Raw genomic sequence first — 71267 nt, 5'->3', positions numbered from 1 at the left:
CAACAGACCTGTGATGTATGAAACCATTATCTAATTATTTCATACATTTTTCTTTTTGATTGTTGAACAATATAGTAAGTTTATAAACATAACTTCCATTGTTTTGTGAGCCGGTATATTTTCACAATTCTTCATATATTTACCCTAAAAAGTGGAGAGGGGAAAAGCTGAGGCCTTTCGTGGGTGCGGGTTCATAACCGCGAGATCGAGGACGCGTCGAGCTCGACAAGCGAATTCCCCGCGAGCTTGGAACCTGAGCGCGCGCGCGCGCCGCGGACGGGGGAGAGGATCTCGATCGATCGATAGATCTCGCCATGAATCCCGAGTAGTAAGTCGTCTCCTTCCTCTCTTTCATATCTGCTTGAACTGGGGATCGATCTCGCTGGATCTGGCGGCCGCGGGCGAACGCTCGCTCTTGGTCCGGGAAATTAGTTTCGCAGCATTCGTTCGGTTAGGATGCGACCATCCTCTAGATGTTGCGTTGCGCCAATCGTGATGATTCTGGCGTTCCGCACGCACGACCGGATTGCCCATCGTTTATGCAACTTACAATCAATCGTCGATGCAAGCGAAACTGTTTAGCTTCAATCTTAATCCATGTAATGGCATTGGGAAAACCGGCTGCTGCTTTCCTCTTCACCTTCCTCCTCCTTCTCATTATTTTGAGATTCACCTCTGGAATCAAATCTACTGAATATTTCTGCATATATAGAATGTATACTTGTCTGTGCATTGTCCTATATAAGCCTCCCTCGAGATGTTGATTCTGTCAGATTTTGGTGCTCAAATGTCATCTGTCAAAATCATTGCTGCTCAATGTTCTAAGCCTGGAGATAATGACAGTTTGCTATTGTTATCATCAAAATGCAGTTATCAATTGTTTCTTTTCTATTGTATAAGTACATCTGACCGAGATATCCTATTGTTCTCCGACATGGCAGCGACTACCTCTTCAAGCTCTTGCTTATCGGAGACTCGGGTGTCGGCAAGTCGTGCCTTCTCTTAAGATTCGCCGTAAGAATCCCGATCCAAAGCATTGTTTTGTTCGCAATCTTTTCCCCCTCTTTATATGGTATCTTCTTAAAGTTTTGATTCCAGGGGTACCATGGAATCCATGAATTTGCTTTTAGTCTTAGCTAATAAACTGTATGCTTCCTCACAAGGTAGCACCAAGACTTAACGTGTAACATGAATGAGGAGAGTTCGTTTTTTGGTAGCTATTAATTTTAACATGGAGATCGAATATCCCTTTAGTTTACCACACCCTTGCCTTGAGTGGTAAACGAGCTTTGCTGAAATTACGATTCGCTGTTAGAGTAACTACATAAAGCATGATCTGCTCCCAATCTTTTTCCCCCCTCTTTATATGCATCTTCTTAAAACTTTGACGCAGGTTGTCCGAGGGATATCATGTAATCTATCGGTTTGCTTTTAGGGTCGTTAAACTGTATGGTTTCTCACAAGTTAGCACAACTTAATGTGTAATATGAATGAGGAGAGTCCATTGTTGGTAGTCATCTTTTTAACATGAAGAGCATCCCTTTATTTTACTACACCCTTGCCTTGAGTGTTCAACGAGTACTGGTACTAGTTAATTTTTGCTCTGTCTTGAATTTTCTCTGTTGAGTTTGCTAGCCTCGTTAATATTTGACTCTGTTGGCTGGCAGGATGACTCGTACCTGGACAGTTACATCAGTACGATTGGTGTTGATTTCGTAAGTGTATTCACTTTCTTGGTCTGAATGAATGTTACTGCGCTTGCTACCTTAACTGAACTTGGATCCTTTGTTTCCTTCCAACTCTGTTGATAGAAAATACGGACCGTGGAGCAAGATGGGAAGACCATGAAGCTGCAAATCGTGAGTCTATTTCTGGCTTGTGGTTATTCTTTGATCTGCATGTCATTGTCGGTGGCCAAGCATACCTTATGTTTATGTCTCGTATGCATCTACCATCGAATCCAGATTTAACAAAATAGGAGACTTTATCGTGGGACATGCTTCATTTTATCGCCCTTTTTTAGTTCGTGGAGTTTGCTGCATTTTCTTCCTTGCATAATATAGCATGGCTGTATTCAGTATTTATGTGGTTGTTAGTTGAGGTCAGTTCACAGGAAACAGAAACACCACTTGCCTGAATATGCAGGCAGTTGCACCACCATCTTTTCACCTTGTGGATTTTCATAGCTCCATCCATTAAAAGTTTGCATTAGTTTTCTTGTTTCGCATGAAGAAGAATCACACTTCCAAGATGTTTCTGTATACCAAATAGATAGATGTAGTCCATTTTGAACATCATATTTAGTAGCCTGATGGTAGCTCACTTAAATACTTGGAAGGAAGCTCATGCTTTGCATTTGGCAATATTTTTTTTCTGATATGTTACATTTAATGATACAAGCCATCCTTTTCCCTTTCATTTTATCAGTGGGACACTGCTGGGCAAGAACGCTTCAGAACTATTACCAGCAGCTACTACCGAGGGGCTCACGGCATCATTGTAAGTTTGTTTATACAAAATCTTAATTTTATCTACCACATGCTATTTTATTGTTCGTAAATGTTCCACTTTTATATATTGTGCAAATGACATTGCAGATTGTCTATGACGTGACGGACCAGGACAGCTTCAACAACGTGAAACAGTGGCTGAACGAGATTGACCGCTACGCTAGCGACAACGTGAACAAGCTTCTCGTAGGGAACAAAAGCGATCTCACCGACAAGAAAGTCGTGTCATATGAGACAGCAAAGGTATCTTGTGTTCCTTACTCTTATCTCAGTGGCGCTCTTTTAGGGCCTGTTTGATTCGTAGGATTCTTAGAACACAGGAATAGGAATGTAATGTCCAGTTGAATCCTACAAGATTTGGAACCTACAGGAATTTTTTTGAAGTAGCGTTTGATTCACAGGAAAATCAAAGGAACTGTAACATGAGGTTTGGATGGATGGAAATTTTCCTCCAAAACATAGTGCAATGCAATCCTATAGGAAAAATTCCTATGCATTTCTAAGGATTCAATCCTACGAATCAAACGATGCACATAGGAAAAATTCCTAAGGATAAAAATCCTACAAAATTCCTATAGGATTCCTTTGAATCAAACAAGCCCTTACTTGCTGAAGTGATCTTTATGCTTACATTTCATGTATACAGGCATTTGCTGATGAGATTGGCATCCCGTTCATGGAGACCAGTGCGAAGAACGCCTTGAATGTCGAACAGGCTTTCATGGCCATGTCCGCTTCGATCAAGGACAGGTGTGTGTTGTGTTCCCAGGCAGTTCAATTAGTTAGCACAGGCCATCCATCCTACTTGTGTTTTTGTAGCTACAATTGTTTTGCACTTTATTTACTACGAACCAATGCGACGTCCCTACTGTCATCCTAACCAAAATGCCCCTGCACTCCCTAACCTGTTGCTTGCAATTGTCTATGTTATTCTACTTACGTTAGATACAACAATCTGTACCATGTGTTTGATTGCTGCCCAGACCCAAACTAGTGCTCTTGGTGGTTTTTATACAAATAATATTCTCGTTTGTGTTAAATAAACCTCAGAGGAAAGAGAATGTATATAATGGATAAAACCTGTTTGTTGTTTTCCAGGATGGCAAGCCAGCCAGCCGCAAACAGCGCCCGCCCAGCCACGGTGCAGATCCGCGGGCAACCTGTCGAGCAGAAGACGAGTTGCTGCTCTTCTTAGAGAAGCACGCATCACAAATGAAGATGCAAACCTGGCCGCTCCATCATCATTCTGTATTCCATGTTTTTTTTTTTTGCATAGGCGTACTGCAAATCTTCCATTCTTTCTAGTGCACCGGAGTTTGGAGACATTATGTTCTGATTAATTCTGTAACTTGGATGGCTATGTTATGTTTGCAGTTGTTGCTTTTTTTTTGAACTTGAGATACTTGATGAAAAATGGCATATTGAGAGAAGAAAGATCCTAGAGGTCTCAACTGTTGATACGTAGTAATATGCTTGAATGAATATTGTTTATCTGATTGCAGAAATCCATATATATGGTGTACCTATTGATTGTCTGTAGCTTAATCTAAGATATATATACAAATTACATAATTTGTCACAGATTCAAGTTTGGTGACAGGGTTCATCACGCAAACTCCATAATCCATAGTACTTTCACGTTTTCAATTCTGCATCGTGTCCTCCTTATGCTCGTAGCAGCTCCAACTGCAGGGCATACGGTGGTAGAAATGTACAGGTTCATCAAGTTGCTCAACTCTGTAGGATTCCTCTGCACCTAGTACGAGCATACTGTGAGTACAAGAAAAATAAATTGAAACAAAGCTCGACAAAGTCCCGGTCTATTGTGGCACCTGTTCTTTCTGAAATTGGGTAGCTAGCTAGCTACTGGTTTTTTTCCTTTAGTTTTGAGCATGTCAGGAGATCTGCTAATAATAATTAGGATCGTCTCTGTTAGTGTTTCCTGAACCTCCACACATTCCATCTGCCTGAAGCCTGTGAAGTGAACTGACAAGTTACTCAACTCTGTAGAATTCTCCTAGCACCTAGTATGAGCATACTGTGAGTACAAGAAAAAGGAAATCGAAACAAAGCTCAGCAGATATCAACTCTTAATCTCACCACCAACTGCATTACAGATCTTACCACATTCGCCTGATTGGCCAACAAACTAATCATCAATTCAACCAGCTGCACAGCAGCCTGGTAAACCACCACCTCGTGCAATTTGATAGTGGACATCTGCCAAGGCCAGCTTGTTTTAGTGACGCTCCTTGCACAAAACCCCCCAGGAACCTAGTGTCGTCGAGCTAGAATCGTAACTTTCTGTCTCTCCTCGTGATATCACAACTTCCCGGTGGTGATGTGCATGTCAACAAGAAACTCAGCAGAGCTGGCGATAGCTAATAAGATAAGTACCTGAAACAGCTGAAGCAAACAACGGGGCCATGGCATAGGAGCGCCTCGTAATGACCGCTTCCATTGGAGCGCCTCGTAATGGTCGCTTCCATCGGGGACAGTTTGTATTGCGAAAACTAGCAGCAGCCGCATTCATCAATTATCCACTATATTAACCTATTTGTGCTGGTTAGCTGAGCATAAAATTATGGAGTTGCACATAAGAATTATCGATGGGTTAGCTGTCCACGTTGGTTACTGGTTAGTTTATTGGCAAGTCCAGTCAGCTTAACTTAAAAAAGGCCAAGTAGCTGGATCAGAACTGCTTTATTGCCTTGTTGAGCTGCTGCTTTGGTGATTTCTGCCTCTCATTGGCTTGCAGCACAACAATATTAGCTCATACTATCTGCCTCTCCTGCAACCTGCGCTGGCTTCTCACTTCTTCATCCGTGTAAGTTCACCACTATTCTCGTATGTTTTTCCTTTTACAGATCTGGCTATAGGGTTCTGTTTATTATCTCAATCGTTGCGACCTGCTAATTTATCTCGTAGTTTCCCACTCCACCAGGCTTTTCATCCATCACTGTCCAGAAACAATTCCAACAGGTTACCCCACTCGATCCGCCTCCAGAGCCGGCTGCTACTCGTAGGCGCTGACGGGTTCCCTTGTCTGACATATATCATTCACGTGGTGTTTCCAGACGCCGGGTGAAATCGTGTCCAGGCAGGAGCTATGCCCAATGCTGAACGAACGAGCTGTGCTCAGTCTGCGGGTTACAAATGAGGAAGCAGCTGGCAACCTGGGCTTGGCTAACCTGCCATCCCTTCGGGATGTCTATGTCCTCTTGGGTCTCTATGGAGTGACGGTCGGGCAGGCCAAGCAAGCGGAGGCTGCGCTGGGGAAAGCACTCCGTGGCCACTCTAACAGTCCCACCTTTGAAATCGAATTCCAACCGTACATGCCAGAGGGTACGTAATTAACAACCATGATTGCTAATATCCTTTTCCTAATGCATTATGCATGCATGTCTGATTGACCTCTACTATTTCCTACTTCACAAGACGCTTGTGATGACTACGTCCCCTTCCCGGACGATGAGTCGGAGTGAAGAACCTGCAGGTTATAATATACTATACTACTTTTTTTCCCGCATAAAGATTCCAGAATATAGCTTATTTTGTGACACATTATTCCATAGGCTAGTATTGTTTTATTGGAGACGCACGTCTGCAGACCATATGCATATCGCTGGACACTTTAAGCATGTGTTTCAGTTAACTCCTTTACATGAAAATATACATGTTTTTTTTCCGTTCACTACCATGCATGTAGACCTCCCAGAATACGGAATTGACGCCCGCTTCCTGTTGCTTAAATACGATGGTTCACTTTTTATTTAGCCACGGATCTAGTACTATCTGTTGTCTTCGAGTTGCTCGCAATTATGGTTAACTTCTTTTGGTTGATCGGATCTGGTACTATAGCAACGCATCTGGTACATTGCCCTCACCTCTGACCTTAGTAGGCTTCTCGGCAGTGCTATCATCTATCCTTCCTTGAAACTGTCCTCAAACTCAGCTACAACATGCATGTTTATAGTTAGTTAGTGCACAGTTTCAGATAAGAAAGACTTCAATGCACAATTAAAAACTGCTGATTTGTCCACGCTTATATCCCTGCAAATTTGTGTATATGCCATTGTACATGTTTAGAATTATTAGTCATGACCTGCGATTTTGGGTCATGGTAGATCCAATAGACAACTAGCTAAGCTCACAGGTTGAGCTCGAATTTGGCACCTTGAGGCTCAAGTCAACTGGGAAACCTGAGAAATTTGGTGTTAAAAGTCTCATTGCATCTGCTAATTCAATCTGTTTTTTCGTTTTTTGCTGCAGATAACTGAAGAGAGGGACCGGACGGTGGTGGTGATGTACGAGTTCATCAAGAAGCATGTGCATCCCTTTCAAGCTGAAGCGCCGAGAGTCATCGGCCACACAAACCGAGAGCTCGGAATGCTCTGGTACAAACCTGAAGCGACGTGTTTTGAGGTTCTGTGGTCGCAAGTTCGTTTCCACGGAAAGCATGAGGTGGGGAAGGAATAGTTAGGTGTTAGTTTTGGGCAGTTCTGAGGTGTCCATCGCTAGATGCTGGAGTTACTTGCCCACTGAAAATGTGTACATCCATCCATGGTTTGTGAATTAGCAGTTAACAAGATCAGGCTTGACTTTGAGCTGGGTGATTAAGGAAGCTTGCAACCTTTCTGTTCTTCCTTCTTATCACAAAGTAGAATAGCAGCTGGCTTGCCTGCCTTATTCTTGTTGTTTGTATGTGAAGTGTGAATCCATTTGTGGATCACAATGATCAGCTGTTCATGATTGTGTATGATCATCTCAGCTGCTTGAATCAATATGGTTTTTCCATATATGAGGTGTGCTTGTTAACTGTTGGCACCAGCATTAGAAAATGTGCAACTGGAAGGGGAACTCATGGGAATCAAATAACTCAAGTAGTCCCAATAGCACAGGTAGATTAATTTAAAATGACATAGAGTATAGTGTTCATCACACAGATTGCATTGCTTGTCTCAGGTAGCTTTATTTAAAATGAAATAGAGTTTCATCACACAGATTGCATCAGCAGATGCGAATTCTGGTACAATACTAACTGACATTCATCGCTGGACAAAGGGTCCAAGCTACTTGACTTTCCCTATTGGCCGCTGCTGCTGTGCTGTGATGTGTACGTCCATAACGCAGAGAGAGAGTTTTACATGTGCTGTACAAGCTACAGCTCATCTTGCATGACGGTGTGTAGATGTTACCATGATCAAATAAATCAAGTAGGTATTGCATCATAAACCTTGTAGGAAATCACACCATTTGACTATTGACGACAAGTTTTGACGCTCTGCAATCGACAGTTCCTTTCTCAGTGTCTGTTCTTCAGATAAGTTGTTATGACCGGCCTGGTCTACCGCCGGAGGGGGCCCATTGGCCCAACCGGCCAAGCTTAGTTAGGGGCTTAGCCCAGTTAGCAGATTAGGGTTTCGCTAGTTCTCTTATATATACAAGTTGTAATAGACTAAATCAGGCAACAAATAATCAGATATCATTATTGCCGACTCCCAGAGGAGTCGGCCTTCTTCCGTCCGCGCCGCCCAAGCCCTAGCCGCCGCCACCGCGAGCTCGCAACGGCGCCCTGCCGCCGGCGCCGCTTTCCTCCCTCTCGCTCTCCGCACTTCCAACCCTACAATCTATGCCCTCGCCTCGGTAGAACCCTAGTTTCTACCAATTTGGTATCAGAGACATCTACGATCATGTCTTCGGGCCAGATCACCGCCACCTCCGCCGCCGCCTCCGAGACGCCGCCGGCCTCCTCCGCCGCCGCCAAGAATCGCCGCCGCTGCCCTCCACGGGCGCCGCGGGCGCCCTCGGCAGATGCCGCCGGCGCCGCCCTCCTTCTCGCAAAGGCAGGAGCCGTGCCGACGGCCATCCGCGACCTCGCCACCGCCGTCCAGGGCATCCGCTCGTACCTCATCGCACGCAGGGGATGACTACGCCGGTCCCGTCGCCACCCCTCGGTGCATACCCGGCCGCGCCGACAGCCCTCCCCGGCCAGGGAGCGCCCACTCCGCCCCCGGCCTCACCGCCGCCACCATGGGCGTCCTGGCCGCCGGCCCCCAGCCCGGGCCCCGCCTCGCTGCCCCAGCGGGTGCCCATCCAGCGGGTCCAGTTCCCGCCATCGCCCTCCCGACTCCCTACGTGGGTGACCGCGACGGAGCCCCCGCCGATCCACTCGGCCGCACCGGCGCCATCCCCCGTCTACACCACCGCCGGGGACCCTCCGCGCCCGTCCTTCCCGGACCCGACGCCCGCCCGCTTCGCCGAGCCGTCCGCTGGTCGCGCGGAGTACCCCGCCCAGGGCACCACCGGCCTCGCCCCCCCACGCTACGCCAAGCTGGAATTCGCCACATACGACGGCGTCGAGGACCTCCCTCAATCGGCTCAACCAAAGGCGAGCAGCTTCTTCCGGGGACAACGTACCCTGGCTTCGGACCGGACGTGGCTCGCCTCGTACCACCTCTCGCGGCGCCGCCCGTACGTGGTACTACTCCCCGGAGCAGGACGAGGGTGGCATGCCTCCATGGGACCGGTTCCGTGAGCTCTGCCTTCTCCGCTTCGGCCCTCCAGGCCCGCGGCACCGCTGGCGGAACTTGGGCGTTTGGCGTTCACCACCACGGTGCAGGACTTCGCCGACCGCTTCCAAGCCCTCGCATGCCATGCGCCCGGCGTGACGGGCCAACAGCGGGCCGAGCTCTTCATTGGCGGCCTCCCGGACCATATCCGCGTGGATGTCGAGCTACGTGCCCCGCGGGACCTCCGTACGGCGATGCACTACGCGCGCGCTTATGAGCGCCGCGCCTGTGCGGTTCAGCAGACGCCTGGCCCGCGGCACCCGCGCCGCCCGTCCTCCTCCTCCGGCCGCGGCCGCTACCCGCCCCGCCCCACCTGGACCGGCTGGCCCTGCCCCCGCAGCTACACGCACGTTCCGCCGCCTCACCCCGGCGGAGCAGCTCGAACGCCGCCGCCTGGGCCTCTGCTTCAACTGCGACGACCCATACACGCCCGGACACGTGTGCCCTCGCCTCTTCTACCTGGAGACCGTCGACGTAGAGGAGGGCGACCCGATGGCCGGGCCGGTTGCCGCGGCATCCGAGATGGCCGGGCCGACCGACGCAGCTGCCACGGCCTTCGTCGTGTCCCTCCACGCGCTCGCCGGCATCCGCCACGAGCGGACGATGTTGCTGCCGGTCACTATCCAGGGCGAGCCTCTGGTGGCGCTACTGGACACGGGGTCTACGCATAATTTCCTCCCCGCCGCCACTATGCGCCGCCTCGCGCTACAGCCGACGGGTGGGGATACCCTCCGCGTGACCGTGGCCAACGGTGACCGCCTCCACTGCCATGGGGTGGTCCAGCACGTCCCCCTTACCATCGGCGACGAGCACTTCGTCATCACGTGCGCCGGCATCGACTTGGGCTGTTTCGACTTCATCCTTGGCGTCGACTTTCTGCGGACGCTGGGACCCATCCTCTGGGACTTCGACGCCCTGACGATGACCTTCTGGCGCCAGGGACGCCACATTCGCTGGGAGGGTCTCGGGGGCACATCTCCCGCGCCGCAGCTTCAGCTAGTCTCGGGGGCCGACGACGCCGACCACCCCCTCCTGACGCACCTCCTGCAGCAGCACGGTGACATCTTCGAGGAGCCGCAGGGCCTGCCGCCCCCACGAGCATGTGACCATCGCATACACTTGCTCCCAGGGTCGGCGCCAGTGGCTGTGCGTCCATACCGCTACCCCCAGCTGCAGAAGGACGAGCTGGAGCGCCAGTGCGCGCTCATGTTGGCGGCGGGCATCATCAGGATCTCTACGTCCCCGTTCTCCGCGCCGGTGCTCTTGGTGCGCAAGTCGGATGGCACGTGGCGATTCTGCATCGACTACCGCGCCCTCAACACCCTCACGCTCAAGGACAAGTTCCCGATCCCGGTGGTTGACGAGCTGTTTGACGAGCTCCACGGCGCGAGGTTCTTCACCAAGCTCGACCTCCGCTCAGGCTATCATCAGGTGCGCATGCACCCGGAGGACATCGCCAAGACGGCGTTCCGGACACACCATGGCCACTTCGAGTTCGTGGTGATGCCCTTCGGCCTCACCAACGCGCCCGCGACCTTCCAGGCCCTGATGAATGATGTCCTTCGCCCATACTTACGTCGTTTTGTGCTGGTTTTTTTCGATGATATCTTGATCTACAACGCATCATGGGCGGAGCACCTGCAGCATGTCGCCATCGTCTTCAACGAGCTTCGAGCGCATCGACTTCACCTCAAGCGCTCGAAGTGCTCGTTTGCGACGACCTCGGTGGCCTATCTCGGTCACGTCATCTCCGCGCGACGGGGTGGCGATGGATGCGGACAAGGTGGCAGCGGTCGCCGCCTGGCCGCCGCCGCGCTCCCCACGCGCCCTCCGCGGGTTCCTGGGCCTCGCCGGCTACTACCGGAAGTTCATCCGGGATTTTGGCCTCATCGCCTCGCCGCTCACGCGCCTTCTGCGGCACGAGGCCTTCGCTTGGGACGACGAGGCTACCGCTGCCTTCGAGGCCCTCAAGGGGGCCCTCACGACGGGCCCCGTTCTCCAGATGCCGGACTTCGACAAGCCGTTCATCGTCGACTGTGACACCTCCGGGGCGGGGTTCGGTGCCGTCCTTCACCAGGGTGACGGGCCACTCGCCTACTTCAGCCGGCCGTTTGCTGCACGCCACCTCAAGCTTGCGGTGTACGAGCAGGAACTCATTGGCTTGGTCCAGGCCGTCCGCCACTGGCGCCCCTACCTATGGGGGCGCTCGTTCTGCGTACGTACGGACCACTACAGCCTTAAGTTCCTCTTGGACCAGCGGCTGTCGACAGTACCCCAGCACCAGTGGATCAGCAAGCTGTTTGGCTTCGACTTCACGGTGGAGTATCGTCCGGGGCGCCTCAACACGGTGGCCGACGCCCTGTCCCGCCGCGACGCCGATCCCGACGCCACTGAGGGCGACTCGGACGGACACCTGCTCTGCATCCGCTCGGGTCCCTCCTTCGTCCTCTTCGACCGCATCCGCCAGGCGACGGTGTCCGCGCCGGATGCCCAACTGCTGCGGCAGCAGCTCGACGCGGGTGAGCTGGACGACCCTTGGCGCGTCACCGACGGCCTTCTCCTCCACGGGCGCCGCGTGTTCGTCCCCGACCATGATGACCTCCGCCATCAGGTGCTGCTCTTGGCGCACTCCGCCGGTCATGAGGGTGTCCAGAAGACCCTCCATCGCCTTCGCGCGGACTTCTACATCCCTGGCGATAGGGCCATGGTCTAGGATTGGGTGCGTTCGTGTGAGACGTGCCAGCGCAACAAGACGGAGACTTTGCGTCCAGCTGGTGTCTTGCAGCCGCTTGACGTTCCTTCGTAGGTGTGGGCCGACATCTCCATGGACTTCATCGAGGGCCTTCCGAGGGTGGGCGGCAAGTCTGTCATCCTTACGGTGGTTGACCGCTTCTCCAAGTATGCCCATTTCATCGCGCTTGGCCATCCCTACACAGCGGCGTCTGTGGCCCGCGCCTTCTTCGACGGTATCGTCCGCCTACACGGGTTCCCCTCGTCCATCGTCTGTGATCGAGATCCGGTGTTCACGGGGCACGTATGGCGGGACCTCTTCCGCATGGCTGGGGTCCAACTCCGGTTCAGCACGGCGTTCCATCCTCAGACGGACGGCCAGTCCGAGGTGGTCAATAAGGTGATCGCCATGTATTTGCGCTGTGTTACAGGTGATCGTCCTCGCGCTTGGGTGGATTGGCTTGCATGGGCGGAGTACTGCTACAACACCTCCTACCACTCCGCCCTGCGTGCCACGCCATTCGAGGTGGTCTACGGTCGACCCCCACCACCTATCCTGCCGGTGGATCCAGCGACCGCACGGACGGAGGCAGCTGGCGAGCTCATCCGCGCTCGCGACGAGATGCTGGCCGAGGTGCGGCAGCGTCTTGTCCAAGCTCAACAGGTCGCCAAGCACTACTATGACGGGCGACATCGGGAGGTTGAGTACGCGGTGGGTGACTGGGTGTGGCTTCGCCTGTTGCACCGCTCTCATCAGTCCCTCGACCCGCGTGCCACGCGTAAACTTGGTCCGCGTTATGCGGGGCCCTTCATCATCGTCGAGCGGATTGGGACCATGGCGTACAGGCTTCAGTTGCCGGAGGGGGCTCGCATTCACGACGTGTTCCATGTGGGCCTGCTGAAGCCCTATCGCGGTGCGCCGCCGGTGGCCACTCCACCACTTCCGCCGACGGCCGAGGGTCGTCTGCTGCCCAGTCCGGCCAGGGTGCTCCGCGCTCAGCTACGTCGTGATGTGTGGCACTTGTTGGTGCAGTGGGAGGGCCTTTCCGAGGAGGAGGCGACTTGGGAGCCCCGCGAGGAGTTCCAGCAGCATTACCCAGACTACCAGCTCGAGGACGAGCTGTTTGCGCAGGCGGGGAGAGATGTTATGACCGGCCTGGTCTACCGCCGGAGGGGGCCCATTGGCCCAACCGGCCAAGCTTAGTTAGGGGCTTAGTCCAGTTAGCAGATTAGGGTTTCGCTAGTTCTCTTATATATACAAGTTGTAATAGACTAAATCAGGCAAGCAATAATCAGATATCATTATTGCCGACTCCCAGAGTAGTCGGCCTTCTTCCGTCCGCGCCGCCCAAGCCCTAGCCGCCGCCACCGCGAGCTCGCAACGGCGCCCTGCCGCCGGCGCCGCTTTCCTCCCTCTCGCTCTCCGCACTTCCACCCCTACAATCTACGCCCTCGCCTCGGTAGAACCCTAGTTTCTACCATAAGTTTTTTCTTGTTTTGCTTCCCGCGAGAGAGAGATTTGTGAATTTTGGGCCTGCACAAGCTACATGATTTTGCCCACCTTGCACGTCGGTGCTCATCTTGCAGTCGACACTTCCTTTTCTCAATATCTGTCAGTTTGGGCAGTTTTGAGGCGAGTGATGGAGCCAGCCAGTGTTTCTCACAAACTGACAATGGAAGAATTGTTAATTATTCTGTAACTGTCGGAGCTACTCTTTAGGAGGAACAGGTTTAGCCGATGACAATCAATACAAAGTGTGGTGAATTTTGTAATTCAGCTGTATTGAGCTTTACCTGCGTTGCTTCCAGGAAGCACCGAGGCCGCTACTATCTTTTTTCAATAATGGACGCTTTATTATTACTTAAACAAGCAATTATACCCGGTCTCTGCATAACCAAGATGCACACAGCCGTTTGAGAGTCTCAAATATCTCAAAGTAAAAACGAAAAGACGAATTACATATCAATCATGAGCAATTGTAGAACGCCTAGGATGAAAGTGGTGGTCCAATCCATAGATTATGCTGCAACCTATGTAGGGAAAAAGTATCCCTCGCCGTATCCTCCAACCGTGTACAGACCTCCGTAAAGAGGTCACGGTTCTCCACTCTTTGCAGCGCAGACCACGAACGAAGAATAGCGGTACATCTATATATAACCTGCAACAGAGAACAATTCTTATCGTTAAAAACTTTGTTATTTCTGCATAGCTATAGCGACCATATAACGGCAAGCGCTCCCACCCTAATAAGCGTTCTAAACCTGTGATCAATATCATGAAGCCAATTACTAAAGATACTAGATGATACCCCGCGCGTTGCCGCGGCAATATGTTGTTCGTTTCTAAGTATAATTTGTGCAACAAAAGATAGACTCCAAATTTTTTTTGAAACGATTTAGAGAAAGATTTGCATAATAGAAAATGTAGCGAAAAAAATTAAGGGAGATTGGCACAATTGTTATTTTATTAAACATACATATAAGTATTTTTTTTACCGTGACACAACATTAGTCAGAAATCAAAGTACACAGGTGATATGACCGTTTGTTCAGCGAACTCCTTTAACTATGTATAATTAAGCTAACTTTCTTGATCATCAATCACATTTACAAATGTGAGAGTAGGCAGAGAGAAGAAGTCATAAAACAGTTTTCACATTGTGAAAGCCGTTGAACTTTTCATTTTAATTATCTTTTCAATTGTCATCACTATACAATTATATTTACTATGAGTAGCTTACACAGGATAACGTCTACCACCTATATGCTCCTCCAACAACAATGTATCAATCCCGAATATACATATTAATTCAAGGAACAACTCTTGCAGATTATTGGATCTTCCACGGACTCCATGAGGAAACTACAAATATGTCAGATAAACTGGTTGGATTGCACATGAAGCAAAAAGAGCATGTTTTGATAGTCCAACATTAGATGGCCTGATTTGTGATGACAGAAATATTAGTACTTGTACCTACCGATGTTTTTTATGAAAAAGTAGACATACCTACATATTGTTGCTGGAGGTCATGCCTGGTATATCCACCTCAGCCTTGACAAACGAATATTTCAAGAGCCATGCATGGTCCCAATAGTAATGCCCTGTAGTACTATTTTTCTTTTTGGAAGACCCACAGGAGAGCAAAAAATAGAACAGTGGTAATGCTATAAACTTGCAAAAATAAAGGTATTTGAGTTGCCGATTTGATACCTTGGCCAGCTTGTTTCTTTAATGAAAACACTTCCCAACTTGCTTGCAAGTGTTAGCACGTGGAATATACCTTGAAATAGTGTCGATGAGATCTAGATATAACGAAAAACTATAGTCTGTAGAACCTTAATTCACACATTCAACTGCAGCTATAGAGTTTGACCAATTCTCAAGCACATCTGTAACAGTTTTGGGGCAAAGATATAACTGATCTGATATAGATCCGAGACATCGCTAGGAAAAAGATGAATGCATTCCTACCTGTGATCCATCTTGTAATCCATGGGAATGCGATAAAGATCCGAAAATACTCTGTCATACAAACTGATAAAATAGGAGGCACACCTTGCTTATTTGTTGTAATTGAATCTACCTTGAACGTCAGTTTCATGAATTAACTTCTTGTTGGTGCTATCAAACAGAGCATCCACATCCACTTATCCACAACTGAACTGAACATTAGCTTTTATACAAAAGGAAGTACAGAGGTCCATGAAACATGCAAACAGGAGACATCGAAAAAATAGTAAACGGGCCATCTGGAGTGTATTCTAGCTCTAACGCAGGAATACAATGGAGGGAGATTGGGATTGGGGGATCTAGACTAACCTTTTACGGTTAGGGGATTCAGATGGCGCTCGGCGACGGGGACGGCAAGGGTTTCAGATTCTGAGGTTCGTCTCATTCAGATGATGTGCCTAGACGATCGGGGCATCATGTCCAGCACATTGAAATTTTCACAGGAAGAGGAGCTCGGACACCCATCTGCGATGGAGACGGCAAAAAGGGGGCAGCTGCACTATTTAAACGTTATTCTTAGTGGAGAAGATGAAGAGGAAGGGGCAATCATCAATTTCTTCTGATCCGTGAGTTGAGGAGATGAAACGGATGGCCGAATGGGTAATGAATGGAGAAGATGAAGTGGAAGGCTGATTCCTTTTTTGCAGGAGTAACCCTGAGCTATCGAACAGCGAACCAGCCCATGTCGGGGCGTCTCATCCAGCCCCGTAAAGGAACACTCAGCCCACGTGGAAAATTTATGTGACATGGAGCGAGCTAGCTCCGTATGGAGTCCGGATGCGAGACATCGCTAGCAAAGGAACGGTGACGTGGAAGCCTGCATGTGCAGGAAAATAGGATCACCTATTAAAAATAGAAAGATAGGCTACACTAGTCGGGCGATACAGATCAGAAGCTACTTGGATGCATGATTATATAGATCTGGCAAAGCGGCACTGTAAGAACAAGTGTTTAACCGTCTCATTGTGATGATAGAAAACACACTGACTACACCCAAGCCAATTGCGTTTCACAAGATTATCTTTGGTTAGGATTACTCCTCGACGTAAATATCAGCCAAAAATCTTAATTTTTAGCGGTATTTTCATCTTCTAAATCTTCTTGTTATTATCAACTGGTATATCAGATTGGATAATTGCATTGTACAACGAACTTACTCTGAACTTTCCATTGGATTGTAAGTTCCAACGAAATTCATCCGGCCCCTCAGATAATTGAATGGATTCCAAACGAAAAAGTAAGGCGTTCCACGCATGAAGCCTCGGGCCATACAAATCTCGTCTAAACGTCGCTGACAGAGGTGAGGTCGTCATTACTAAAGCAATGGTATCACTTTTGCGACGAACAATGCTATATACCGCCGGATATTGTTCAGAAAGAGGCATATTCCCTAACCAGGAGTCCTCCCAGAACCGTATCTGCGATCCTTCCTTAATGGAGAAAGTACCATATTTGAAGAAAAATTTCTTCGTAGCCATTAGGCCAACACAGAAATGCGAGTCCCTAGATTTTCAAAGGATTTGGGATAACGCTTTCTCGCCAATGTACTTTCTCTTAACGAGGGTCTGCTATACACCATCTTCAGTAAGAAGCTTGAAAAGCCACTTACTTAGTAAGACCGAGTTTTTGACCTCGAGGTCATGAACACCCAACCCACCCATATCCTTGGGACGGCATACAACATTCCACTTAACCAGTCGATATTTTTTTTTCTCGCTATCCCCTTGCCAAAAAAAAATCTCGATCGATAATAATCGAGCTTGTGTAAAACACCTTTAGGCAAAAGGAAGAAGAAAATCATATACAACACCATATTGGTAAGTACTGAATTAATGAGTACCAGTCTTCCTCCAAGAGATAACACTTTACCTTGTTGGGATTCGTAGCATAGAAAACAAAAAAATTCCTATCGCAAGAACGAAGAATAAGCCAAGATCCAATCAAGAAGATGGTAGCAACGAGGTGAAGATCAACATACCCTTGAAGATCACAAAGCGTTAACGAGATCAGATCTCGTGGTGGATGTAGACGATCACTTGCCGCTTGCAAAAGCGCGTAGAAGATCTTCGGTGCCACGAACGGGCAGCACCTCCGTACTCGGTCACACGTTCGGTGTTGATGACGACGTCCTCCTCCCCGTTCCAGCGGGCAGCGGAAGTAGTAGATTCTCCTCGGAATCCCGGCAGCACGACGGCGTGGTGGCGGTGGTGGTGGAGATCTCCGGCAGGGCTTTGCCAAGCGTATGCGGGAGAGGTGGAGGAGGAGAGGGGCTAGGGTTTGGGGAGAGAGGGGGGTCTTGGGCGCCATTTCGGGGCTGCGGCCAAGGAGGCTTTGGTGTGGCCGGCCCCCTCCCCTTGCTCCTCATTATATAGGTGGAAATCCCCAAGAGTTGTAGTCCAAGTCTTCGAATAAGACCCCAACAACAAAACCTCCCATAGGTGGGAAACCTACTCAAGTGGGGAGTCCTACTCAAGGTGGGACACCCACCTTTCCATGAGGTGGGGTGGCCGGCCACCTCAGGTGGAATCCACCTGGGACTCCTCCCCTTAGGGTTGGCCGGCCATGCAAGGTGGAGTCCCTCCGGGACTCCACTTTCCATGGTGATTTCTTCCGGACTTTTCTAGAACCTTCTAGAACCTTCCATAAATGCACCGGATCATTTCCAAACTTGGAATATAACTTCCTATATATGAATCTTATTCTCCGGACTATTCCGGAACTCCTCGTGATGTCCTGGATCCCATCCGAGACTCCGAACAAAACTTTGAACTCCATTCCATATTCCATATCTACTTAAACGACATCAAACCTTAAGTGTGTCACCCTACGGTTCGTGAACTATGCAGACATAGTCGAGACTCTTCTCCGACCAATAACCAATAGCGGGATCTGGAGATCCATAATGGCTCCCACATATTCAACGATAACTTAGTGATCGATTGAACCATTTACATACGATACCGATTCCCTTTGTCTCGCGATATTTTACTTGTCCGAGGTTTGATCATCGGTATCTCCATACCTTGTTCAACCTCGTCTCCGACAAGTACTCTTTACTCGTACCGTGGTATATCATCTCTTGTGACCAAGTCACATGCTTGCAAGCTAATCAGACGACATTCCACCGAGAGGGCCCAGAGAATATCTATCCGTCATCGGGATGGACAATATCCCACTCTTGATCCATATGCATCAACTCATACTTTCCGAATACTTAATCCCACCTTTATAACCACTCATTTACGCAGTGGTGTTTGATGTAATCAAAGTACCCTTCCGGTATAAGTGATTTACATGATCTCATGGTCGAAGGACTAGGTAACTATGTATTGAAAGCTTATAGCAATATGAACTTAATGACGTGATCTTATGCTATGCTTAATTGGGCGTGTCCATTATATCATTCATCTAATGACATAACCTTGTTTATTAATAACATCCAATGTTCATGATCATGAAACTATGATCATCTATTAATCAACAAGCTAGTTATACAAGAGGCTTACTAGGGACTCCTTGTTGTTTACATAACACACATGTATCAATGTTTCGGTTAATACAATTATAGCATGGTATGTAAAAATTTATCATAAACATAAAGATATATAATAATCACTTTATTATTGCCTCTTGGGCATATCTCCAACAGTCTCCCACTTGCACTAGAGTCAATAATCTAGATTACATGGTAAGGTACCTAACACCCATGGCATTCTAGTGTTGGTCATGCTTTGCCCTAGGGAGAGCTTTAGTCAACGGATCTGCCACATTCAGATCTGTGTGTACTTTGCAAATCTTTACTTCACCATCTTCGATGTACTCGCGAATCGAATGAAAACGCAGCTTGATATGCTTTAGCTTCTTGTGTGACCTTGGTTCTTGTGCATTGGCGATGGCACCCATGTTGTCACAATAGATGACTAATGGGTCCAATGCACTAGGAACCACACCAAGCTCAACAATGAACCTCTTCATCCATACCGCTTCCGATGAAGCCTCCGAAGCCGCTATGTATTCAGATTCAGTTGAAGACTTCGCCACCGTGCACTGCTTGGAACTCATCCAGCTAACTGCAGCACCATTCAATATAAACACGTACCTGCATCGAGACTTAGAGTCATCAGGATCAGTGTTCCAACTTGCATCGGTGTAACTGGTTACAACGAGCTCTTGGTCACCGCCATAACAAAGAAACATATCCTTAGTCCTTTTCAAGTACTTCAGGATATTCTTGACCGCTGTCCAGTGTTCCATTCCTGGATCACTTTGATATCTGCTGGTCAAACTAACAAAGATGTGCGATATCCGGTCTAGTACACACATGGCATACATGATAGAGCCCATCGCCGAGGCATAGGGATCCGATTCATCCTCTCTCTTTCTTCTGCCATAGCCGGACCTTGAGTTTTACTCAAGACCTTACCTGGCAACATAGGCAAGAACCCTTTCTTGCTTTCATCCATTCTAAACTTCTTTAGAATCTTGTCCAGGTATGTACTCTGTGAAAGCCCTATTAGGCGTCTTGATCTATCTCTATAAATCTTGATGCCTAAAATGTACGCTGCTTCACCAAGGTCTTTCATTGAAAAACACTTATTCAAATAACTTTTAACACTGCTTAATAGTTCTATATCATTCCCAATCAATAATATGTCATCTACATATAATATCAGGAATGCTATAGAGCTCCCACTCACTTTCTTGTAAATACAGGCCTCTCCATGACACTGTATAAACCCGAAGTCTTTGATCACCTTATCAAAGCGTCGGTTCCAACTCCGAGATGCTTGCTTCAGTCCATAAATGGAACGCTGAAGTTTGCATACCTTGTCAGCATTTTTAGGATCGACAAAACCTTTGGGTTGTACCATATACAACTCTTCCTCAATGTCACCATTAAGGAACGCCGTTTTGACATCCATCTGCCAGATCTCGTAATCGAAAAATGCAGCTATTGCTAACAAAATCCTCACGTACTTTAGCTTCGCTTGGTGTGAGAAAGTCTCATCGTAGTCAACTCCTTGAATTTGTCGAAACCCCTTCGCGACAAGTCGAGCTTTATAGACAGTAATATTACCATCAGCATCTGTTTTTCTCTTGAAGATCCATTTATTCTCAACAGCCTTGCGGCTATCAGGTAAGTCTACCAAAGTCCATACTTGGTTATCATACATGGATCCCATTTCGGATTTCATGGCTTCATGCCATTTGTTGGAATCTGGGCTCATCATTGCTTCCTCATACATCGCAGGGTCTTCATCATTGTTGTCCACAATCATGACATTTAGACTGGGATCATACCAATCAGGAGTGGTACGTTCCCTCGTCGATCTGCGAGGTTTAGTAGTTTTCTCGTTCGAAGTTTCATGATCATTATCATTTGCTTCCTCTCCTATCGGTGCAGGCTGCACAGGAACATCTTCCGATCGCGCTACTCTGATCTACGAGAGAAGGTTCAGTAACCTCGTCGAGTTCTACTTTTCTTCCAGTCACTTCTTTAGTGAGAAACTCCTTCTCAAGAAAGGATCCATTCTTAGCAACAAAGATTTTGCCTTCGGATCTGTGATAGAAAGTATACCCAATAGTTTCTTTAGGGTATCCTATGAAGACGCATTTCTCCGCTTTGGGTTCTAGCTTGTCAGGTTGTAACTTCTTTACATAAGCTTCGCAACCCCAAACTTTAAGGAACGATAGCTTAGGTTTCTTGCCAAACCATAATTCATACGGTGTCGTTTCAACGGATTTAGATGGTGCCCTATTTAAAGTGAATGCGGCTGTCTCTAAAGCATAACCCCAAAACGATAACGGCAAATCAGTAAGAGACATCATAGATCGAACCATATCCAAGAGAGTTCGATTACGACGTTCTCGACACACCATTGCGCTTTGTGGTGTTCCCCGGCGGTGTCAATCGTGAAAGTATTCCGCATTTCTTTAAATGCATGCCAAACTCATAACTCAGATATTCGCCTCCGCGATCGTAACGTTAAACTTAATCTTCTTGTTACGTTGATTTTCTACTTCACTTTGGAATTCCTTAAACTTCTCGAAAGTTTCTGACTTATGTTTCATGTTATAGATATACCCATATCTACTCAGATCATCCGTGAAGGTTAGAACATAACGATAACCACCGCGCGATGCTACACTCATTGGTCCACACACATCGGTATGTATGATTTCCAATAAGTCTGTAGCTCGCTCCATTGTACCAGAGAATGGAGTCCTAGTCATTTTTCCCATTAGACATGCTTCGCATCTATCAAGTGACTCAAAGTCAAGTGACTCAAGAAGTCCATCAGAATGGAGTTTCTTCATGCGCTTCACTCCAATATGACCAAGACGACAGTGCCACATATAAGTAGAATTATCATTTAATTTAATTCGCTTAGCATCAAATGTTATGAACATGTGTATCACTACTATCGAGATTTAACAAGAATAAACCATTCATCTCAGGCGCATGACCATAAAAGATATTATTCATATAAATAGAACAACCATTATTCTCTGACTTAAATGAATAACCGTCTTGCATTAAACAAGATCCAGATATAATGTTCATGCTCAACGCAGGCACCAAATAATAATTATTTAGGTTTAAAACTAATCCCGAAGGTAGATGTAGAGGGAGCGTGCCGACGGTGATCACATCGACCTTGGATCCATTTCCAACGCGCATCGTCACCTCGTCCCTCGCTAGGTTTCGTTTATTCCGTAGTTCCTGTTTCGAGTTACAAATATGAGCAACCGAACCAGTATCAAATACCCAGGCACTACTACGAGAACCAGTAAGATAGACATCTATAACATGTATATCAAATATACCTTTCTTTTTCTTAACAAGGCCGCTCTTCAGATCAGCCATGAACTTGGGGCAATTCCGCTTCCAGGGCCCCTTCTCCTTGCAGTAATAGCACTCAGTATCAGGTTTAGGGCCAGCCTTAGGCTTCTCAGGAGGCGCATCAACTTTCTTGCTACCCTTCTTGAAGTTTCCCTTCTTAGACTTGCCCTGCTTCTTGAAACTGGTGGTCTTGTTGACCATCAACACTTGGTGCTCTTTCTGTATTTCCACCTCAGCAGATTTTAGCATGGAGAAGAGTTTAGGTAACTCCTTGTTCATGTTCTGCATGTTGTAGTTCATCACAAAGTTCTTGTAACTAGGTGGCAGTGATTGGAGTACATGATGAATACCCAGCTTGTTAGGAATCACTATCCCCAAGTCATTGAGCTTCTTCGCGTGCCCGGACATAGCGAGCACGTGCTCACTAACGGAGCTACCCTCTTCCATCATACAGCCAAAGAAGTGTTTCGAGGCCTCATAGCTTTCCACGGCTGCATGAGTTTCAAAAATAGTTTTTAGCTCATGGACCAGCTCATAAGGGTCGTGGTGCTCAAAACGCTTTTGGAGCTCCGCCTCTAGGCTGCACAGGATGGCACACTGAACTTGAGAGTACCGAGTTACCCGAGTCTCGTAAACATTCTTTTCGTCCTCGGATACTGCAGGTGGTGGTGGGGGACCTAGCGGTGCTTCGAGCACAAATTGCAGATTTCCACCATTGAGGAAAATCCTCACATGACGGAACCAGTCGGTGAAGTTGCTACCATTGCTTATAAGCTTTTCTTTCTCTAGGAACTGGTTAAAATTGATGGAGGGGGACGCCATGATCTACAACATATTTGCAAGAGTTTAGACTAAGTTTATGATAAATTGAGTTTAAATTTTAATTCTTAAATCAACTAGGTGAACTCCCACTCAAAAAAATATCCCTCGCATTGTCTTAGTGATCACACGAACCAAATCCACTACACCAATTCCGATCATCATGAGAAAAGGTGTAGCTTCAAGGCGAACACTCAAAGTGTTCATCATATCATCCATATGACTCATGCTCTACCTTTCGGTATCCCGTGTTCCGAGACCATGTCTGTACATGCTAGGCTCGTCAAGGCAACCTTAGTATCCGCGTGTGCAAAAACTGCCTTGCACCCGTTGTATGCACATGTAGAATCTATCACACCCGATCATCACGTGATGCTTCGAAACGACAAGTCTTAGCAACGGTGCATACTAAGGATGAACACTTTATTATCTTGATATTTAGTGAGAGGGATCATCTTATAATGCTACCGTCGCGATCTAAGCAATATAAGATGCATAAAAGGATTAACATCACATGCAATTCATATGTGATATGATATGGCCCTTTTGTCTTTGCGCCTTTGATCTTCATCTCCAAAGCACGGACATGATCACCATCATCAACGGGCATGATCTCCATCATCGTCGGCGTAGCGTCAAGGTCAATGGCGCCGTCTTCATGGTTGTGCTCCCATGTAGTAACTATTACAACTACTTTGAAATAATACTTCAACATGAAATTTAAAGACAACCATAAGGCTCATGCCGGTTGCCACAATACAATAATGATCATCTCATACATATTCATCATCATATCATGGCCATATCACATCACCAAACCCTGCAAAAACAAGTTCGACGCCTCTAATTTGGTTTGCATATTTTACGTGGTTTAGGGTTTTCGAGTAAGATCCAATCTACCTACGAACATGAACCACAACGGTGATACTAATGTTGTCAATAGAAAGAGTAGATTGAATCATCACTATGGTGGGAGAGACAGACACCCGCAAAGCCACTTATGCAATCCAAGTTGCATGTCAAGCGTGGAGCAAATCTCATGAACGCGGTCATGTAAAGTTAGCCCGAGCCGCTTCATCCCACCATCCCGCAAGATGCAAAGTACACAAACTAAAGACAACAAAAGTATCAACGCCCACAAAACCATTGTGTTCTACTCGTGCAACCAATCTATGCATAGACACGGCTCTGATACCACTGTTGGGATTCGTAGCATAGAAAACAAAAAATTTCCTATCGCAAGAACGAAGAACAAGCCAAGATCCAATCAAGAAGATGGTAACAACGAGGTGAAGATCAACATACCCTTGAAGATCACAAAGCGTTAGTGAGATCAGATCTCCTGGTGGATGTAGACGATCACTTGCCGCTTGCAAAAGCGCGTAGAAGGTCTTCGGTGCCACGAACGGGCAGCACCTCCGTACTCGGTCACACGTTCGGTGTTGATGACGATGTCCTCCTCCCCGTTCCAGTGGGCAGCGGAAGTAGTAGATCCTCCTCGGAATCCCGGCAGCACGACGGCGTGGTGGCGGTGGTGGTGGAGATCTCCAGCAGGGCTTCGCCAAGCGTATGCGGGAGAGGTGGAGGAGGAGAGGGGCTAGGGTTTGGGGAGAGAGGGGAGTCTTGGGCGCCACTTGGGGGCTGCGGCCAAGGAGGCTTTGGTGTGGCCGGCCCCTCCCCTTGCTCCTCATTATATAGGTGGAAATCCCCAAGAGTTGTAGTCCAAGTCTTCGAATAAGACCCCAATAACAAAACCTCCCATAGGTGGGAAGCCTACTCAAGTGGGGAGTCCTACTCAAGGTGGGACTCCCACCTTTCCATGAGCTGGGGTGGCCGGCCACCTCAGGTGGAATCCACCTGGGACTCCTCCCCTTAGGTTTGGCCGGCCAAGCAAGGTGGAGTCCCTCCGGGACTCCACTTTCCATGGTGATTTCTTCCGGACTTTTCTAGAACCTTCTAGAACCTTCCATAAATGCACCAGATCATTTCCAAACTTGGAATATGACTTCCTATATATGAATCTTATTCTCCGGACCATACCGGAACTCCTCGTGATGTCCTGGATCCCATCCGAGACTCCGAACAAAACTTCGAACTCCATTCCATATTCCATATCTACTTAAATGACATCAAACCTTAAGTGTGTCACCCTACGGTTCGTGAACTATGCAGACATAGTCGAGACTCTTCTCCGACCAATAACCAATAGCGGGATCTGGAGATCCATAATGGCTCCCACATATTCAACAATAACTTAGTGATCGATTGAACCATTTACATACGATACCGATTCCCTTTGTCTCGCGATATTTTACTTGTCCGAGGTTTGATCATCGGTATCTCCATACCTTGTTCAACCTCGTCTCCGACAAGTACTCTTTACTCGTACCGTGGTATGTCATCTCTTGTGACTAAGTCACATGCTTGCAAGCTAATCAGACGACATTCCACCGAGAGGGCCCAGAGAATATCTATCCATCATCGGGATGGACAATATCCCACTCTTGATCCATATGCCTCAACTCATACTTTCCGAATACTTAATCCCACCTTTATAACCACCCATTTACGCAGTGGTGTTTGATGTAATCAAAGTACCCTTTCGGTATAAGTGATTTACATGATCTCATGATCGAAGGACTAGGTAACTATGTATTAAAAGCTTATAGCAATATGAACTTAATGACGTGATCTTATGCTACGCTTAATTGGGCGTGTCCATTATATCATTCATCTAATGACATAACCTTGTTTATTAATAACATCCAATGTTCATGATCATGAAACTATGATCATCTATTAATCAACAAGCTAGTTATACAAGAGGCTTACTAGGGACTCCTTGTTGTTTACATAACACACATGTATCAATGTTTCGGTTAATACAATTATAGCATGGTATGTAAACATTTATCATAAACATAAAGATATATAATAATCACTTTATTATTGCCTCTTGGGCATATCTCCAACATACCTTTCCGACTACTAAGACGCTTCTGAAGTCTGTCCTCCACTAGTTTCCACTCAGCAATTGTTAATCTTCGATAATGGATCGGGATCCCCAAATAGTTGATAGGAAACTGGCCTTGCCCACAACCAAACAGTTCCGTATATGCGGCAACTGAGTCCTGAGCCTCGCCGAAGCAAAACAATTCACTTTTATGAAAATTAATTTTGAGACCCGATAATTGCTCAAAAGCAGCCAAGATTAGCTTTAAATTTCGAGTTTTATCGAGATCATGTCCCATAAATAAAATTGTATCATCAGCGTATTAAAGGATTGATAAGCCCCCATCAACCAAGATGTGGGATCACCCCTTCAATTTGACCATCAGACTTAGCACGTTCGATCAAGATAGCGAGCATATCAGCTACAATGTTAAATAAAAGTGGTGATAGAGGGTCACCTTGGCGCAAACCTTTTCTTGTCTGAAAAAATCGACATGTGTCATCGTTAACATGGATCGCAACACTTCCTCCAAACACGAAATCATTGATCGAAGCACGCCACCCTGGTGAAAAACCTTTCATCATGAGTGTCTGATGAAGGAAATACCACTTTACTTTATCGTAAGCCTTCTCAAAATTTAGCTTTAAAATAACCCCATTCATCTTTTTGGTATGCAGTTCATGCACCGCCTCATGTAGGACCACTACCCCATCTAGGATATTACGTTCTTGCATGAATGCGGTCTACGACGGCCTCACCATATGATCAGCCACTGTATTTAGTCTAATGGTGGCCACTTTCGTGAAAATCTTGAAACTTACGTTTAAGAGACAGATAGGTCTATATTGCTGAATCCTTTCTACCTCCTTAACCTTAGGTAACAAGATAACCTCACCGAAGTTTAGACGACATAGCTCCAACTGTCCAACGTGTAAAACTTCCCAGGATAACTGAGTCATGATCATCACGGAAGCTCGATGCAAATTCTGCCTTACAGGAACCCCGCAGGACCAGATGCATAACTTCCCAGGGTAACTGAGTCTGGAACTCACACCGCAAAGTTTGTGTACCAATGAAGTTGTCGAGAATGATATTCCGAGTTATGCTATCCCAATGTGCAGCAGATCTGAACTTGTAGTGCCATTTTCAGTTGAAGAAACCTAAATGATATAGCAAGTCAGACAAACATACTGTTTCAGGTTCCAACTTTTGAGACACCATTTCCATCTCCAGACTGCAAGGAAGCTCCAAGCAATGCAATCTTAGATAGGGTTTCCTGAACATTCCATCTGCAGCCCATGAAGTAAACCTCAAGTTACTCAACTATGTACAATTGTTCTAATACTAGTATGAGCATACTGTGGGTACAAGAAAAAAATTGAAACAAAGCTCAGCATATATGAACTCTTACCTCACCATCAACTGCGTTTCATCATATCTTAACACATGAACCTGATCCGCCGACAAACTAAACATCAATTCAAGCAGCTAACAGCAGCAGCTCTGGAGTTGTAGTGCCATCCATCTATTCTATCATATAGTAAAACTAATATACGGAACTCTAACTGAGACACCACGTTATTCCACATCATCCAAATTATTTAAATAGTTGAATTTTCTTTTAATGGTTCAAATTTAAAGAGAGATATGTTCCGATTTAAAGAGAGATGGAGCACGATCTGGTTATTCATAAGAGTCCATGTGCAACACGATGAGGGAGGTAAAAAACAAAGTTCGTTTTTTTTAATCAAGGGAGTCCAGGTTTAATTGGAGACGTGCACATTTGAACGTGCGTGTTCAAGTTCTATAATTGTAGACGTGCACATTTAATTGTAGGCAAAGCAGGGTTTTATATTTTGTTTCTATAATTTTTCTACACATAGTAGTATGTACGAGCATACTGTGAGTACAAGAAAGAGATTGAAACAAAGCTTAGCAGATCTGTGCCCTAGTGGGTGTCGCGCACCCATCCATGGAATCCAGTTATATATCTTCTAGATCTGCGCTCATATTCTCCATCTAGTGGGTGTTGATCATATTCTCCATCTAGTGGGTGTTGATCATATTCTCCATCTAGTGGGTGCTGTTCATGTCCTGCATTTGCGGATTAGATGCTCATATTCTCTATCTAGTTGGTGCACCCCGGTTATCTTCCAAAAAGGGCCTCATACACCTGTCGTGGTATTCACCATTTTTGAAATACCTTGCCCTTAGTATTAGCGCAAAAAGATTCGGGATCCTCCACCCCCTCTTTAGCAAGAAAAGCCTCACTAAAGCGCTCATAATCTTGAAAACCCATGCCTCATTGTTGCTTGCTTTTACACATACCATCCCATCCTATTCAATGAACTTTTCGCTGACCGTTCGAGTCTCCCCACTAGGGAGCTAATTAAGTTGCTTATTACATAGATTTTCCGTGAGTTGGAAGCAGCTCGTAGCTAGTTGGACCCACCAGGTGGCATGGGTCAGTTCATATTGAAGTTGCACACGCAACTGAGAGATGTGTTTGTGAAATCTTAATGATTTGGACTGCATATATAGTTTAATAGTTTCAGTGGAAAACTAAGAACTGAATGCTACTAATGTCGCGAAAATTCATGATACTCGGTAAATTCGTTATACCTCATCAAAGAAAACACAAAATTCCAGAGGATTTTCTGATTTTCCTAAATTAAAATTGAACTCTAAAGATACTATATCCAAGAAGTATCTTCTAAAAAATAAGATTTTCTTGATGCTATGGTTCCGCGAATTCTGGGAAATGTTTGAAAAAAACATCAGCAAACTTTGTGATTTTCAAATTTCAATGTCTAAAAAATGTCCATTTTAAACATCAAAGGGAATGCAGTACAAAAAAATTGGACAGAAAGAAATAGTTTCCTCAACATTTAAAGTAGAAACACAGTACTAACTCCGGAAAATTTCATGATACCAAATCCTGGAAGTTATGTCTCTTCTAAGTAAACTGGAAATCTATAACACTAATCCCAGAAAATTACACAAATTATTCATTCAAGATTGTATATTCCTGAGTAAAAAAATGAGCAAAATGAACCCACGGTACCAGTATTTGACACCTAAAATCGAGACGGTCACTGACCTTCCAAATACGCAATGTACGGTATCTAAATACATCACAATGTTCATCTAGGTCACCGAGCATGAGGTAACAATTCCATGTTGATCCGAATCAATCCATATGCTCCCATCTTTAATAAAATTCCCGCTAAAAGCATACATGTACTATTATGCGCTTCCCCATGGGTATCTGGTAACCACGTATGTAGGGGTAGAAAAAGATGGAGAGCTCCTGCGCTCCTCCGAGCGACCCTCCTCCGCTCGACGCCCAGCCGACCTCCACCACCGCCGTTCTAGCCCTAGGATCTCTCCCCCTTAGTCTCCTCCAACCTACCACCCACCTTCAGCTGCCCCTGGCTCTGCCGGCTCTGCCGCGGAGCGCCGCCGCTCCTTCGACGGCTGGTGCTCCCGCGCTGGGACCTCCTGCCGCCGACGCCAACCCTCCGTGCTCTGGCAACAGCACCTTGCCCCGCGGCGGCTCCGACAAAGGTGCTTCAGGTATGAACTCTTCCCGCGGCCAATCCTTCGCCGGTGCACCGTATCCCTCGCCAGGTGCGGAGTTCCTGGATTATATGCTGTCAATGTTTCATACCATGGTGGCGAGTTCAGTAGGTAAATCTTGCGAGTTTTCTCGGTTCTGGATTACACCGCCGAGCCTCTCCCCCTGTTTCAACAAATTCTGCGTCGCAAATGCCCTCAATTTCTTCTTCACGGCGTCGCCGGATTTCTTCAGCGTCCGCTCCCACGGCGGCGCCATTTTCTCTTCCTTCGCCGCGTCGCCAGCTATCAGGGATCTCCTCGTCGCGCGCGGCTCTGTTCGCCTGGGCCGATCTGAGTATCGTCTGCACCGCTCCTTCGATGCCGCGGTGGCGGAAGTCGCTCGCCTGCCGGCCTGGCCACCGTGCATGGAGATGGTGCCCTACGCCGGCCATTTTCTGCATGCTGAGGGGGTTGATGATTTCTTTTCTCCTTCCGTTCTTGCCAGCGTGGCCAACGACCAGTCGTCGGTGGAGGATTTCGTTAGTGGGGGGACCCACCTGCCCGAGAGGCTGGTCAGCGCTACGGATAGGGAAGGGTCGTGTCCCCCTTTCTCCTCCGCTCAGTCGCTTGCCTGCCTGCCCAGCAGCCCCTCCGCCCATGCCCCTCCCCCCCCTACCTCCAGCCCCCTCTGTCTGCTAGCCCCCCTCTCCCCGACCTTCCTTCGGACCTGCGGGCCGAGCACGCTCTGCCCAACCTCGACCACCCCGCATGTGCTGTCCCCTCCGACCCTTCCTCTTTTTCTCCGCCCTCGCCACTGCAGCTGCATGCCTCCCGGATTCCCACCGCCACGCCGCAGCATGGGCACGCCGGCTCTCCGATCACGCGTGCGCCTCCAGGCCATGCCGTCTCCTCGCCCGCCTCCACCCCTCCCCTCTCTTATATGGAGGCCCTGCTCTCCTCTCCAGATCCAACCCACAGCCCACCCACCCCAAAGCTCCTCTTCTTCTCCCCGGCGAAGGACCGCCGCCACTGCTTCCGCTGCCTGACGCCGGAGCACCTCGTCGGTGCCTGCCGCGGGCCCTGCCGGTGCGCTGCCTGTGGCCGCTTCGGACACAAACATCGAGGATGTGAGTCCCTTCCTCTTGCCTACTCTAGATCCGCTCCCTCCCTTTGCTCCCTAGCTGAATCCTCTGCCCCTCCCTCTCCTAGGTTGCGTGCCGCTTGCAAGATCTCGTCGTCCGGCTCGTCGGAGATGCAGACGCCGGAGGGGAGCGCGGGGCCGCTCCGCAGCGCGCAGAACAGGACACCTACACCCTATCCGCGTGGGCTGGCCGCCTCTCCGCCTCTCTCCACCTCGCGGGGCCCTGCGCTGGCCCAGACCTCTGCGGCGGCCATGATGGGTCCCAGGCCTGCTGCTCCGGTGGGGCACAGGGGCCCTCCCACGTTCGCTCCGCTCCCTCCCGCGGCGGCCCTGCCCGCGCCAAGCTGCCTCCAGGTCTTCATGCCTCCCGTGGCGGCGCCTTCCAACGGCCGCCGCTTCGCCTACGCCACTTTTGAACCTGCTGCGGACGCTCCGGGCTACCTGCTCCACCGCGTCCTGGAAGAGCGCGCCGGTGATCCAGCCGTGACCCTGGCTGGGAGCGACAATGGAGCTCTTCTCCTCGTCTTCACCTCGACGGAGGCCCGGGAGGCCACCATGGCGAGCTTCCCTCTAGAGTTCATCGGCCACCGCATCTGCCTGGAGCGCCCAGAGGAAGGTGCTAACCGCGCTGCTTGGGGCTCTCCGCGCTTCGCCAAGCTCACTGCCACTGGTTTCCCGCATGATCACTGGGACGTGGACGGGATCCGCGCGGCGTTCGCTCCTCTGGGGAGCGTGTGCTGCATCGACCCTGCCTGCCTCCAAGAGCAGGACTTCTCGGCGGTGCGAGTGGTGGTCAAGATGGCCGGAGACCACATCTTCCCCTCCACTCTGATCGTCCACGACCCCTTCGGTGAGACCGCCTTGGAGGTCACTGTCCGGCTCGTCTACTCCTGGACAGGCTGGGAGGATTTCCTCTCCTCTGCTAGTCTCCACTTCAACATCGGCGGGTCCGGAGGGGCAGGAGGTGGCCGGGCGCCTCGCCTTAGCGATATCGACGAGGGGTCCGTGCCTGGCTCACCGCCCACTCCTCCGCCTTCTCCTCGCGCGCCGGCGCCAGCGGTGCTCGACCTCTGGAATAGAATCGTTGCCCGACGCCAATCCAACCTAGCCTGCGCCGCCGCTTTGGAGAACGTCGATGGGCTCCCCGCTGAGACGCCCCTCCCCCTCCCCCGTGAGCAAGCGCGCCCCACGGAGGTTTGGGACCGCGTCCTCGCGAACCGCCTCGCCTCCCAGTTCCCAGACGCTGGTCTGGACGCTGCGCAGGTAATGTCCGTGGCCCTCTCCCCAGCTCTCCCTCTCGCCTTTCGTTCCGACCTTAGCGGCCCTCCCCTTCTTCTACAGTGGTATGACTCGCTCCGCTCGCCCCCGCCGGCGACGTCTGATGAGCTCGGGACGCGTGGCGTGGCGACGGAAGGAGCAGCCCCCGACCCTCTTCCTCTGGAGTTGGCCTCGACTGACGAAGGAGACGACCTGGCCCTGCCTATCCACGAGGACTCTGCTCGCAAGCAGCGCGTCCGCCGCAAACGTGCGATGGACAACGCCTTCAAAGCTCGCCGGAGCTCGCGCCTCACCGCCAAAGAGGCGCCCACTTTCGTCACCATGTTGGCCAAGGCCAAGAAGGCAAAAGCCTCCACATTTGACCTCTCTGGCGGGTCTCCTCGCTTCAGGGTGGCGGCGGAGGCCGCTGGGTTTAGTGGCTGCTCCGACCCCGGGCCGATCCCTGTGCCGCGCCTCAGAGCGCTTGCGGTTGCCTGCGGTGTCAACCCGGACGCCGTCGAGGCCGCAGGCTCGGTGCCGTCCTCGTCTGCATGATTGGACGGGCCTGCAGCGCCCCGTTGCGGCCTCACCATCTCCTGGTGGATGCTGCTGCCTCTTCGCTGCTGTTCCTCCCTAGCTCTGCTAGGTTGCGCTGCTGCCCCTTGAGACCCTGCGACATGTGCAGTGGCTTGAGCTGTGCCCTCTTTGTCTGTATCGTTGCCCCCCCCCCTGTAGTTTTCCTTCTGCCCCTAGGCAGAATTGTGCTTGCAGCAAGCTTTTTTTGGTTTCCTGCCCTGGTGCTTCCTGCGTTAGATCATGAATGGCAATTTCGTTTTTAACCTTGCGTCCTGGAACATCAGAGGGCTAGGCGATCCCGACAAATGCGATAAGGTCCGTGCCGACCTCACCTTGGTCCAGCCCAGCATCGTGGGCTTGCAGGAGTCTAAACTTGGACTCATCCAACCCTCTAAAGCGGCTTTCTTCCTCCCCTCCAGCCTTCGCTCCTTCAGAATGTCGAGTCAATCGGTGCCTCAGGTGGCCTTGTTACTGCTTGGGATGCCAATTTGTTTGACCTTACTTCCTCTTTCCCTTCGCGTCACACCCTCTCCCTCGATCTCTCCCTCCTTAACGATGGTAGCTCCTTCCGTGTCTCCAATGTTTACGCTCCTTGTGACCATGCGGAGAAAGCTGGCTTCCTCCAGGATCTTACCCTCCACGCTCCAGGTGACAACATCCCTTGGATTGTTCCCGGTGATTTCAACATGACCCGTGAGCCGTCTGACAGGAACAACTCCAACTTTTCCATCTCTGAGGCTTCTTTGTTCAATGATGCCATCAATTCCCTTGGCCTCATCGAACTCCCCCTCAGGGACAGACGGTTTACCTGGTCTAATGGTCGGGCCTCCCCCACCCTTATTAGGCTTGATAGAATCTTCATCAACAACGCCTGGAATGACCACTTTCCCTCGTCCTCTCTAACTTCGATCGCTAGGGACACCTCTGATCATGTCCCTCTTCTGGCCAAAATTTTGACTCTCATCCCGAAAAGTGGGGTTTTCGGGTACGAGCCTTCCTGGGCTCTCCATGACCGTTTTAGATGGACAATCACCGCTACCTGGGGATCCACCTTCCGCCCCGACCCCACGGCTAGATTGGTTGCCCGCCTGCGTCTCTGCCGCTCCTCTTGCAAAAGATGGCGTAGACGCGTATCCCCCTCGACCCAACGAGAGGGCGACTGTCGGCTGCTCATTAACCTTCTTGACCTTCTGGAAGAGGGAAGGGCTCTCTCCCCGCACGAGTTTCGTCTCCGCTCCCTTGCTATGGACGCCCTGCACCTCTCAATCAAGGAGAACGCTGTTTACTGGAGGTCCAGGGCAAAAATTCGCTATGCCCTCGAAGGGGACGAGGACACTAAGTTCTTCCATGCCTCGGCCATGTGCCGGATGTGTCGCAACACTATCCCGATGCTCACTGTGGATGGGGTCAGTTCTGCGGACCACGCTAGCAAAGCCGCCGCTCTGAAGGCCTTTTACTCTGACCTCCTTGGCTCTGTCACTACACCTGTCTGGCTTTTTGACCTTGCCTCCCTCTACCCGAACGCTCCAAACCTCCCCGCTAGCTTAAGTGCCCCCTTCACCCCTGATGAGATCAAAACTGCGTTCTTCTCCATGAACAAGTTGTCCAGTCCTGGGCCTGATGGTTTTGGGCCAGCTTTTTACGCGACCTTCTGGAACACCCTTTCGTCTGACGTTTTCGAGATCTTCGCGTCCTTTTTTGACGAATCCATCGACCTCGCCCGTATTAACCGTGCCTTCCTTGTTCTCCTGCCCAAGGTTGACACTGCCACTCACCCCTCCCAGTTTCGCCCCATCTCGCTCCAAAACTGCGTCATGAAGGCCATCACGAAAGTCCTCACCTCTAGGCTGCAAAAGACCATTCAAAACTTAGCGGCCGACCTCCTCCGTTGCTGCCACTCGCGTAAAGCCCCCACCATTGTCTTCAAAATCGATTTCCGCAAAGCCTTTGACTCGGTAAACTGGGGCAGCCTGCTCGCTATCCTCAGGGCCCGCGGTTTTGACGACCGCTAGTGCCGCTGGATGGAAAGAATCCTCTGCTCTGGTCTCACTGCGGTCCTCCTAAACGGTGTCCCCGGCGATTGGATCCGCTGTAAAAATGGCCTCCGTTAGGGGGACCCCCTCTCCCCGTATGTCTTTATCCTTGTGGCCGATGTCCTGCAACACCTGATTCGCCAGGCCTGGGAGCGCGGGACCCTGTCCCACCCCGTTGCTGACAATGCCTCCTGTCCTGTTCTCCAGTACGCGGATGACACCCTCATTCTTTGCAGAGCCTCCCCCGGCGCCACTGCCAACCTTCGGATGGTGCTTGAGGACTTTGCGTCCGCTACCGGGCTGGCCATTAATTTCCACAAATCCTGCTTCATTCCCATGAACATTCCGCAGTCCGATGCCGCCTCCATTGCCGCGGCTCTTGGGTGCCCCATCTCCTCCTTCCCCCAACCGTACCTTGGGCTTCCCTTGTCGCCAACTAAACTCCCCGCCTCTGCGTTCGCTCCTCTCCTCCTCTCCTTTGACAGGCGTCTTTCTGGTTGGCGCGCTCACTTGTTGTCTTCTGGGGGTCGGCTCGTGCTGTGTAATGTTGTGCTGAATAATCTCGCAACTTATTTTATGTGCTCGTACTTGCTTCCCCGTGGTGTTATTGACAGTATAGATAAGAGACGCCGCGCGCTTTTTTGGACCGAGAAGGATTCATGCTCTGGTGCTTGTTGTCTAACCGCCTAGGATAAGGTTGTTTTGTCTAAGCAGGAGGGTGGCTTCGGCGTCAAGGATCTCCACCGGCAGAACAGGTGTTTGCTTCTCAATTTTATACATAAACTTCACCAGCCTATACCCTTGCCTTGAAAAACTTGGTTCCTTTCTCACAGAGGTCGCGACTTGGGCGAGCTTTCGACAGCCCCCTCCTTCTTGGAGCGGATTGTGGGAGAAGGCCTTCCCCTATACCGCTCCATCACCAGGGTGACCGTCGGTGATGGGCGCTACACCTCCTTCTGGCTGGACAGGTGGCTGCCGGGCAGCCCGCTTGCTGAGCGCTTCCCCGCCATCTACTCGCACTGCACGCGACAGCACGCGTCGGTGGCCACTGTCGTGACTCTGGGCCTTGACCTGCAGCCACGCCTCTCCTCAGCTGCTGAGGCTGAGCTCCTGCTCATCCGCCACTTCATCGACGACACGCGGCTCAGGGACACTCCGGACATTCGCTTCATCGACTCCCTTCTGCGCCCCGCTTCTGCTCGAGGGTGGCATACCTGATGCTCTCCCCACCTCGGCCTAGGGATGCATCCACCTGCATCACCTGGGCTCTACGTCTGCCCACGAAGCTGAAGATCTTCATCTACCTCCTCGACATCGACCGCCTGAGCACTCGGGCCAACCTCTTCTACAAGAGTTGCGCCCCCTCTGATATCTGCGCTGCTTGCCCGATAGTTGAGACCGGACGGCACTTGTTCTTCGACTGCCACCTGGCCACTGACATATGGGCTCGGCTGGACGTCCCAATCCCAGCTGAACCTTTCTCCGTTTGGGACCTCCGATCCCCTCTCCCCCTCCCCAACAAGTCTTGGCAGTTTGGTGCTGCGACGATCCTCTGGGCCATCTGGAAAAGTCGCAATGACCTTGTCTTCAACGGGAGGGCGCCCACCTCTAGCTCCACGCTCCGGAAGGCGAGCGACGACCTTCTCCTTTGGAGGTGGAGACTTCCGGTTTCTGAGCGTGCGCACCTCGACTTGCTGCGCTCCTATATTTTGACTAGAGCTTTGTAGACCCTGCACTCTCTCTCCCTCCCCCTGTATTCCCACATCTGTACATATGGACTGGCTGCCTGGCCCTTCGAGTTATAATAACAAACGGTGGGGTTTTCCCCCCGTCAACCTTGAAAAAAAAACGTATGTAGGGGTAGCGGGTGTTGACCGGTCCAAACTGTGCGATTTTTTTGCAAAAAGGCCCCTCAAAATCCTAATTTTGTTTTCAAAGCCTAGAGACTCTGCTGTGGGGCCCACAGGTCAACCTCACCCACCCACTCTCCTCTCTATTCCTCTCTTCTCCACCGAGTCCACCCGCGTGCCAATGCCATCCTGCTCCGCACGCCACCGCCGTTCCCATCCTCCTTGTTCCACAGCTCGTTGCTGCGGGGCGACGTTAACGATGCAGGAGGAGGGGCACCAGGGAAGCAGGGGCCAGCTCGTGTGACCTTTGGATGCGGAGGACCGGTGGTGCCTGGGGCCGAACTACTGGACGACAGGGACACCTCCTGCACCCGTCCTCTGCAGATCATGCGTGGCCAAGGCATCCAGCAAAGACGCCGGTCGTTGGGCACTTCAGGGATGGAGGATTCCGGTGAGGAGCGGTGACGGAATCGGCGGCCAGGTGGAGACCACCGAACAACGACGCCACCTCCTCCACTGGCTCCTCGCATCATGTCGTGGACGGTGCTCCGTGCGCTCGCATCGCTGACACAGCGTGGAGCACAACCCAACGCCCTTGGCCACACTGTGCCACCCGGTCCGGCCAGCTCGACGGTGCCGCACACATAGATGCACGCGGGTGCCAGCGAGCCAATCGGCCGCGTCGCTGTGGTGTGAGCTATGTTGTCCCTCCCATCAGCGAGTCTTGGCCTCTGGCGTCGATTTGGTGCGGGCGGGTCGGACGCGTTTGGAGCTGGTGGCGGAAGGAGGAGGGAATGACGAAGGAGAGGAGGGCCGGAGCAGGGGAAGATGGGGAGGCGCCGGAGCAGGGGAAGACGGGTCGGCACCGGAGGCAAGGGCCGCTGACCTAGGGAGGGGGGCGGTGGAGACGGGTGGGGAGGGCTAGAGAAATGGGGAAGAAAGAAAGGAAGGGAGTGGGTGACGCTGTCAAGTGGGACCCACCTATCAGTAGGGGTTTTTGCAAAAAAAAAAAAAAAAACACTGCAGGAAACTGGTCAACGCGCCGCCGCATATTTTTTTTGATCAAGGTGCTTTTCTGGAAAAAATCACACAGTTTGGACCAGTCAACACCAGCCATGTCAGCGAATACAGAGATGTACTGTATCCTAGTGACATAAATGAATACTACAACGTATTTAGGTAACGTATGTTGCGTATTCGGAAGGTCGGTGACCGTACCGATTTTAGGTGTCAAGTACAGGTACGGTGGATGCATTTTACTCTAACAAAATCTAGGAACTTAAATTTGGCTCTAATGGGTGCCGAAAGAACTCAAACCGTATATTTAGGTGGCGAATAAATGAATATTTTGTTAAATTGTAGCATTAATTAACAATTCTAAAACCTAAGATGAAAATTTACTAGATTCCCACAGGAAGTTACATGTTTTTCCTGAATAAAAAATATTTTCTAAATGAGTGAGTAGACCACTCTATAAATGACGCTGACGAAAAAAAGACATTCCACCAACTGAACGAGCCACAAAGAAGGTACAACGGGACAGGGATTTGGTTGCACATGGGCACCAGTGCTCCCTCCACTTTTAGCTTTTTGAAAATTTCAAAATCTCACATTTTTATGTTTTCAAAAATTATGGCGTTAAATATGTGGATAGATATGTTTATGAGAAATGTATGCAAAAAAGTCCCAGTAAAAAAAACTTTAAATTTTAGGAAATACAAAAAAACAAATTTCTGACAAAAGGATACACTATTATAATACTATTTCCCTACCATTTATTGTCAGAAATTTGTCTTTTTTATATTGTTCAAAATACACAGTATTTTTTAACGGGACTTTTTTGTATACATCACACCCGTATCTATCTATCTATATATTTAACGTCATAATTTTTTGAATCCTAGAAAAGTGAAATTTTAAAGTTTTCAAAAATCTGAAAGGGAGGAGAGCACTGGTGCCCATGTATCAAATACACTTTCCGCAACGATAGCAGTTTTAAGTGGTGGAGCGCTTTAATAATGAAGCATGAGCAAGTGCTGGTCTCTGTCAAGAAGCCTCCCAACCAAAGCCAATTACCACTAACTACTGCTATGTCGACGAAACTTCCCAGCGACAAATGATTCCTCCATAGCCAATCCACTTCTTATCTTCTCACCGTTGTACTAGTTGAACCTGTTGTAAACTTCCCCTATTAAGAGCAGCACCCAAACGTGCAGCAACGCTTGTCGACCACACATCCAAGCAAATAATTGAGAGCGAGATCGAGACACGAAGCCATGGATCTGGCGACGGGCGCCATAGGCTCCCTGCTCCCCAAGCTGTTCGAGCTCCTCGCCGACGAGTACAAGCTGCCGAAGAGCGTCAAGGAAGGCGTCAGGTCCCTGGAGAAGGAGATGAAGAGCATGCACGCCGCCCTGCGCAAGGTGGCAGAGGTGCCCCGCGGCCAGCTCGATGAGCAGGTCAGGCTCTGGGCAGCGGAGGTCAGGGAGCTCTCCTTCGACATGGAGGACGTCGTCGACAAGTTTCTGGTGCGTGCCGATGATGACTCCGAGCCTTCCACCAACACGAACAAGCTTAAGTTGCTCATCGAGAAGATGGCCAACTTCTTCCCTAAGCTGAAGACTCGCCATCAGATCGCCGATGCTATCAAGGACATCCATAAGCAAGTCCAAGAGGTCGCTAACAGGCGGGGAAGGTACACCGTCGACAATATTGTTGCGAGAATTGCACCCGCGACAACCATTGATCCGCGCCTTAAGGCTTTGTACACTGAAGTGACGGAGCTTGTGGGCATTGCTGGGAAAAGGGATCAAGAGCTAATGAATTTTCTCTCAGAAGGAGACAGCGTGTCCAACAAAAAGTTAAAGATTGTCTCTGTCGTTGGATTTGGGGGATTGGGCAAGACCACTCTTGTCAAAACTGTGTATGAGAAGATCAAGACAGATTTTGATTGCAGGGCTTTCATTCCTGTCGGTCGAAATGCTGATGCGAAGAAGGTTTTCATGGATATCCTTCATGATCTTGGCATGCAAGGAAGTCATCTTACCGAACTGGATGAAAGACAGCTCATCGACATACTCCGGGAAAGACTCGAGAACAAGAGGTACGCAGACGTCATCTGTCACTAATTTAATGACATCATCCAGCTTAATAATCTATTGCATTTGTTCAATAATGTTTAAGTTGTGTAGTTACAAAATATTGTACGGGCATAGATTATACGTCTACGGAGCTATAGGTATGAGTGTTTGGATTCATATGGATAGATAGAAAAGGCATGCTAAAATACATTTGGATTGAGAAATTATCATTGATCTAAAAATATTCGTCTTTTTTTGCCAGTTGTATCATAATTATCCTTAAAAACTCCATACTGATCTCCTATTAATGCAGGTACCTCATTGTAATTGATGATATATGGGATGAAAAATTGTGGGAAATTATCAACTTGGCATTCTCTAGAAGTAATAATTTTGGCAGTCGGCTAATCACAACAACCCGTATAGTCAGTGTATCTAAAGTATGCTGCTCATCCACTGGTCATTCAATTTATCAAATGAAACCTCTTAGTGATGATGATTCAAAAACACTCTTCCATAAAAGGATATTTTCTCAGGAGAGTGGATGTCCCCTTGAATTTGAAGAAGTATCCACAGATATTCTGAAGAAATGTGGTGGAGTGCCATTAGCCATCATTACTATAGCTAGTCTTTTGACTAGTGATCAGAAGGTAAAGCCAAAGGATGAATGGCGTTCTTTGCTCAAGTCTATTGGTCGTGGACTTACAGAAGACCCCAGTGTAGAGGAGATGCTGAGGATACTATCGTTTAGCTATTATGATCTGCCTTCTCATCTCAGGACATGTTTATTATACCTAAGCATGTTTCCGGAGGATTATTTTATTAGAAAAGATCGGGTGATATGGATGTGGATTGCCGAAAGCTTTGTCCAATGTGAAAAGGCAGGAGCTAGTCTCTTTGAGATCGGAGAAACTTACTTCAATGAGCTAGCGAACAGAAACATGATCCAGCCGGTATATGATTATAGGGGTACGGAAGTAGAAGCTTGCCGTGTACATGATATGGTTCTAGATCTAATATCTTCCTTGTCAAGAGAGGACAACTTTGTTACTGTAATGAATGGTACTGGTGATAGCATGTCTTCTCAGATCAACATCCGCAGGATGTCCCTCCAAAATGTTAGAAAAGAAGAAGGATGTCAAGCCACGCCTCTCAAATCTGTAAGTACGTTACAAGTGAGGTCAATTGCTACATTCGGACTTGCTATTGGTCTAATGCCGCCTTTCCTGAGCTTGGTTGTTCTACGTGTGTTGGATCTGAATGGATGTGATATTGGTGAGCATAATCATCTAATCCTTCAGGACCTGGGGAGTTTATTGCACCTGAGGTACCTAGGTCTAGCCAGAACAGGAATTTCCGTGGTACCGGAAGAGGTTGGAAAGTTGCAGTTTCTGCAGGTGCTTGATTTGAGTGGAAATCAACGTATAAAAGAATTGACATCGGCTGTTATGAAACTGAAAAGACTGATGTGCCTACTTATTGAATATGGCTGTGTGTGGCTTCCAGATGGGCTGGGAAACCTGACATCAATGGAAGTGTTGAGAGATATCACTTTTGATTCTATAAGCACGGTGAAAGAGTTGGGCAACATGAAAAGGCTGAGGGAGCTTGGAATCGAGTTTGATAATTTGAGCTTGGAGTTGGAGGAAGCTTTTGTGGAGTCACTAGGAAAACTGTCCAACATCCAAAGTTTGGAAATTTCTTGCGGTGCTCTGCCCATTGAATCAATAGATATTTTGGGGGAACGTTGGGTGCCCCCTGGAAGTCTCCAGAAATTTGTCGCAATAAGTAACAAATTCTCTACACTGCCTGCCTGGATAAGAAGGAATCCCTCGCACCTGTCCAAACTTTTCAAGTTAGAGATCTGTGTCGATCAAGTGGGACAGGAGTGTGTGGAAATCCTTGGAAGGTTACCGGCTCTTCGTAGTCTTTACTTCTCGAGCCTCCGCCAGAGCGGGCCGCTACTCGTCGTCGTTGGTGGGTTCCCTTGTCTGACATCATTCGGGTGGCTTTGCCCGCCAGCGTGTGAAATCGTGTTCCAGGCAGGAGCTATGCCCAAGGCTGAACGAGTTGCGCTTGATATCGGTGTGCGGGTCACAAATGAGGAAGCAGCTGGCGACCTGGGGATGGGTAACCTGCCGTCCCTTCGGCATGTCGGTGTCACCTTGAGTCGCGAAGGAGTGGCGGTCGGGCAGGCCAAGCAAGCGAAGGCTGCGCTCGAGAATACACTCCGCGTCCATCCTAACAGTCCCACCTTTGGTATCTACCTCTATCCGGAGATACCAGCGGGTACGTAACTAACAACCATGATTGCTAATATCCTTTCCCTAATGCTTTATGCATGCATGTCTGATTGACCTCTCTACTATTTCCTACTTTCGAAGACGCTGACGTCTAGTTCTCGGACGATGAGTCGGGAGACTCGGAGTGAAGAACCTGCAGGTTATATATCCTACTTCTTTCCCGTATAAAGGTTCCAGAATTTAGATATGTACGCATGAATTTATTTTTCTTCTTGTCTTATTCATGTAGCCATCCTCATATTCTGTGACACACTATTTCATAGGCTAGTATTGTTTATTGGAGACGCACGTCTGCAGACCATAAGCAGCTCGCCGGGAACTTTAAGCATGTGTTTCGGTTAGCTCCTTCCGTGAGGTGAGGAGGACTTTTACAGTACCCCGATTTTGACAGGAACCATCCATTTTGACCAATCCAATGGCTCCTGGGCGCTCTAGCAGCCCATGGAGTACAAACTCAAAATCCGACGGAAAACTCGCGGAGTACCTCCACCGGATGGTCAAAAAGTAATTACTCCTCGTTGGGGAGTGGTATTTAGGTGTTCTTTGTTTGTATGAGGGTTTCTTTGCATTAGTTATGCCGGTGAAGCATCTCCCGTCTCAAATCGCGGACGAACCCTAGCAGAGCTCATTTTGGCGGCGGAGGGGGAAATGGAGGATGAGCGGACGGGGGAAGGGGACGAAGAGCAGCGCTGCCGTGGTGTCCAGCCACCCGACGGATGGGCGCCAGAAACGGAGGAGCCGACCGGGGAGGGGGACGAGGCGCCAGCGCAGCCATGGCGTCCAGGCCCCTCCGACGGATGCGAGCCGGCGGATGGGCACCAGTTGTAGTCGGCTCGCGGCGGCGAGGTGGGGGAAGGGAGGAGCGGCCAGGTGGTCGGCTCCCTCGACAGATGCGCTCCGACGGGTGCGGGAGTGGTGGTGGTTGGTTCGCTGCGGTGGCGAGGTGGGGGGAAGGGAGGAGCGGCCGTGGCGGTCAGGTGGTCAGCTCCCTCGGCTGATGCGCGGTCCTGCACGACCAGAACCGTGATGAACATTGAGGAGTTCAACATGTGAGGATCCCAATTCCTATTATTTTTTGCATGAAATGGATTGCTACCTGAAAATTGCTTAGCTAGAGATTTACAAGTGCAAATGCCTCTATTCATAATCATATTGTAGTTTTGTGACGAATAACCAAATAACTGCTCTTGGTATTTTTATCATTTACCAATTTGTGAGAGCTTCTATAAATCTGAAGGCTTGTTGTGGGATTTCTTAACATGTGTAACTGCTAGAATTCCTTGAACCTTGCCACTAGCACAACCAAGTCAAAGCCTGAACATTGATCATTGGCAACCTGAAACTAAGACACTTAGTGCACATACTCGTACAAGAGCTGCAAAACAAATGCCAGTCTTAGACCACCTCTTGACCTGAATGATAATGTTATATAACAATTAATCTCGAGTCTGACAAAGCTTATTGAATAGGACAAATGTTTGAAGTAAACTGCATTGATGTGCCCTACGGCTGATCCACCCTTTCAGAAACATTGTTCTTCTTGACTTTTTCTTTAAGATGATCGTCGAGCAAGAACTGTGTCCTTTTTTTTTTTTGACATCCTTCTGACTTCGATCTTGTTCTTCATTGTAGAGAATGTCGCATGGTAATTGCTTCCTATCAACGTCTACATATTTTTGCATATGAATGCATGGTGGAGAGTTAAAATGAATTCATGGATGGAATTTTGAAGTGCATGTAGTAATTATTGCACTCCTGTGTAAATTTTTTGGGAAGTTTTTTCCCATCCAGTACTATATGAACCTAAGCACAAACAGATCACAAGAGCTCCTGAAACAAATACCAAAATAATGATTAGATTTGCATTAGATGAGTTTATGAAATCAGAGTACACTCTGGTGATGAATGTGCATACTGATCTTTCTGCTTTGGCAAATCGTTAATAGTAGTTCTCTTTCAAAGTCGCGCATCATTGTGTGGCCACTTTTACGTCTCAGAAACTTCTTTGAGAGTTTCTTCTGACATCCGTAAATATGCAGCTATACCTCCTAGCTGAAAGTGTTTGTTCAAGTCAGTAATTAATATAATGCAAAAGCTCTAGTATCCGTAAGATAGCAGAGAATGTACTCTGACTGTGTTTTGGAGTTCAGCATCTGGACCCATAGTGGGAATTGAGTTCAGAATCTGGATACCTCTGTCCTTTGGATTTATGACTGTTACATACCTGTGTAACCCACGGTTCAAGGGTAAGAAAATCTACATAAATATAGATGTAAGACTTTGCACAAAATAATTGGCATTCAAATTTGAGTACGTAGGTAATTTAGTTGGCTAGTATGTTATGCATAAGGTAGTCAACTACTTTAGTCACCCAATGTATCTTCTCCATTTGTTGCAGCCTCTATGTATTTGTTTGTTATGTCGCCCGCGAACTTGTGAGGAACTTATGTGAACTCAACGAGGACACATTTCCTTGTGTCCATTACTCCCTTGTGTACGTAATCTCTGAAAGATATATTGATCTTGTTTATCACTGCAGATTGCAGCGATGCCTCCTTGCTTGTTAAGGTAGATTGAGGCGATGACTTTTCTGCTGCAGGGGTAGATTGCAGCTATGCCTTCTTACAGTGCGACAATATAGCAAGGATGTTCTATTCTTCAGTTATCCGACGTCACTGGAGAACAAGACTAACAGCGGAGATTAGCCAATGACGCCGTACTCACTTTGCCGTTTTCTGAAAGTACTATTGCCGTTTAATTAAACGCTGTTATTGTACTGGTGGTATAAAGTCCAGCTACGCCTGGCGTCTTGTTCATCTTGTTGGTATTTGCCTTGAGCAAAATATACCTAAGAATATACTCTATACCTAAAACCCTAAGTCGGGGTATCTGAAGGAGGGGTCTCCCTCCTCAGAACTACTTTATTGTTTGAGCAAATTCGAGTGATTTCATGAATTCTTGTCATGTATGCTGTGGTGATCCCTATGGGAACCTGACAGGGTAATAGTTTGTCTCGGGCATATTCATCTTGATCTTTCGATTGGCAGATGACTGCCAATAAAGCTTTGTGCTTTGTGGCGAGTACGGTTGGTGGATGATGGGGAGGCCATCTTTATATAGTGTTGGCTGTTACCCTAGAATTGTTATCATGTAATTTGTTTTTGTTATGATGTGAGATGATTCGACGTCTTCCGTTTTGTTGAGATCTTGGTATCAAAGAAAAGACATCAATCATATCTCTATACATCAAAAGGCATCCCCATTGTACCGTCTGCCACTAGTACCCACATGTACCTTATTTTGAGATCGTCTTGTTTTGTTTTTGGAAAATATCGTGTTCCAATTCAAAACTATTCTGGTTCAAGGTGATAGTATACTTTGCCAAAATATTAATCACCACTGTAAGAAGTATTGAAACAAAATTGTTCTGGATCATGTCGTATGAATATTAATCACCTACTCTATGAAGTATGAAGTATTAATAACCGGTGATAATATATTCTAATCAATATATTTGTGCCCTTTTGTCATAGAAATTTCAGGTTTGTCCAGTACATATAATTCCATGACCAAAAAGAATGCATGGACCAAGTTCGCCGTGACATATAAAAATCTCCCTTGTGTATGTTTGAAGAAACATGCAGTATATATCATCTTTGTCCATAAGCTTGATTGAACGAACTAATATACATGATACATGCTAAAGATTTTGTTTAAAGACTATCTTCTTCTAGGATTTTTTTTGTTGCTTTGGCCGCCTTTTCCAAGGAAAAACAGTTCAAATGTGCCATCTGAATTTCAGCACCCAAACTGAATTTTGAGATACATAGTTCAGCTCTGTAGATGATAGAACGACCTCTGTTATAATCTTGCAGATCAACATCTCCTGTAAAATAAAATGAGCGTACATAAGTTCAGGAATGTTAGCCTAAGGTTGAACTAGCTGCAAAACTATTCTATTGTCACCAGATTTATTGAGAGCACATAAAAACAAAATACATGTACAATAAGCTGAATAAATAATTATTAATTACCCCAGATCAGGACATTTGCGAATGTTCGTGGTTGAGACTGCCACATTCGCTGCCGCCTGGATCTCTTCTTGCACCCATTGGACTCCTCAATGTCTCATGAAATGGTTTCATTCTCACCTTTGCGAACAATTACTGTTGCAATTGGCTCCAAATAGAATGAGAAACCTCATATAATTTCTAACATCGTTTTGGCTTTTATAGCACTCAGTTAGTTCAAAAATCAAAACCAACTATGACCAAGCCCCTTGTATGTGAAAAGATGAAACTGTACTAGGTTTAGTTCTGTACGCAGCTACCCCCACCAATTGGAATTTTTACAGGCTATACGTTCAAGAATTTAAATCTAGGTAAATAAACGGAATTAGGACTTACGTACATAGGATAATTAAGACGTACATATATAGCCATGCATGAAAGATCAATAGATAGTAGTCTGAAACATAGCTAGCTAGAAGGCCGGCAGTGGTGGCCGAATCACGCCAACCACTAATGTACTTTTACTTCAGACAAACAAAGTACTACTCTTGCAGTAACCAGCAAATGTACGAACCAGCTCACGGCAGGAGGGCAATCAAGACGAAGCTTTCCCGCATCGGAGATCCTCAATCGGGATGAAGCGGAGATGATCGATCCGGACGGGGCTGGAGGGCAATCAAGACGGAGCTTTCCCGCATCGGAGATCCTCGATCGGGATGAAGCGGAGATGATCGATCCGGACGGCCGAAGGACGAAACTTCGACCAGGACGCCGGGGGCGGCGGCGCAAGGCGGGCAATAAGGGCAAAATCACTAGGACGCCGGAGGAGGCGGCGCGAGGCAGAAAAAAGGGCAGAAGCGAGCGGCGGCAGATCGCAGCGGGGGCGAGAACGCGGAATTTGTCCAAGTGTTGCAGAACAGAGGAGCATCGCTGCTATCAAGATGGAGGAACGCCTCTCTTGGGATGGACCGTAAAAGTGCAAAAATGACACTTTCAGAAAAATAAATTACACACTAAACCTCCATGACGGACGGCCAGATCTATCTGGTACTCCAACACACAGTTTGTGTTGGAGTACCAGGTACCGTAAAAATACACTTTTAAGCATGTTCTTCTTTCTTTCCGTTCACCACCATTCATCCAGCGGGGTACAAAAGCTTCGAGCCTGGAAGTGCTTAAATATGATGATTGGCTTCTTTATTTAGCGACGCATCTGGTACCACTATGTGATTTCAATTGGTCGCAGTTATGATTCACTTTTTTTTATCAGTTGGTCGCATCTGGTACTATAGCGACGAATCTCGTACATTGCCCTCACCTTAGTAGGCTTCTCAGCAGTGCTATCATCTATGCTTTGTTAGAACTGTCTCTCCACAAACACGGTGCTTTTGGTGTTGCATTGCGTCTGCTGATTCAGTTTTTATCGCTTGTTTTTGCTGAACTTTGCAGGTCACTTTTGAGGGGGACCGGACGGTGGTGGAGATGTACAAGTTCATCAGGAAGCATGCCAGCATCCCTTTCAAGTTGAAGCGCCCGCCTCTGGTTCAAATCTCAAGGATGTGTTGTAGGGCATTGCATCGTTGGAAGTTCCTTTCGAGTATCGAGGCTCCGCAGTTGGAATTTCCTTTCTGCGATCGAAAGCATGAGGTGGAGAAGGAATAGCTTAGCTAGCTAGCTGTCAGCTTGGGCAGTTTTGATGCTATGTTCCTGCTAGTATCCTAACCAAGATGGCCCTACAAACACTCCTTAACCTCTTGCTTGTAATTGTCCATGTTGTTCCGCTTCTGTGGTACAACGATTTGTACCATGTGTTTGATTTGCTTCCCTTCGAACCAAAACGATTTGCTTGTAATTATTCTATATCTATCTATACCTAATAATAAAGAAAATAAGGTTTCTTGCGATCCAACACTTTTTCAGATAGATTTACCCCTCCACCAAACCACATATATATTATGCACACTGCCATTGAACCGTTATATTCTTTATTTCCTTCTACTTTCCCCACAAACAGCACCCTGCGCTTCGTCCCGAACAGACCGACCGGAGACGCCGTCCTCACCCGATCGGTTTCTACCGACTGAGTAGCCTTCGGTCATGCAAGCGATTCCAAACGAAGCTGCCGGCCACCCACCGAGAGAAGTCGCAAACGCTCGAAACCCACCTTTGAGGCCAAGAGTCAACTACCAGGAGAGAGAGACGAAGGGAACAGGAACCTGCGTCTCTTCTAGCGCTCCATCCCAAAGCCCGCCTACGTCACGGGTTAGAGTCCACGAGAGGCTACGACGTGAGCAGCAGCTAGATCCCTGAAATGACAGCCATTGTGTCGTCCAACGCCGCGGCCTCGGTCGCCCCATGTTGCCTCTAATGATGCGCTCCGCTCAGGCTACCATGGTTTTCTTCCTCAATCAGCGCGTTGAGGTGAACCTGTGAGGCAAGAGGTGGATACCAATGGTGACCGGACCGGCCGGCGGCGGACGGCAGCGCCCGGCTCTACTGTACTCGGTAGAGACCAGTTAACCACACCTTCTGACCAAGTTCTGCAACAAGGGAAGTGCCCTATTTCCACGTCACAAAGCCAGTCGCTGCAACTGCTGGTTTCATAAAGGAAGCTGACAGATGATTTAAGTTTTAGACTTTGGGATTTCTCCCAGCCGGGATAGGATCATAGGAGCGCCACTAGCTTGTCTGAATTTCAGTTACGTACTGGTTTCAGTTTTGGATAGTTCCATTCATATGTTTCTCTAAAGCTTTTTATGTGGCGGTGCAACGGTGAGCTTTGGCCTGGCTCGGCGGATGATCTGCACCGGCCATCCTCATGGAAGCAGCCAAGTATGCATCAGTATAGAACCTTCCGATTTTTTTTTTTTGTTTTAAACATGCCTGACATACTAAACCAACAATTGTTGATTACTGCATCATTTTCGGCGATGCCATGAACATATTGTACACAACTTTGGCTTGACGTTGATGGCTGTTTTGCATTCACGCGAAAGAGAGCACCATCTAGGAAATTAGTTTGTATACTGTCGCATGCCATCGCTGCTACTGGTTCCGGTGAAGAAGTGCCATCTTTGTTGATATCTCAATTTTCTTATATTATACATAGAAAGGGTTGTTGCGGACTTCAATCGTCATGTGATTTTCATAATTGAATGTTTCAAAATCAATATTATGTGATTTTCACTACTCCACAGTAAGAAAAGGCAGGTCAATCAAGAACTCCCTGCTACTTGGATTCAATTGATCGTACGGATTTATATATGTATAAATGTGTTGATCACTTGATTTAATGTGACCGTAGCAACGCACGGGTTTTGTCCTAGTCTGTACCTACCTAATCTATACCTAATAATAAAGGAGCTAAGGTTTCTGCCAAAATTTTCGTCCAACTTTTTTTTGGACGGTTTTGCCCTCCCACCAAACCGCATAATACAGGCAAATGCCATGATACCGGTTTGTTAAGAGATGCGCTTCATCAACGCTCGGCTCCTCCCGTTTCTGCTCCCCGGCGTCGAGATCTGCCCCCGCCCACCTCCATGCACCTCTCCACCACCACCGAGTCTGGCCACGGTGCCGCCGGATGCATCTCCTCTACCTACTTTCCCCTTCGTGATTCGATCTGAAGTGGACACGCTGCGGCCGGCCAGCCGCATCTCCTCTGCTTACTTGCACCTTCCTGGTTCGATTTGAAAACAGCGTCGCCGGGCCGGTCGACCTTAGCGCCGACATGGCGTAGATGTAGGGGGCGGCTATGGGCTCCCAGGGAGATGACGACAAGGCCTGGTGCGAGCAGTGCCACATCCGAAACACACGTTCCCCAAATCGAATCCACAGACGTCGCACGAGCTCCGTCCTCGCCTTCGAATCATGAACCGGAACAGATGATGGACTGCAATTGAATTCGACGAGTTGAGCTAAATCAGTGTTGCTGACCTCCGTTCGGGTTAATTTTGTACAGATTTGATAGAACACGAGCGGCATCTGCTGATTGGTCACTCCTTTTTTCCTAGCAGCCACAACTCCTGATGCTTTTCTACATCCATTGCCAAAGAGAAGAAGTTTGCATCCATGCAGTCCTTTCACGATCTGTAGAGTTACACCTCTCCATTGGTGTCAATGGGAACAAGATGCAGGCGCTCAAGGAGACAAGTAGAGAGGACAAGATCGGAGGTCGTGCCGGCTGTGGCCACGAGGATAAAAATCATCCTGGTCAGGACTCGGGAGTTTCCTCCGCTGGCCCAACATCGTCCTATTCCCGTCAGTGCAGGCCAAACTCGATTCAGCTGAACCAACGGGGCGGATGCGGAGAAGTATGTTCGCAGAAAAAAAGGATACAGAGAAGTACAGGACTACACATCTGTGCGAAAACATGCAGTGCTCTAGAGTAATTTATGTAAAACTCTAAAAGTAATGGTTGTAGATTTTGCCTGTTTTTTACACTAAGAGATTTTACTCTTTTTGATGTTTAGAATTCTCAATATTAACTTTGTTAGGATAGTTGAGCTGATATGGGATGCCACCGACAGGGACCGCAACGAAGAGATCCAGCTGTGCTCCGACATGCGGCAAGGGTGCAACGAGATGCTCTCGCGGGTGCAGGCCGGGGCGTCCAATTCGACGATGCAAGTGATTTTTATGGTGAATGGAGATGCGAAGCAGGTACCCAAGCCACGTCTGATCTCATCACGAACCGACAGGTGCTAGGTCTGCAACCTTCACTCCACCATAGCATAATGATTTTGATATTGGTTCCCGCATATATCAGTTGTTTTGCATGAATTCGTGACAACAATGAACAACAAGATGTATATGGTTGCCTACCTATAAGTGTGAGGTCTACTTGCACGCTTGGTTTGTGGCATTGCACAAATAATATATTCTCGAAATGTTGACATGTTAAAACTAGCATGTAATTTAATTTATTTTTTTTCATTAGAAATTATTGCAAGGCTAAACTATCTATTTTCACTAGAATGAGAATTACGATTTATCACGAAATTCAATATTTGCACAGATTCACCTCTCCTTTTTTTCGCCCACTGTCCCTTTCAATCTTCCATCATCATTAAGCTTGCGGTCCCATCATAGTTTTACGTATCCACGGTCAGCAACCTCGATGTCTTCGTCAACACGCCACACTACCAGGGCCCTATTCCTGGAGTACGAAGGCCGTTTCTCCGGTGCAACGCACGGGCACTTTTGCTAGTAATAATAATAATAATAATAATAATAATAATAATAATAATAATAATAATAATAATAATAATCTATATCTATATCTATACCTAATAATAAAGGAGCTAACGTTTCCGCGGTTTGGTCCGCTTGAATATGTTTTCGTCCGTCCTTCCTAGCTAGGCGTTTCGTCCGTTCATCGATCGCTAGAGAAAAACGTGTTTCCCTTGCCAGGTTAGAATTTCTTCCGGGTACCATTGCTCGAATACCTGTCTCAAATTATAGAAAGAGCTATCCCGGACGCCCACGTCTAGGAAGCAGCGTACGCGCGCGCTCCGGCCATGCCTAGCAAACCCACGCCTCCGCAGTCCGCACTGATTGGGAGCATCATTACAGCGTGTCCAAAAGTTTGGTACGTCCACGTTTCCTTCCTGCGCGCAACAAAGTTATCGCGTGAGAGTCTGAGAGAATCTCCCTTCGTTCAGCCGTGTTCGATCTAGGAAATCATGACCGTGTTGGATGGATTGTTGCCTTCTTTGAGTCAATAAATATGGGAGCGACGATTGCCCTGCATCAAATCGTCCAATCCAAGTTTACCACAACCAAAGCAAAATCGTTTCGATCCGCATCGCAGCAGAAGCTGACCCTGCCCCTCGAAGGTCTGCCGGTGGTTCAAGAGGAGCACGATGCCGAAGATACATCACATGCAGACTACGTAGCATGATGCACCACGGATCACCACCAACTTAGTCGACTTGGTAGTCGACTTCTTGAACTCGGAAGAGGACGCCATGCCCAGCGCCAAAGGGAAGAGCGGGTATATTGACGGCAACCCCAGCGGATCGGGTCCTGCAGGTGACCTATTCGACCCCTCCTCTCCTCGTCGATGGACTGGGCGACAAAGTTGGTCCAGTCGGCGAGGGTGCTCCCTCGGAATCAGCTTGCCGTGCTGAGGGGCGGGCTCAAAATGTTAGTGCTCGACGTCAGGCACAACCACACGACGACGAAGAACACATCTGTCTTTTTTCGGCACTGCGAGTTGTGTGGCTTTGCGGCCGTCCGGTGCACCCATGCTCGCACTGCCGCCGTGGGTGGGGTCGGCTAGACTAGGAGACCAGCGGACCAGTTGCTCTTGGATCTCACACTGTATGGAGGTCGAGGAGGACGATGGGCGGGATCGAGCGGCCTACGGGTGGAGGATGACATGGCCGACGACATGCCAACAAGGCAACTGAAAATGGGTGCATGAGCTGTACATCAAGATGTTCAAGCACACTTGGCTCAGGCATGCAAGAGGCGGTGGCCCAGAGCAGACGTTGACGGTAGAGTTTGATGAATGGAGTTCGACGTCGACGGTAGAGTTTGTTTTACTGTTGAATTTTTCTAAACCGTGTATGTGTTGCATCATATACAATATACCAAATTCGTGCAATGTAGAATGTTTCTAAAATCCATGTTTCAAACTAGCATTCTGAAGAAGCCATCATAATTAGATCTATTGTTTTTTTCATGAGCAACTTTGTCCCACGAGACGACACATATGAGTCGCTAGGGGTGTGGTGCATGAGGATTTGTTTACTCGTTGCAACCCACGGGCAAATTTCCTAGTAATAATAATTATAAAGGAGTTAAGGTTTCTGTCAAAAAAATTTCGTCCATCATTTTATTTTCCGGTTTTACCCTCGTAGCAACCACCAAATAACCCACCGCCGCCACGGATAAGTGAAAAAAACGTTTCGTTCCCCTCCCACACCTGCACGGAGATATTTTCCCCTTTCTTGTCTCAACGCTCCAAGCTCCAGAGTCCAGACGCTTCTCCCGTTCCGCACGCGAACCAGAGTTCCGATAGAACTCAATGAGTCCTACCAAATCAATCCAGATTTCTTGCCCCCTCTTCACGAAAATCCATCTATATATAGGAGTCTCTCTCCTCTGCACAGGACAACTACAGAAATCCTAGAATTTTCTCCACCAAATCGATTGCATAAATTTGCCACGAGCTTTCCGTCAAGATCGCCGACCTTCCCGGCTGTTTCCGTGCACACGGCTAGAGGAACGAAGCCTGCAACACCGACGGATTTGGCCGGAGCTGCAGCGCCTCAAATCGAGCAGCGCTGCCGTCTGGAGCCACGCTAGGATCTAACAAGCACGGCTTCCACCGTTGCCTCATACAGAGAACTGGTATCGGGCCACGACCGGCGGGGGCCTGCCACTTGCCATGGTACCAATTGGTTTATTTTCCTCTCCCCACCACCCAAACGACGGCGACTTCAACGGTCGATGAACGCCACCAAGATCTAGCCGCTAGCATGTCAATCTGCGCGGCCGTTCCTGGCCGTAATCCGGTCGGTGTTTGCAGGGACTCGATGCGATCGTAGGCGGGCAGGTCTGACCATGAGGAATCGGTCCGAGGTTGCGCCTGCTCGCCGGATTTGTACCAGCGGCAGAGGTGATTTCCACGGGACGATAGGAGAAAGACGAGGTGCCGTACCACACGAGAGGAGAAATAGAGTCAGGGCGGGGCCTGCAGTTAGCGACCAGTTGAGGAAGGCACCACCACCGTCGAAATTGTTGTCTTCGAAGACTGAAGATGGCGCAGTCGGAGTCTCAGAGATGAGTATTTGGATGGGGTCAACAGGAAGCAACTGGAACCCCAACCAGAGGAGTTCGCGAGCGTCTGCAGTCTGCACACTCTGCAAGTCTTCATCTCCGCACGTATGTGTGCCCTCCTTCCAGCCATTTTTAGCGGAGTAAGATTGATTTCTCTCCGGGTAAAAAAAAAAAAAAACAAATATTGATTTCTGAGCTCTTGTAGTCAACTGTTCCTAATTATTAAGTAGTGCTGGCATTTGGTAGTTAAAGTTGGTGAAGATAGTTGTAGCGTCCCAGTAAAAAAATAGATCCGAGCTTAAAATTGTAAACTGACTGATCTAAAGACATGTTGTAGATATTGCCTCGATTAGAACTGTTTACACATCTGAAATAAGTTTTAGTGTTTATAAAGTTTAGTTGATCTCTGGTTGATGGCTCAGACCGTTTTCTTATTGCTGTTTAAATTTTTACATTTTGCTGAGCTACTAATTTTTACATCTTCATCTTCTTGGAATTGACTCTGGTTGAGAATGATTGTTCCATATATCCGTCTTGAGAAGTGAAAAAAAAAATCTTCTCAATGTTGGTGCCTCACTACTACCGATGAGTCCAAACTGCTAGCGGAATGAAAAGGCTAGCTTATTATTTTGTGATAAGGTGTTACTTGATGGTAGATTTTTATGACATATTAGAACTAAAATGTGCGGAAAATACCGTGATTTTTTATACAACGTAAATAGACATAATGATATATTTTCAAAAAGATATCTTTTGTTTACGTATTTGCGTTGCACAAAAAAGTAAACTTCATTGTTCGCAAATCCTCCTACAAAGTTGAAGAATTTTTACATCGTTTGGCAGAAATAAATAATAAAAATTAAAAAGTGTTGGCGTGTTTGTGCTTTAGTTTTTCCCGCTGCAACGCACGGGCAATTTTCCTAGTAACTACTAATTCTGTAACTTGGATGGACGGCTATGTTACGTTTGCAAGTTCTTGGAGTTAATAGCATAAAACTACCACAATCTAGGCAAAATTTACGAAATAGTACCACTTTACATTTTTGGTAGCGTAAATCTACCACCCTAGCCGTAATATTTTGCAATTCGAGCAAATGGCGAGTTTAGAGCGAATTGACAGCCTTTCTGACAGCTAGGGTCCATTTGTCGGGATGACGTGGACAAGGTCGACGGTGCGTTCTAACACCTGTTACGGTCATTCCCCGCGGGACTCAAAATCCCAAATAATTAATAATATATAAAAAGGCAAAATTGCCTTCTTCCCCACGCGAGCTAAGCCCACTGCCCAGTCCACCGCGCCTTTGCTCGCTGGCGCCGGCGAGCCTCGCCACCCTGCCCCACTGCTCGTGGCAGAGCACCCAGCGCGCCCAGGAAGCCCTGCCCCGCTGCTCGCGCCCAGGAAGCCCGAGCCCCGCCGCCCTGCCCCGCTGCTCGCGCTTGTGGCAGACCGCGCGCTCCGCCCTGCTGCTCGCCGCAGAGCTGCTCCCGGAAGAGCGCCGCTGTGCCCCGTGGCGGGCATTGAGGTTGTCTGCGCCGCCGTCTAGGTCCTACACCGCCGGGATCGACGCGATTCCCCGCCTCCGCGCCCAGGTCAACGGCTCCTGGTCCTCCCTGTAGGGCCTCCAGCGAGAGCGACCAGGGGGCAGCACAAGGGGAGGCAGGGCGGCGGGTGGCGGCGCCTGAGACAAGCCACCAGGCGCTAGTTGAGCACGGGGCAGGCGGCGACGCTGGTTGGGATTAGTGAGAGTCGACCACGAGGACTGCCACGGGATTTCTTTTTATTGGTTATTTTGGGTCTGTTTGGTTCTAAACCGATGGTGGCCTTACCAAAATATTGGCGTGTATGTTGTATCAGGCTGCCGTTTGGATCTCCACCAAAAAATTGGCTAGCCCAGCCCAGCCCACGCCTTTACAGTATAAATTTTCGCCAATCACGGGCGAACTGCAGGCGGAGGAATCGCTCGCCAAAATTTTGGCGTGCCAACGATTTAGCTTGGCTGACTTGGGCATAAACCAAACGTACCCTTTGATTTCTTTATGTGAGCTGACAAATGGACCACAGTCCACGTCAGCAAATAGGTTCTGACAATGGGTCCAGCAGGGAACGGCCGGTAGAAATCACCGTCCGCCTGTGTCCACATCACTCCGACAGGTGGGCCCCGCTATCAGAAACGGTGTCAATTCGCTCTAAACATGTCATTTGCTCGGATTAGAAAAAATTACCGCTAGGGTGGTAGATTTACGCTACCAAAATGTAAAGTGGTACTATTTCGTAAATTTCGTCTAGATTGTGGTAGTTTTATGCTATTAACTCCAAGTTCTTGCTTTGTTGCATTTTGAGATATTGATGAAAACGGCATATATCCCATATAGTATGAGGTAATAATTGTTGCCAGGTGCATTAGAAAATTAAGCACCATGGATTACTACTGTCATCACAGGTTAAAGTTCCATGGACAGAGGGTTCAAGAAACAAATTGGTACTTGAACTGAGTGCATATTATTTTTCCTTGTGTTTTGAATTGAAATAACTCATGGATTTTGGTCCATCCATAATGCTGAGAGTTTTACATGTGAGGAACCTAGCTAGCTAATTGCAGCCACTCCCTCCCTGGCCTCACCCCAACCTCTGATTAGGGTTCCTTGAATTGTTCCGTGAACCGCTGGTAAAATTCTTGTAAACCAAATTGTAATCGCTTCTTATTCTTAACAGAATCTGTCATGGATGACTGCTAGTGATGTCTTAACTTTTTGTTTTTTTGGAATGGTCACCTAGGGGGAGAGATTCCCCACCTGAATTTTTCATTCGAATAAAAAGGCTCAAAAGCCAGATTGTTTACAGTAGAGGTACAAGGAGTAGAGAAGAAGGGTGGGGAAAGTGATCACACATGCAGCCAGGAGCTAGCTACGATCACGGAGACAGGCATCCCAAAGGTCTGCAGTGTCCCAGCACACAGCGGGCACGCGCACACGCCACAGCTTGGCGTCATCGCGGCACATGGCAAGGAGGCGCAGCGGGCAGGGACGCTCGCCGGTGTTTCCACAGGTTCCAACAGCAGAGGATGATGAAGGTAGAGGCTGTGGCGTCGCTGATCGACGTCGGCGTCGAGCGGCGCTCGTCCACCAACAGAGCCCCAGAAACGCCTGGCGATCGGGCACTCGAAGATAATGTGCGTGGCCGTCTCGCTAGCCGCTCCGCAGATTGGGCACGTCGCCTCGGCTGCGGTGAGGATGAATTCTTCAGGAGCGCCGGCCGGGACTGGATTCTGGACTGAACCAGGAGCCAGGCAAAGAACTTGGCTTTGGTTGGCGCGAAGCTGTCCCATACGAAGCCGGCGAAGGGCACGTCAACCCCACCCAGCTGGTCGGCCGCGACAGACGCCTGCTGAGACGTGGCATGGGAGAACAGGGCCGGCATGCGGTGATCGAGAGGACCGCCACCGAGCCATTCGTCAGTCCAGAAGCTAGTCTCGCCGATCCGAGGCGAGGAGATGGCATGGTACAGGGGCATGAGCGACGCGAGCCCGTTCCAGTGCGGTCCAGCGCCAGGTCGCTTCCTAGCGGCCACTGGTCCGTCGATAAACCCCTAGGCCCAGCTTGCCCAGGGAGAGGAGGGCGTCGAGTGGAGACGATGCAGCAGCTTCACCTGAAGGCAGAGGTTCTGAGCTGCAAGGCACTTGATCCCAAGCCCTCCCTCGTTCTTCGGGCGACAAACCTGCGTCCAGGCCACGAGGCACTTGGCGCCGGAGGCCCTCCCTTCAAAGTTCCAGAGGAAGGCGCGCCTCAGTGCATCGAGGAAGCTCCATGGCACCCATGGCATATGCCGGCAGAGCATCCAAGACCGCATTCAACAGCACAATTCGGCCACCAACCGAGAGAAGAAGAGAGCACCAGCATGATAGATACTTATCAATCTTTGCAATCATGGGGACGAAGTAAGACATCTTCAGCCTGTCGCAGGTAAGAGGCAACCCTAGGTAGGTTTGGGGAAAGCCTTCTACGCGGCAGCCCAACGCAGTTTGCATCTCAGCGAGCATAGCAGGCTCCACATGCATCGCCACCATTGTGCTTTTGTTGAAATTGATCACCAGGCCGGTGGCAAGGGCGAACTGATCCAGCAGCAACTTGATACGCAAAGCAGCAGGGACACTGGCCTTGAAGATTGTTAAGGTATCATCGGCGTATTGCAACACCGGGCACGGTGCATCTTCGGCAAGGGGGTGGCGAAGGATGGGATCCTGCTGAATCATGCGCTACAAGAGATCTCCCATGAGCAGGTACAAGTATCGAGATAGAGGGTAGCCCTGCTGCAAACCTCGTTTGCAGTTGATCCATTTCCCGGGCACCCCATTGAGCAGAATTGCAGACATAGACGAGGTGAAAATAGCATCCATCCAATCACACCAAGTAGCAGGGAACCCACGCGCCTCCATCACCACTCGCAAGCTGCCCCAATCGATTGAGTCGAATGCCTTAGATAAATCCAACTTCAGCACAACCGAGGGAACCTTCCTCTTGTGACAGCACTGCACAATCTAGGAAGCACGCACAAAATTTTCAGAGATGTTCCTGCCAACCATAAACCCAGACTGGTTCTCATCGATCAGGGCACTGATCTGCTGCTGGAGCCGAGTAGTGATGTCTTAACTGAAGATGGACTTAGTTTCTGGTTCGTTAACTGAAGATGATTTAGTTTTTGGTTCATTCAACGAATGGTCATCAGTGATGGCACATGGACTAATTGCATATATGGTGTTCTCTATGGTGTGTTCACAAACACAGAGATGCATACAGAACTTTCTGAAAATAAAAAGTCTGACTACCAAGAACATGGACAATGTCAGGTTACTGTTGCTTCCTCCCTTGTCCTCACGCATCAGAACATCAAACATATTTTTTTTTTTTGAAGCAACATCAAACATATTTGGCACGGCTTTCTTTCTGCTTTACGCAAAACGCGCAGTCAACGTGAAACAGGTGCATACATCAGATTTTAATTTTTCTCAGAGCAACAGAGACGCATACAGAGCTTTCTGAAAACAAAAAGTTATTGGCTACCAAGAGAACATGGACAGCGCCAGGTTACGAACAACGGCGAATTTTATTTTAATAATACGAAATTATTATTTATTTCGAGGAATAGCACGCGTTTTCAAAAAAAATTCACATTTGTGACTCGGTCGGACAGCTGCTGACCGATCGGTTAGCTGCGGGCCGATCGGCCAGCTACCGGCCGATTGCAGGTGGCATCGCAGGCGCGGCGCAGGGCCAGGCCCTGTCGGCCACTTGCTGGCCGATCGGTCGGTAGCGGCCCGACCCTGCATGGCATTCCCTGCCAGCCCGCAACGCGTCGGCCCCGGCCTCTCCTTTCTTCTTCCTCCTTTCTCCTTCCTCTCTTCCCTGTTCGACGGGAGCACGAAGAACAGCTCGAACAAACACTTCATTTTTCTCAGATTTCCACTGATTTAGCCACCAAAACTTCACCATTTTGCTGCTATTAGTTGAGGGAAGCCCGATCTACAGATGGGTTAGGGTTTGGAGGCGATTGGTGGTGTTGTTTAGCAGCAATGGTGATGAAGTGGTGGAGGTTGGTGGTGGTGTAAGGAGCGTGTAAGGGGCTGAGCTGCTGCTGCGGGTTGGTGCTGGTGCTGAGCTGCTGCGTGTTGTTGGTGCTGCTGCTGTTGGAGAGGCTGCTCACGCTACAAGGGTAAACCCTATTCTTTGCATATTAGTGTTAACTGTGTAGGTTTATGCGGGCTGCTGTTGGTGTTAGTGTATTTCTGTACTGTGCAGTAGTTGCATTTGTTGACGCGGACGGAAAAAAAATTAGGTCAGCAAAGATGTCAGATATAGTGAAGATAGTATTTTACTATGGTTTGGGTAGTGTCCGATCAAATGAGATGGGAGTTGATCTAAGTGAGTTCAAATCTGTAGAGATGGATTTGACTGCCCTTAGAACATGGACAATTGAGCAGGTGAAGGACTGGTTGACAGAATGTTTCGGGCTTAATCCTGAAGTGCACACAGTGGGTGTGCATGCATTGTGGACTAAGTCGTTATCAAACATTTTCTGGTATCTGAGGCCTGTAGATGATACCTCTAAGTGGGTGAGCTGGTTAAAAGGGTCTGAGAGGAAAGAAACTAACCCTGTGGCCTTAGTTCTTCCTGTGGTGAAGGAGGTAGCACCTCCTGAAGGAGGTTACGGTGGAGGAGGTGGTTACGAATCAGGCCAGAGCAGTCAAGCACCCGGCGTTGGCGGTGGTTACGAGCCTGGACAGAGCAGCTATGCGGAAGATGGTTATAGTGGTCAGGCTGATGGTTACACAGGAGAAGACGGTGAGGTTGATGGTGACGAAGAAAATGGATACATGCAGAACCAGATGGAAGAGGAAGATACAGAAGGTGAAAGTGATGCTTATGATTTCGATGAGTCTGATGATGGGGAGGAGGTGCCTATTCCTGGCAGATGGAATCAAGACTTTACGTCTGCAATGGCAGTCAACGATGGCCATGATTCTAACTGGGAATATCACCAGAACAATGTCGCCGTAGGGGCCATGTTTCCGTCGAAGCGACATATGTAGTATGCAATAATTAAGTGGGCAATGTCGACTCAAAGGTAGCTCAGAACAAGCGTGTCATCTGGAAAATACCTGACACATGGAGTATTACAGCACGCAGCACAACTATGTCGGTATGCAGACTCCTCCACCAGAACCCACACAGGAGACGCGGTACGACCCCGAGTTCGGGTTCTGGATCCCTGCTCGCCACATCAGGCCCCCGGACAGGTACGGTTGGACACCCCGTACTACGCCACCCGCACGACAGCCCGGACGCCGAGGATGTTGATGTATGACTTCTGTATCACCTATGTATCAGACATTTATGTATGCATGACCTATGTATCAGACATTTATGTATGCATGACCTATGTATCAGACGTATCTTAATTTCAGTTGTATTCTTAATTTGAAGTGAATGTGCCGCCAATATCTTCCCGCCATTTATTTCCCGGTCACATGTTCCCGCTCAAATGTTCCCGCCCAATTTTCCCGCCACTTATCTCCCGCCGAAATGTTCCCACCATTCTTTTCCCGCCACAACCCTGCAGCTCACATCTTCCCGCCGAAACTCTTCCCTTCTCAGCCTATAAAACCCCACATCGTTTCCTTGTGTTTCAGTGTGCTCTCTCTACAAGATGAATTCCCCACATAAGAATCCCCCCCTGTCTTTTCAATGAATTCATGGCCAAACCTCTTCTAGCCAGTGCCCGCTACGTTATGAATGAGAGTAACATAGAGACATGCGAGGAGTTCATCAGTAGCGACGCCTTGCTCCGTAAGGTGGGTAGGGAATTTGAGACTTGGTCTTTTGGAATTGGACTGGGGAAGATGCCTGCTCGTAGCCCACGGGAAATAAGGTGTGAGCTTATCAGGTTGAATGAGTGGAAGAAACTAACATGAAAGGATGAAGAAGAAAAGTAAGGGCTTTTGAAATATCCAGTACGGTGGGAGGCTGAGAGCGAAGACGATGATGATATCTTTGAGCCTACCAGCAAGGCCAAGAGAGCTGCATCGTCGAAGGGCAAAAGTGCCAACTCCTCGAAGGGCAAAAGTGCTGCACCGCCGGTCGTCAACTTTGACGATGACTTCGAGCCTAGCAGCAAGGGCAAAAGAGCTGCATCGTCGAAGGGCAAGGGAAAGGGTGTGTAGCTTTGTTAGTGTTTAAGTTGTCAGTATAGATGTATCTTCCACTAAGTTGTAGCGTTTAAGTTTCAGTACCGATGTATCTTCCACTATGTTGTAGCGTTTAAGTTTCTGTACCGATGTATCTTCACTAAGTTGTACCGTTCCGTGCTAAATCAATAGTACTTTATTAAAACATCTCAGGAAATTAAGATACAATAGAACTAAAATTAAAATACGGCTTATCACTACAGCGGAATTTAAGATACAACGATAAACAAAATTAAAATACATAGCTAGTACGACACATCACTCTACTTTCTCTGCGTCCAGCGTGGCTATTTTCCGTACTTGTCGCCGCGTTCTTCTGCCGCTTGCGCCTCAGCAGCTCTTTTCCTTAATCTCTTCCTTTCCACTTCACGGGCCTCCCTGCGCACCTCTTCCTCTGCATACCTACGTGCAGCCTCATCATCCATCCTCTTCTGATTCACCTCGCGATTTCGAGCTTGCTCCGCCCTTAATTTCTGGATCTGCCTCTCTCGCTCTGCTTTATCATTAGCAGCAGCCTTTTCCCAACGCTCCTCCTCAAAGAACCTTGCCCATGCACGCCGGTGTTTCTCCTCAACCTCCCGGCGCGCCCAATCCGGCTGCTCCTTGTCTATCCAGTGAAACCATTTGCACAGAGGCGGGGGAGACTGCAACACGAAGAGAACATTAAACCAGAAAAATAAAGACCTGCAAATATGCCTAAACAAAATTATGTCAAAACATACCGGTGGCCTGGTGGACGATGAAGCTGAACTTGGGGGTGGATCATGATCATAGTTCGCACACATGAAAACTTGCATGCCGAACCAATCAGAGAAATCCTCCACCTGCTTAACCTTAGCAAGACGGCCGCACCAACACCGCTCCGCTGTCACACCCGGGGGCAAACTTGCAGCCTTTGCCTTCGTCGGCCTAAACTCCTGGTCAGAGCACAGTACACTCATGATAGCTAAGGGTGAGCCAGCAGAAAAAAAAGAGGTAGAAGCAGTTGTGCAGCAAAGAGTGTCGATCCCTGCTTTTATAGAAAAAAATTCCGAGAACGTGGCAGGAAAATTTGGCGGGAGAGCTGTGGCGGCAAAAATATGGCAGGAGAGCGGTGGCGGGAGATACGGGCGGGAAATTTTTTACCGGGAGAGCGTAGGCGGGAGATATGTGCGGGAAAATATTTGCGGAAGAGCTGGGAGGGAACCCTAAACTAACCCTAAACCGAAACCATGAAAACATTGGCTATTAGCAGGCCGGTCGGTCGCTAGCAGGCCGGTCGGCCGCTAGCTGACCAATCGGCCAGCTACTGGCCGATTAGTTCTACCATCCGACACGGCAGAGGCGGCCGACACCCTATCGGCCTTCTATTGGCCGATCGGTCGACTATAAGCCGACAGAGTCACATAACTGAAATTTTTTGAAAACACGTGCTATTCCTCGAAATAAATAATAATTTCATATTATTAAAAAAAAATCGATGAACAACGTCAGGTTCCTGTCCCCCCCCCCCAACCTAGGGTTTGAGAGTCCCTTCCGTGGTTCCGGGGCCTCTCCCCTTCTCCTCCGGTGGCTCCGCCGGATGGAGTGGGAGGAGGAGAAGCTACCGGCCTGTACAGAGTAGATCTAGTGGTTACGGCTATTTGCTGGTAGGTTGGAGTAGGGCACCAGCGTTCTCTGACCGGACCTGGTGCATCCGGTGTGGGTTCTTCCTCCTCGTCGAGCCCTGGTGGTCGGAGCTGGCGTCGAGCTCACCCAATTCCGGGATCTCTGTTAATAAGGTCAGCGGTTCCATCATCAGCGACCTCTTCTTCGGCGTTGTAACGCCCCGCGAACCGGTACCATGAGGATTCCAGCGATCCCGCCGAAATCCGCACGATATCGATTCCGAGACGCCCTCTGACACGACGTGCGCGACGAATCACACACGTGATGCCAGAGGAATTAACACGAGTGGTAACATTACAACAGGATTACAATAGAGCCCACAAGAAACAGATATATTACAACAACGACTCCAACGAGCCAAGATACAAATATACAATACAAAGATCCAAATCATACAGAAGATCAAATACATCCGAGTACGGACAAGATACAAATTGGACTAAGAGTCCTGAAGATAACCGATGGCGTCCATAACCCTGCCCAGGCCAAGCCGGAAGGGTAACCTTGCTAACGTCATCTTCATCAAACATGTCTTCATACCTGCCCGGTTATGTCCCAAAGCAGCAATAAGTACGGGTTCGTACTTAACAAGACTTCAAGACGTATAAGCATTCATCAACCAGTCGTCCTTTGTACTTGAGGCACGCAGGGGACTTAGAGGACGCAAGAGGAACGTCATAGGCAATATGGTGGGGTTAAGCGGCAGCGCGCAAGCACTAAAAACCTATAGAGACACTCTACAATAATCGTCTATCAGAGAAGGTGAGAGAGCGCATAAACTAACAATTCTATACTCTGCAAACATAACCCGACCGATGTGTTCCCCCTTCGCAAAGAAGTACTGGCAAAGGCACTCACACTATTGACAAGTTTTAACCAGTTATTATTTAAGTTGTTCTATCTTACTATGCAAGTTATTAGTATTGAAACAACAGGTGTAAGTTGTCTATGGTCGAGTCATATAGCTCCAAGTCGTCCATAACCGCGGACACGGCTTATCGATAAGATTGTAACCCTGCAGGGGTGCCCAAATGTGCCCACACGCACGTTCAACTCCAAAGGCAAATGGCAAAAAGGTGGAGCATCACGTCTCGCACTCTCCTTCACGACAACAATGTCCAGGAAGCCACCTAACTAAGTTAAACCCGTGTCAGAGTCCGGCCGACTCTCCGAGACGGACTCAGCTATTGCGACTGCGTGCTAGGTGGACAGTGCCCAGCGGGATGACCACTTCGCAGTGGCACCGCAACCTACGAACGTGCAAGAGGCAACGGGGTACAAAGCCCCAAAAGTAACATCATATCATCTGACCACAAAGAAACAAGCTTGCACGCTCGAGAGAAACAAATCATTACGAAACTAATTGTGGCCACTGGACAAAGTTGTAGATTCCGGCAGTGGTCGAGGGGAGACCCGGTAAGCGTACCCACGTGTGGTTAGAGTGCTCAGTCTCGGAACAGATAACAAGAACTCGGGTCCTAAGTTATTTAGGAAACACAAGTGAGCCGTCACAAAACGATCAGCTGACCCACCGATGCCTCCGCTAAGCAACTACTAACATATATATCCAAAACCATGTGTCATGATTCCCCAACAGATAACCCGATAAGATAACGATAACGGTAACACGGTGTAAACAGCACTAGCATGCACTATGACTCGCAAGGCAGACCCGATAACCAAACAACAGCTGTAGGAGGGTGGTGGTGGCAATATGGGCTGCTTGAGGTAACAAGTGGATAGGACACGTGACAAGAACGCAACTCAAGGATAGCATGAGGGAGAAGGCAAAATAAAATAGGTGAGCGACTCCTGCAGAGACAGGAGTTTAGGAAATGCTTGCCTGTTAAAGCTTGCCGAGGAACATCCGGAGAACTTGTCGTAGCTCGCATCAACTCAACGGTCTATCCGCGAAGAAGCAAAGCACTAGAACAAACAACGGATGCACAATTTACAACGACGGCAAAAAAATCAGCATGATGATATGATATGCATGGCATGGCAAACATGATGCGGCGATGCAACTTACCCAAATTAAGCGGGATCGGAACCCAGACAAACAATTAGGGTTGAAGTTGCATTTCTACCGACAAAGTTAAGGGTTGTTTAGCATGGCATAACATGGCAAGGGTGTGCTACTTCAGTATTAAACGGAGCGGGGAAACCTTAGGCGGATATCCGAAATACTCCGCATATATGTGATGTGAAAATGCGAAACTATCAACGCGCGACATGATGCGAGATGCAAACATGCATATTGATGGCATATTCATGATCCTTGCATTTTTCTGATCAAAATTAATATATAAAATATTTTCATTTGAATTACCAATTAAAAGATATTAACAGATTAGGGTTTTGTTATTTTTAAAATAGATAAATTGATTTTATTTAATTAGAAAAGGACCTGAAAACTAAATCTAGCCAGGGGGAGGGACCCCGGGTTTATTGTACAAAGTTTCAGGGGGTTATCATGGAAACCAACGGGGCCAGGGACTGCGGGTTGATGAAACAAGATTTGCAGGGGCCTTTCTGTGAAACGGAACAGATCTGAATCTGGGAAAGGATTTCTCACCCAGGGGCAGTCCAGCCCGAGTCGCTGACGGGTGGGCCGGGAGAAGCAGGCGTGGCGCCAACGTGGAAGATGATGTGGCAACCACGCACGCGCGTGTCGACGACGGCGGTGATCACCACGGCCAGACATGGTGCGCGCGGGCGTTACCGCGGGTTCCAAGGAGCGCGAGCTAGCGCGTTCGGCGCGCCTTGTCATCGTGGTTTAGGGGATGGCAGTGCCGCTTGCAGGAGGTCGCCGGAGAGCTACCGGCGGTGAGGATCTGCGGGGAAGGTTTTGGCCACCATGGTGAAAAGGAGAACCAGGGCGCGCGGTAGCTAAAGAGGGTGTCTCGGAGATGCGTGCGGTTACCAGGGAGCTCGACGTGCAGGCGCCGGTGCCGGAGGAGGACGGAGATCACCGGAATCGGTGTTTTTCTCGCCGGAGACGAAGAATGGAACGGCGAACTTGGCGGTGACTGGGAGCATCCGGGCTCGATTCCTCTAGCGTGGAGAACAAGGACATAAAGGCGCACACGCCGGTGCCCTCAGAACGGCGGGGGGAGGACCGTAGCGGCGGGGCGATGGTGGCCGGTGGCGGAGGCTCTCGGTGCTCACAGAGAAAAGGAAACGAGGGGGGGTGCGGCGCGAGAGGGGAAAGGAGAGGAGGGTTGGTGGCTAGGGTTTCAGAGGAGCCTCGGCTCGAGGGGATAAGAGGGAGGGGAGGAATGGTGGTGGTGCGGCGTGACCTCGACAGAGAAAAAGTGAGCATGCCTCCTGCGTGAGTGCTCCAGAAAGACGACAACGGCGAGGTACCGTTTCGGTGAGAAAAGGGTCGGGCCGATCTTGGGCCAGGAAGAGAGATGGGCTACAGGGAGGAAGGAGCTAGGCTGGCTCGGTGGAGGAACAAAGAGGAGGTGGGCTGGGGAGAGAGGGAGAGTGCCCAGAGAGGGGTTAGGGTTTAGAGATCTTCCTTTTTTTGTTTTAGAAAACTGTTTTGTATATTAATTTGACACAAAACCAGACCAAGATAAATTTTATATTTAATTTGAAACATATGAAAATAACTTTATTTTGCTTTGCTAGTTTTGTTTTAGGGTTTTGTAAAAATGAAAGGACAAAGGAATGGTTTATTATATAAACCATATGAGAGGGTAAACAAAATAGTTTTTATTTAAAATATTTTTTTTATTTGATAAAATCTTGTGGATGATATGATGGAATATGCATGATGATGCATAAAAGGAAAAGAACAAACAAATCTAATAGGGTTACTACCCTGGGCCGTTACAAACGACACCACTAACAAGGGATCGCGCCCCGAGATCCCACGTCCAGGTACGGGGGAAGAGAGGTGAACTATCGGGTCTTCTGGAGATGTGTCGAACTCCTCGACACCACTAACAAGAGTTTTTGCTCCATGTAGAACGGTCGACACCACCAACAAGAAGTCGTTGTTCCGCTGTTGATGATGCGTTTTCGTCGGGATCCTCCGAAGATCGGACCTAATAGGATAAGGCAAAGATCGTCCAACCACGTGGATACCTAAGACTCAGAAAAACTTAGATAAGAGAGAAGACTCAAAACTCGCATAGGTAAGAGGAGAAAGAATAGAGGTAAGGAGAAAAATCAGAGCTAATCAGAACTATCCAACAAAAATTTTAGAAAATAGTTTCGACACTAGACACAACAACGTCCGTTGGCAAGGTTATCCTACAGGCTGGACTAGTGGGGTACAGACAACCTGGCTCTGATACCAACTTGTGATGCCCCGCGAACCGGTACCATGAGGATTCCAGCGATCCCGCCGAAATCCGCACGATATCGATTCCGAGACGCCCTCCGACACGACGTGCACAATGAATCACACACGTGATGCCAGAGGAATTAACACGAGCGGTAACATTACAACAGGATTACAATAGAGCCCACAAGAAACCGATATATTACAACAACGACTCCAACGAGCCAAGATACAAATATACAATACAAAGATCCAAATCATATAGAAGATCAAATACATCCGAGTACGGACAAGATACAAATTGGACTAAGAGTCCTGAAGATAACCGATGGCGTCCATAACCCTGCCCAGGCCAAGCCGGAAGGGTAACCTTGCTAACGTCGTCTTCATCGAACATGTCTTCATACCTGCCTGGTTATGTCCCAAAGCAGCAATAAGTACGGGTTCGTACTTAACAAGACTTCAAGACGTATAAGCATTCGTCAACCAGTCGTCCTTTGTACTTGAGGCACGCAGGGGACTTAGAGGACGCAAGAGGAACGTCATATGCAATATGGTGGGGTTAAGCGGCAGCGCGCAAGCACTAAAAACCTATGGAGACACTCTACAACAATCGTCTATCAGAGAAGGTGAGAGAGCGCATAAACTAACAATTCTATACTCTGCAAACATAACCCGACCGATGTGTTCCCCCTTCGCAAAGAAGTACTGGCAAAGGCACTCACACTGTTGACAAGTTTTAACCAGTTATTATTTAAGTTGTTCTATCTTACTATGCAAGTTATTAGTATTGAAACAACAGGTGAAAGTTGTCTATGGTCGAGTCATATAGCTCCAAGTCGTCCATAACCGCGGACACGGCTTATCGATAAGATTGTAACCCTGCAGGGGTGCCCAAATGTGCCCACACGCACGTTCAACTCCAAAGGCAAATAGCAAAAAGGTGGAGCATCACGTCTCGCACTCTCCTTCACGACAACAATGTCCAGGAAGCCACCTAACTAAGTTAAACCCATGTCAGAGTCCGGCCGACTCTCCGAGACGGACTCAGCTATTGCGACTGCGTGCTAGGTGGACAGTGCCCAGCAGGATGACCACTTCGCGGTGGCACTGCAACCTACGAACGTGCAAGAGTCAACGGGGTATAAAGCCCCAAAAGTAACATCATATCATCTGACCACAAAGAAACAAGCTTGCACGCCCGAGAGAAACAAATCATTATGAAACTAATTGTGGCCACTGGACAAAGTTGTAGATTCCGGCAGTGGTCGAGGGGAGACCCGGTAAGCATACCCACGTGTGGTTAGAGCGCTCAGTCTCGGAACAGATAACAAGAACTCGGGTCCTAAGTTATTTAGGAAACACAAGTGAGCCGTCACAAAACGATCAGCTGACCCACCGATGCCTCCGCTAAGCAACTACTAACAGATATATCCAAAACCATGTGTCATGATTCCCCAACAGATAACCCGATAAGATAACGATAACGGTAACACGGTGTAAACAGCACTAGCATGCACTACGACTCGCAAGGCAGACCCGATAACCAAACAACAGCTGTAGGAGGGTGGTGGTGGCAATATGGGCTGCTTGAGGTAACAAGTGGATAGGACACGCGACAAGAACGCAACTCAAGGATAGCATGAGGGAGAAGGCAAAATAAAATAGGTGAGCGACTCCTGCAGAGACAGGAGTTTAGGAAATGATTGCCTGTTAAAGCTTGCCGAGGAACATCCAGAGAACTTGTCGTAGCTCGCATCAACTCAACGGTCTATCCACGAAGAGGCAAAGCACTAGAACAAACAACAGATGCACAATTTACAACGACGGCAAAAGAATCAGCATGATGATAATATGATATGCATGGCATGGCAAACATGATGCGGCGATGCAACTTATCCAAATTAAGCGGGATCGGAACCCAGACAAACAATTAGGGTTGAAGTTGCATTTCTACCGACAAAGTTAAGGGTTGTTTAGCATGGCATAACATGGCAAGGGTGTGCTACTTCAGTATTAAACGGAGCAGGGAAACCTTAGGTGGATATCCAAAATACTCCGCATATATGTGATGTGAAAATGCGAAACTATCAACGCGCGACATGATGCGAGATGCAAACAGGCATATGGATGGCATATTCATGATCCTTGCATTTTTTTGATCAAAATTCATATATAAAATATTTTCATTTGAATTACCAATTAAAAGATATTAACAGATTAGGGTTTTGTTATTTTTAAAATAGATAAATAGATTTTATTTAATTAGAAAAGGACCTGAAAACTAAATCTAGCCAGGGGGAGGGACCCCGGGTTTATTGTACAAAGTTTCAGGGGGTTATCATGGAAACCAACGGGGCCAGGGACTGCGGGTTGATGAAACAAGATTTGCAGGGGCCTTTCTGCAAAACTGAACAGATCTGGATCTGGGAAAGGATTTCTCTCCCAGGGGCAGTCCAGCCCGAGTCGCTGACGGGTGGGGCCGGGAGAAGCAGACGTGGCGCCAACGTGGAAGATGATGTGGCAACCATGCACGCGCGCGTCGACGATGGCGGTGATCACCACGGCCAGACATGGTGCGCGCGGGCGTTACCGCGAGTTCCAAGGAGCGCGAGCTAGCGCGTTCGGCACGCCTTGTCGTCACGGTTTAGGGGATGGCAGCGCCGCTTGCAGGAGGTCACCGGAGAGCTCCCGGTGGTGAGGATCTGCGGGGAAGGTTTCGGCCACCACGGTGAAAAGGAGAACCAGGACGCGCGGTAGATAGAGAGGGTGTCTCGGAGATGCGCGCGGTTACCAGGGAGCTCGACGTGCAGGCGCCGGTGCCGGAGGAGGACGGAGATCGCCGGAATCGGTGTTTTTCTCACCGGAGACGAAGAAGGGAATGACGAACTTGGCGGTGACTGGGAGCGTCCGGGCTCGATTCCTCTAGCGTGGAGAACAAGGACATCAAGGCGCACACGCCGGTGCCCTCAGAACGGCGGGGGAGGACCATAGCGGCGGGGCGATGGTGGCCGGTGGCGGAGGCTCTTGGTGCTCACAGAGAAAAGGAAACGAGGGGGGGTGCGGCGCGAGAGGGGAAAGGAGAGGAGGGTTGGTGGCTAGGGTTTCAGAGGAGCATCGGCTCGAGGGGATAAGAGGGAGGGGAGGAGTGGTGGTGGTGCGGCGTGACCTCGACAGAGAAAAAGTGAGCATGCCTCCTGCGTGAGTGCTCTAGAAAGACGACAACGGCGAGGTACCGTTTCGGTGTGAAAAGGGTCGGGCCGATCTTGGGCCAGGAAGAGAGATGGGCTACAGGGAGGAAGGAGCTAGGCTGGCTCGGTGGAGGAAGAAAGAGGAGGTGGGCTGGGGAGAGAGGGAGAGTGCCCAGAGAGGGGTTAGGGTTTAGAGATCTTCCTTTTTTTGTTTTAGAAAACTATTTTGTATATTAATTTGACACAAAACCAGAACAAGATAAATTTTATATTTAATTTGAAACATATGAAAATAACTTTATTTTGCTTTGCTAGTTTTGTTTTAGGGTTTTGTTAAAATGAAAGGACAAAGGAATGGTTTATTATATAAACCATATGAGAGGGTAAACAAAATAGTTTTTATTTAAAAAAAATTATTTGATAAAATCTTGTGGACGATATGATGCAATATGCATGATGATGCATAAAAGGAAAAGAACAAACAAATCTAATAGGGGTACTACCCTGGGCCATTACAGGCGTTGCTGCTGGGCTCCTGTTTCTTCTCTCGGCCGGCCGTTGTCGTCGTGGTGAATCGACAGATGCCATGGGATGGCTTAAGATGGGGGCCGGATGTACGCTTGAGGATCCGGGAGAGGGGAAGGTTGAGAGAGAAAGAGCTGTAGAGTCAAAACTATGCATGTATTCAAGAAATCGATGGGGAGCTACAAAACGTGGCCTTTGGCCAGAGGTTGAAGATGTACGGCAACTAGCCTATCCTCTACTGCTCGTCTGTTGTTCGTCCTCCCGCACAGGGGAGCCCCTCCTTTCCTTATATAGGGGAGAGGAGGCTTACAAGGGAAGGAACCCCAAATGGTA

At 48.6% G+C, this 71267-nt stretch overlaps 3 protein-coding genes and 2 long non-coding RNA genes across 16 annotated transcripts; 4 read left to right on the top strand and 1 right to left on the bottom strand.

Moving 5' to 3' along the window:
- Positions 1-146: 146 nt before the first annotated feature.
- On the top strand, positions 147-4034 carry LOC127309054 (GTP-binding protein YPTM2). Its single transcript, XM_051340039.2, has 8 exons — positions 147-328; positions 942-1014; positions 1668-1715; positions 1812-1859; positions 2428-2499; positions 2598-2753; positions 3157-3260; positions 3609-4034. Exons 1-8 carry the CDS (start codon positions 315-317, stop codon positions 3703-3705), a joined length of 612 nt encoding a protein of 203 aa, XP_051195999.1. The 5' UTR covers positions 147-314; the 3' UTR covers positions 3706-4034.
- A 709-nt stretch (positions 4035-4743) lies between these two features.
- LOC127309055 (uncharacterized) lies at positions 4744-7307 on the top strand. Of its 2 annotated transcripts, none has more exons than XR_011746366.1 (4): positions 4744-5337; positions 5439-5855; positions 5949-6006; positions 6783-7307. It is a non-coding gene; the product is annotated as an uncharacterized lncRNA (long non-coding RNA). The 2 variants fall into 2 exon arrangements; XR_007856933.2 differs by having other exon boundaries at positions 4746-5337; positions 5455-5855.
- Positions 7308-35724: 28417 nt separating this feature from the next.
- LOC139832018 (uncharacterized) lies at positions 35725-36234 on the top strand. Its single transcript, XM_071821415.1, has one exon. It carries the CDS (start codon positions 35725-35727, stop codon positions 36232-36234), a length of 510 nt encoding a protein of 169 aa, XP_071677516.1.
- A 2263-nt stretch (positions 36235-38497) lies between these two features.
- LOC127309052 (disease resistance protein RGA5) lies at positions 38498-47602 on the top strand. 11 transcript variants are annotated; one of them, XR_007856931.2, is made up of 6 exons: positions 38498-39460; positions 39751-41726; positions 41822-41879; positions 43373-43385; positions 44139-44234; positions 44340-44695. XR_007856931.2 is itself a non-coding variant. In XM_051340036.2 (4 exons), the coding sequence occupies exons 1-3, from the start codon at positions 38634-38636 to the stop codon at positions 41833-41835; spliced, it is 2817 nt and encodes a 938-aa protein (XP_051195996.1). In that variant the 5' UTR covers positions 38498-38633; the 3' UTR covers positions 41836-41879; positions 47200-47602. The 11 variants fall into 11 exon arrangements, 3 of the variants coding, with proteins under 3 accessions (XP_051195996.1, XP_051195997.1, XP_051195995.1); XR_007856930.2 differs by lacking the exon at positions 43373-43385 and adding an exon at positions 42004-42789; XR_007856927.2 differs by adding an exon at positions 42004-42789 and having other exon boundaries at positions 43373-44234.
- LOC127309056 (uncharacterized) lies at positions 44862-46859 on the bottom strand. Its single transcript, XR_007856934.2, has 3 exons — positions 46325-46859; positions 45775-45906; positions 44862-45626 (listed from the first exon to the last, which is right to left on the bottom strand). It is a non-coding gene; the product is annotated as an uncharacterized lncRNA (long non-coding RNA).
- Positions 47603-71267: the final 23665 nt, after the last annotated feature.

Source organism: Lolium perenne, chromosome 6, assembly GCF_019359855.2.
Source record: "Lolium perenne isolate Kyuss_39 chromosome 6, Kyuss_2.0, whole genome shotgun sequence".
Classification (NCBI taxonomy): Eukaryota; Viridiplantae; Streptophyta; class Magnoliopsida; order Poales; family Poaceae; genus Lolium; species Lolium perenne.
Note: the sequence above shows the minus strand (reverse complement) of the source record. Positions and strands in the feature narration are given on the sequence as shown.

Excerpts from the sequence above, each read along its gene's own strand:
- LOC127309054 (XM_051340039.2), top strand. Across the intron at positions 1,015-1,667 it reads GCCTTCTCTTAAGATTCGCC|GATGACTCGTACCTGGACAG; the intron begins GTAAGAATCCCG and ends GTTGGCTGGCAG. Across the intron at positions 1,860-2,427 it reads AGACCATGAAGCTGCAAATC|TGGGACACTGCTGGGCAAGA; the intron begins GTGAGTCTATTT and ends TCATTTTATCAG.
- LOC139832018 (XM_071821415.1), top strand. The coding sequence starts at position 35,725 with ATGCTCTCCCCACCTCGGCCTAGGGATGCATCCACCTGCATCACCTGG.
- LOC127309052 (XM_051340036.2), top strand. The coding sequence starts at position 38,634 with ATGGATCTGGCGACGGGCGCCATAGGCTCCCTGCTCCCCAAGCTGTTC. Across the intron at positions 39,461-39,750 it reads GAAAGACTCGAGAACAAGAG|GTACCTCATTGTAATTGATG; the intron begins GTACGCAGACGT and ends CTATTAATGCAG.